The following is a 72,089-nucleotide window of genomic DNA, read 5'->3' as shown; positions in this document are numbered from 1 at the left end:
CAATTTTAATTGCTCCATCATTGGCAGACTTTAAGCTTCCAACATCCGAAGCTCTGAAGTTGCCTCTCTAAACTCTTGTAGCTCTCCTTCATCTTTCCTAAGGTCTCCCTATGTTACCTGAGGTCAATTTATGTTTTGACAAGTTATCTATGAAACACTTTGGGAATTTTGCTACATTAAATTTTTGCTACATTACATTGCAAATTGTTTGGAGCAGGGACTTCCTATTCTTTTTTAAAATAAATTTAGAGTACCCAATTATTTGTTTTCCAATTAAGGGGCAATTTAGTGCGGCCAATCCACCTAACCTGCACATCTTTGAGTTGTGGGGGTGAGAGCCATGCAGACACGGGGAGAATGTGCAAACTCCACATGGAGAGTGACCCGGGGCCGGGATTTGAACCCAGGTCCTCAGCGCCGTAGTCCCAGTGCTAATCACTGCGTCACGTGCCACCCTTGGGACCCCTATTCTTTATGGACCACTGCATTATTGTTCCAAACTTTAATCTTCATGAGCTGAGATGATGTCAGCTCACATTGATGGGTTGAAAGTTTCCGTCTGCTGATCGGTCCCAAGGTTTAGAGCAAAACTCTAGTTTCCACATTGTCAACCTACTCCCGAGAGTGGATTATAGTCACTCCCGGACTATAATTGAACATTAGAAATTTGGGTGTGTGCACACGGTGGTACAGTGGCTAGCTCTGCTGCCTCACTGCTCCAGGGACCCGGGTTCAAATCCGGCCTGAGGTGACTGTGTGGAATTTGCATGGGTTTCCTCCGGGTGCTCCGGTTTCCTCCCACTGTCCAAAAATGTACAGGTTAGGTGGTCTGGCCATGATAAATTTCCCCTTAGCATCCAAAAGGTTAGGTTGGGTTACAGGGATGGGGTGGAGGTGTGGGCTTAAGTAGGGTGCTCTTTCCAAGAGCCAGTGCAGACTAGATGGGTTGAATGGTCTCCTTCTGCACTGTAAATTCTTTGACCTGTGAACATGGATTAGAACAAATGAATAAACATTACGTTGACAGTCCCACTTCTATAAGGATGGCTGGTACAGGAATATCACTGGCCTAAAACATTATTGGTGGTACTGTGGTGGGAGCTGAGGTCTGTATCCAGGGGCTGTTCTATGAGACAGGTTAAAGAAAGAAGTAGTAAGAACCTGCATTTCTACAACACATTTCACAGCCTCACGATATCCTCAGGTGCTTTAGGATATTTCTTGACTGAAAGTGGTGAGAATCAGGAATGTCCCATCACAAGGAGCAGTTAAGGTGAAAAGCACAGTTGCATTTTTGGGAAACACGGTGGTACAGTGGTTAGCACTGCTGCCCCACAGCACCAGGGTCCCGTGGAGTTTGCATTTTCTCCCTGTGTCTGCCTGGGTTTCCTCCGGGTGCTCCAGTTTCTTCCCACAGTCCAAAGCTGTGCAGGTTGGGTGAATTGGCACAGGGTTACAGGGATAGGGCAGGGGTGTGGTCTTGGGTAGGATGGTCTTCTGGAGGGTCGGTGCAGATGTGATGGGCCGAATGGCCTCCTCCTGCACTGTAGAGATTGTATGGATTTAAAGGGAAGCTTGATAAACACATGCGGGAGAACGGAATGAAAGATTATGCAGATAGGGTTGGGATGAAGCAAGGAGAAATGAAGCTGATGGAGTGAAATGGCAACATGGACCAATTGGGCTGAATGGTCTTCTTTGCTGCAGAGAATATATAACAGTTGATGAAGCATCTTTGACACGTACACAGTTTGACGCAGAAGCACTACAGACCATTCACATATAACCAACTTCCACAAACAGCAAGCTGATGATGACCAGATACTCTTGGCATTGATTGAGCGATAATAATAAATCTGCGAAAACATTAAAGGCTACTGAATAATAATGATTTTATTATCTAATATTGGCTGGGACTCTTCCTTGAAATACTACTTGGGATCTTTTACATCTGCCTGAGAGGATTCAACATTTCATCTGAAAGTTGGCATCACCCAGCAGTGCAGAACCCAGAAAGCTTTATTCCGTATCTCTCCTGCCAGTGTTTGATGGGGACAGTGTAGAGGGAGCTTTACTCTGTATCTAACCCCGTGCTGTACCTGTCCTGGGGGTGTTTGATGGGGACAGTGTAGAGGGAGCTTTACTCTGTATCTAACCCCGTGCTGTACCTGTCCTGGGAGTGTTTGATGGGGACAGTGTAGAGGGAGCTTTACTCTGTATCTAACCCCGTGCTGTACCTGTCCTGGGAGTGTTTGATGGGGACAGTGTAGAGGGAGCTTTACTCTGTATCTAACCCCGTGCTGTATCTCTCCTGCCAGTGTTTGATGGGGACAGTGTAGAGGGAGCTTTACTCTGTCTCTAACCCCGTGCTGTACCTGTCCTGGGAGTGTTTGATGGGGACAATGTAGAGGGAGTTTTACTCTGTATCTAACCCCGTGCTGTACCTGTCCTGGGAGTGTTTGATGGGGACAGTGTAGAGGGAGCTTTACTCTGTTTCTAACCCTGTGCTGTACCTGCCCTGGGAGTGTTTGATGGGGACAGTGTAGAGGGAGCTTTACTCTGTATCTAACCCCGTGCTGTATCTCTCCTGCCAGTGTTTGATGGGGACAGTGTAGAGGGAGCTTTACTCTGTATCTAACCCCGTGCTGTACCTGCCCTGGGAGTGTTTGATGGGGACAGCGTAGAGGGAGCCTTACTCTGTATCTAACCCCGTGCTGTACCTGTCCTGGGAGTGTTTGATGGGGACAGTGTAGAGGGGGCTTTACTCTGTATCTAACCCCATGCTGTACCTGTCCTGGGAGAGTTTGATGGGGACAGTGTCGAGGGAGCTTTACTCTGTATCTAACCCCGTGCTGTACCTGTCCTGGGAGTGTTTGATGGGGACAGTGTAGAGGGAGCTTTACTCTGTGTCTAACCCCGTGCTGTACCTGCCCTGGGAGTGTTTGATGGGGACAGTGTAGAAGGAGCTTTACTCTGTATCTAACCCCGTGCTGTACCTGTCCTGGGAGTGTGTGATGGTGACAGTGTAGAGGGAGCTTTACTCTGTATCTAACCCCGTGCTGTATCTGTCCTGGGAGTGTTTGATGGCGACAGTGTAGAGGGAGCTTTACTCTGTATCTAACCCCGTGCTGTATCTGTCCAGGGAGTGTTTGATGGGGACAGCGTAGAGGGAGCTTTACTCTATCTAGCCCCGTGCTGTACTTGTCCTGGGAGTGTTTGATGGGGACAGTGTAGAGAGAGCTTTACTCTGTATCTAACCCCATGCTGTACCTGTCCTGGGAGTGTTTGGTGGGGACACTGTAGAGGGAGCTTTACTCTGTATCTAACCCCGTGCTGTACCTGTCCTGGGAGTGTTTGATGGCGACAGTGTAGAGGGAGCTTTACTCTGTATCTAACCCCGTGCTGTACCTGTCCTGGGAGTGTTTGATGGGGACAGTGTAGAGGGAGCGTTACTCTGTATCTAACCCTGTGCTGTACCTGTCCTGGGAGTGTTTGATGGGGACAGTGTAGAGGGAGCTTTACTCTGTATCTAACGCCATGCTGTACCTGTCCTGGGAGTGTTTGATGGGACAGTGTAGAGGGAGCTTTACTCTGTATCTAACCCCGTGCTGTACCTGTCCTGGGAGTGTTTGATGGGGACAGTGTAGAAGGAGCTTTACTCTGTATCTAACCCCGTGCTGTACCTGTCCTGGGAGTGTTTGATGGGGACAGTGCAGAGGGAGCTTTACCCTGTATCTAACCCCGTGCTTACCTTTCTTGGGATTATGTGGGTGGAATAGTACATAGATGGCATTATTCTGCTTCCATGTGCTTTATCTGGGAGAGCCTGATATAAACATTGGTTAAATGCTTCATTGTCCCAGGACTGAATGATGTCCCCATAATGATGTACGAAATACTAAATAATTATCTTTGCCGGCATGATAAAATGAAAATATGATCAAATGTACGGATCAGAGAAAATACTTGATCATTTGGTGTCTCTTCTATGATCTATAAATCTTTGACTGTGGGGTAGAGCTCCAGGGCCAATAAGTGACCCTAATACTTTGACCCAGTGACCTCAATTCACGTGAGTGTAGCCCTAAGTGCAAATGGTAAATGATCACAAACACGTCACAAATTCCTTTACTTCCGGGTATTTTCCCTGTGATCGCTGCCATGCACATCCCTTCAGTTTGATTGGAACTCTTTATAGCGTGAGTGATTATAAACAGAGTCTCCTGAAGATGAGACAGGTAGTCACATCGTGTCTTTGGCAGCCTTTTGAAAGAGCTATCCAATTAGCAATACTATCCCCTGCTGTTCTTCCACAATTTTTCAAATTTCCCCTTTTCTATTATTTATGTAATTACCCTTTGAAATTAATTATTACTCCCACTGCTCTTTCAGGCAGTATGTTCCAGATCACTGGACCACCCGGGTAAACATTAATCACTTGATCTGCCCTCTGGTTCTCTTGCCAATTACTGTAACTCTACGACCTTTGGTTATTGACCCTGTCACTCCTGGACTTAGTTTTCTCCTTGTTTACACTCTCGTCAAAGCCCTTCATAATTTTGAACATGTCTACCAAATCTCCTCCTAACCTTCTCTCAGCTTTTCACAGTAACTTCATTGAAGCCTACGCGTGACAATAAGCGATTTTCATTTTCCTCTAAATTGAACATTCCCAGCCTTATCCAGTCTCCCCACATAACTGAAGTCCAGTATCCCTGGTACCATTCTTATAAATTTCCTCTACCCTCTCCAATTGTTGTCTATCCTTCCCACCTATTCCAAAGGCACAAGAGTACAGCTCCATAAGAACTGTCTGGCTCTCCACCCAAGTGACCATCCATCATCAATTACAGTGCTGATGATGTGGAGATGGCGGCGTTGGACTGGGGTGAGCACAGTAAGAAGTCTTACAACGCCAAGTGAATGAGGAAGGAGCAGTGCTCCGAAAGCTCGTGTTTGAAACAAACCTGTTGGACTTTAACCTGGTGTTGTAAGACTTCTTACAATTACAGTGGGTCAGCTATTCGAGCACAGAGGCGTCATCTCTGTTATCACCCAACAAACCACCACACATTCTCTTCCGGCAGGATTGCCTAGAGAACACTTGAGGAGTGTGGGGAGGGACGGAGCGGGCAACTGGACCCTACCTGAAATTAAGACATGGGAAATAGAGACTTGCTTTTATGGAGAGTCTTTCAGAACATCCAGGACGTCCCAAAGCACTTTGCAGCCAATGAAGTACTTTGGAAGTGTAGTTGCTGTTATGGGAGACAAATTGTTCCTGTGTGGGTGATGCTATGTCCAAACTGTAACATAACAAAGGCACGAAAGCCATACATAAACTGAATGTAATTTCCTGTGGAGATAATGGGAGCTAATTATTATCTCAGCAGGAATCATATCCTGTAAGTTATGTCCCAGGTCGGTTTATGGATGTTTGCCTTCCAGTAATACACAGGAGACTGGGAGAGAAAACCAGCTACAAAACTGGTGCTGGGTGTGTCAGAGTGTGTGAAACAAGCAAGGAAAGACAACAACAGTTGCCCTTGCTCTGGCAAGTCAAATAAAAGTCTCTCTCTCTCTCTGATTGCTGAAAGCAGCTAAGTCAGCAAGGCCACAACTGGACAATTTCTCAGCTAACTTGCAGATCCCTGGAATCTCAAACCATCCATTCAGCTGCTGAAGCCCACGCTGCTGGAATCATGAATCTCGAATGGCTGTAACTCTTCACCATCTACTCCTCATGGACATGTCAGAGACTGGGTTGTATTATTCTTTGGGCCCACTTCTCATTTCTAATCAGTGTGAATGTATGTGTATGTGTTGTATTATTTTATTCGCGTTTAATAGCTAATGAACTCACTTTCTTTAACTCAAGACAGTCCAATTAAATTGGCTCCTTTTCGAACATAAATATATTGGAACTGGGGAAAGGAGTCCACGAGGGAAGGGATCCTTTTTGAAGTAACCTTGTTGTGAGCAACCGAGGGGGTTGAATGAAGAAAGGGAGCCAGTTCCTCATTTGGGGCACAACAATCTGGGGGTATCTTAGCCGCAATTTAACAAATTGGGGTTCATGCCCAGTTGGTTCCCACAGAGGGGACGGAGGGTAATAAATTTAGGGACCTTACCTGGGGGGCTGGTCATAACAATGTCTGCCAAAGAGCAGAAGGAAGATCAGTTTTAATATCTCATCCGGAAGACACCATATTCAACAGTGCCGCGCCCCTCAGTGGCGGCACTTGGGATGTCTATCTAGGTTTTATGGTCAGTCTCTCAAAAAGGTGACATAGTGGCAGAGTGGTTAGCACTAATGCCGCAGTGCCAGGGGCCTGGGTGCGATTCCGACCTTGGGTGATTGTCTGTGGGGAGTTTTTTTAAATATAAATTTAGATTACCCAATTATTTTTTCCAATTAAGGGGCAATTTAGCGTGGCCAATCCACCTACTCTGCACACTTTTGGGTTGTTGGGACAAAACCCACGCAGACACGGGGAGAGTGTGCTAACTCCACATGGACAGTGACCCAGAGCCGGGATCGAACCTGGGACCTCAGCGCCGTAAGGCAGCTGTGCTAACCACTGCGCCACCGTGCTGCCCGTCTGTGTGGAGTTGGCACATTCTCCCCGTGTCTGCGTGGGTTTTCTCCGGATGCTCCGTTTCCTCTCACAGGCGAAAGATATGCAGGTTGGGTGGATTGGCCATGATCAATGCACAGGGTTAAGGGGATAGGGCGGGGGAGTGGGACGAGGTAGGTTGCTCTTTCAGATGGTTGGCGCTGACTTGATGGGCAGAATGGCCTCGTTCTGCACTGTAGGGATTCTATGGCACTTGATTCCATAACCTTCCAACTCAAAGGTGAGAGTTCTACCTACTGAGACATGTTGGCATCTTCCAGCAACATAGAGGCCAACTAAAACACACCTTAGTTAACTTGACATTGTTGGGACCTGGGATCCTATTCTCTGTATATCTCAGTTACAAATTGTGTTTACAAAACCTAAAGGTTGAGGGAGCTTGTAGACAGAGCATTGAATCATTGTGTCAAATTCTTATTGAAGCTAGGTTTCCTGATGGTGAAATTAGGGGATTCTATAGGAACTAGATATTGTTGACTATGACATGTTATTTTGCCATGTCTTGATCACTGAAACCAGAGGAACATGTCCGGCACTTAAAGGCGAAAGGACTTATTTCAAAATGAATCTGCAGAAATAATATTTCAGAGAGCGAGTGGTCAATGTATGGAACAGATTCCCTCAGGAAATGGCAGAAACAGGGAATGCGCATTCATTCAACTTCAAATGAGGTAGATTTCTTTCTGAAGACAACTGTTTGGGGATACAATGCGTAGTAATTTGAGACATGACATGGCATGAGTCCTCAGAGGAGGCGGAGACCTGTGGTTCTCAAAAACCCACCACTGAGGGGCTTCCTCACTTATTTGAGTCTGTTGTGGGCTAATTGATTGAGATTGATCGCTATGATTAGCTAATAACTCCATATTGTTGTATTATGTGGCTACCAGGATGATAGAACTAAATGGACCCAATCTTCTTTCATTTCAAAGTTTCTATGTTTGCGTGACCATTTAAAGGATGTGAAACCCTCATGAGAAAATAGTACACTTGGCAAATTTCTGGTATCAGGAGCAGTAGTAGGCTATTGAACTCCTCAGATCTGTCCCGCCATTTAGTTAGAGGATGGCTATTTACTTACCATTACTCCCTATCTCTTGATACCCTACCCCACAAAAATATCTGCATAACGCTTGAATAGCGATCCAAAAAAAGGATTACCAAATACAAATTCATCAAGAACGTTAGTGCTCACATTCTCCCCGTGTCTGCGTGGGTCTCACCCCCACAACCCAAAGATGTGCAGGGTAGGTGGATTGGCCACGCTAAACTGCCCCTTAATTGGAAAAATAATAATTGGATACTCTAAAAATGAAAAAGAAGACAGTGAGCGCCCTTTTAGTGTAGGTTTGCCCAGCACAATGTTTTACTCTCCTTCCCTTTGAAAATGATAAAAAGGTATAATAGATAAGCTGGAAGTTATCAAGCAACTTAAACCAGGATATGAGTTGTGACTCGCGTACACAGGCGAGGACTTTACAAACGTTGCCCAAGAGATTCGAGAAAAGTGAAATTCACAACAGTACAATTGACACATCGGTCAAACTCTCAGAGAAGGTTGCTGATTCAGGATATCTTTCAGAAGCAATGGGTTCAATAGCTGTTAAGCTGTCAAATTTGCAGCAAGAATTAGGCCATTCCATCCGACAGATCTATGTCAGTTTTTATGCTCCCATAATTCTTCATTTAACCCCATCAATATATCCTTCTATTCTTTTTCCCTTTTGTGTTGATCTCGAATTCCCTTAAATGCACCTTAATCTTTATGTAATTTCCATATCCAATTTTAGCTTCGATTCAATTCTCCCTTGTCCCGTATTTATCCGTGGCATCTCATTTATGGTCAGTCTGTTCTTAATTTATAAATTAAATAAAATAATCTCTATTGTCACAAGTAGGCTTACATTAACACTGCAATGAAGTTACTGTGAAAAGCCCCTAGTCGCCACATTCCGGCACCTGTTCGGGTACACAGAGGGAGAATTCAGAATGTCCAATTCACCTAACAACACGTCTTTCGGGACTTGTGGGAGGATTCCGGAGCACCCGGAGGAAACCCGTGCAGACACGGGGAGAACGTGCAGACTCCACACAGACCCACGGGGAATCAAACCTGGAACCCTGGCGCTGTGAAGCAACAGTGCTAATCACTATGCTACCGTGCCTCCTACTTTTTAATGGAATTTACTTTTCATGAACTATGCATTAAATATATTTTTCTTAAATTTAAAGTGCCCAATTCTTTTTTTTTCCCCAATTGAGGGGCAATTTAGCATGGCCAATCCATCTAGCCTGCACATCTTTGGGTTGTGGGGGTGAGACCCACGCAAACACGGGGAGAATGTGCAAACTCCGCACGAACCCGGGGCCGGGATAGAACCCGGGTCCTCAGCGCCGTGAGACGTAATTCTTCTCCAGCTTACCTTTCTTAGTTATATCCTCATTCCCTATTGTTGTTTGTCTCTCCAAACTATTATTCTGGTCTTTGTACTATCGATATCTTGTCATCATTATCTTAAACCTTATTGCTCAGTAGTCATCACCACCTAGGTGTTTTTCAGCTCTTATCGCTCTTAACCGATATGAATCATGTCCCAATGTATGTTGCAATGGTGCTGCTTCCTCGTTAGACACTCGACATATTGGCTCAGGAATGGATCTTCCACATTCCATAACTCCTTTCCTTCTTTCACTCCGTCTTCCTGCCACTCACCTCATTATTATTCAGACAGTAAAATACTTCCTCCAAAATGTAGTTCACAATGACTAATAAGGCTTAATGAGAAATAACTTGCATTTATATAGCGCCTTTACCAACTTTAGGATATCCTAAAGCACTCTCTCTTACACACTCACTCACCTCTCTCTTACACACTCACACACCTCCCTCTTACACACTCACACACCTCTCTATTACACACTCCCTCACCACTCCCTTACACACTCACACACCTCTCACACACGCACACACCTCTCTCTTACACACTCACACACCTCTCTCTTACACACTAACACACCTCTGTCTTACACACTCCCACATCTCTTTCTTACACACACCTCTCTCTTACACACTCACATGCTTCTCTCTTACACACACCTCTCTCTTACACATTCACACATCTCTTTATACACACTCACACGCCTCTCTTACACACTCACGCACCTCTCTCTTACACACTCACATATCTCCCTTACTCACTCACCTCTCTCTTACACACTAACACATCTCTCTCTTACACACACCTCTCTCTTACACACTCAAACACCTCTCTCTTACACACTCACACATCTCCCTTACTCACCTCTCTCTTACACACTCACACACCTCTCTCTTACACACACACCTCTCTCTTACACACTCACTCAACTCACTCGCTTACACATTTACACGTCTCTCTCTTACACACTCATGCACCTCTCTCTTACACATTCACTCACATCTCCCTTACTCACTCACCTCTTTCTTACACACTAACACACCTCTATCTTACACACTCCCACACCTCTCTCTTACACACACCTCTCTCTTACACACTAACACACCTCTATCTTACACACTCCCACACCTCTCTCTTACACACACCTCTCTCTTACACACTAACACACCTCTCTCTTACACACACACACCTCTCTCTCTTACACACTCAAACACCTCTCTCTTACACACACACCTCTCTCTCTTACACACTCAAACACCTCTCTCTTACACACACACACCTTGCTCTTACACACTAACACACCTCTATCTTACACACACCCACACCTCTCTCTTACACACACCTCTCTCTTACACACTCACTCACCTCTCCCTTACACACACCTCTCTCTTACACACTAATGCATCTTACACACTTACATACCTCTCTCTTACACACTAACACACCTTGCACACTTACACACCTCTCTCTTACACATTCAAAGACCTCTCTCTTACACACACACCTCTCTTTTACACACTTACATGTCTCTCCCTTACACACACACCTCTCTTATACACACACACTTCTCTCTCTTACACACTTGCACATCTCTCTTACACACACATGCACATACCTCACTCTCTTACACACTCGCACATCGCTCTCTCACACACATCTCTCTCTTACACACACTCACTCACCTCGCTCTCTTCCACGCACTCACTCACCTCTCTCTTACACACACTCACTCACCTCTCTCTTACACGCACTCACTCACCTCTCTCTTACACACATTCACTCACCTCTCTCTTACACGCACTCACTCACCTCTCTCTCTTACACGCACTCACTCACCTCTCTCTTACACGCACTCACTCACCTCTCTCTCTTACACGCACTCACTCACCTCTCTCTCTTACACGCACTCACTCACCTCTCTCTCTCACACACACACACTCACCTCTCTCTCTTCCACACACACACTCACCTCTCTCTCACACACACACACTCACCTCTCTCTCTTCCACACACACTCACCTCTCTCTCACACACACACACTCACCTCTCTCTCTCTCACACACACACTCACCTCTCTCTCGTCCACACACACACTCACCTCTCTCTCTTCCACACACTCACTCACCTCTCTCTCTCACACACACACACTCACCTCTCTCTCTCACGCACACACACTCACCTCTCTCTCTTCCACACACACACTCACCTCTCTCTCGTACACACATGTCTCCCTCTTACACACACACACACATCTCCCTCTTACACACATGTCTCTCTCTTACACACTCACTCACCTCTCTCCCTTACACACTCACTCACCTCTCTCTCTTACACACTCACTCACCTTCCCCCACTCCCATTACCTTCCTTCTCTGAAGGAGGGTGAGACATTAAAAGCCAAGGCCCTGCCTGTCTACTCAGGTGGACAAAAAGATGCCTCAGCACTATTGGAGTAGAGCAGGTGAATGCCCCCAGTATCCAGAGCAACCTCCCTCTGCCAACATTAAAATAAAACAGGTTATTTGGTCATGTATTTCACTCCTGTTGTCGGGGAAATACTGTGTGCAAATTGGTGACTGCATTCCAGGGGTGACTTCATTTCATTGGCAGTGAAGTGATACTTTTGGATCACTTTCAACAATGAAAGGTGCTGTACCTGAATACAGTTTCTTTCTTTCACTGCTCGCCATCATGCCTAGGGTCGCACAGTGGTTAGCACTGTTGCCAAACAGCGCCAGAGTCCCGGGTTCGATTCCCGGCTTGGGTCACTGCCTGTGCGGAGTCTGCATGTTCTCCCCATGTCTGCGTGGGTTTCCTCCGGGTGCTCCGGTTTCCTCCCACAAGTCCTGAAAGACGTGCTTGTTAGATAATTGGGACATTCTGAATTCTCCCTCAGTGTATCCGAACAGGCACCGGAATGTGGCAACTGGGGGATTTTCACAGTAATGTCATTGCGGTGTTAATGTAAGCCTATTTGTGACAATAATAAAGATTATTATTATTATTCTCTCACGCGGTTCCACTAAAAGAACCCTGACTGAACAGGAAATTGCAGCTTGAAAGACAGATTTTTCACACTTATAAAAACTGCCAGTAACTTAAATTTTCCCAAACTTTCCGAAAAGTGTCTTTAGGGAGTGTGTAAACTTCACTCAAATACTTCAGTAATGAATATGTGCCAGATTTACATCTTTAAGCCCCTTCCCTCCAGACATTATTAGGAGGGGGGGGGGGGAGTGCTGGCTGGTGAGCTGTCCTCGGCTATGGTCAAAGGCTAACTGAGAAAAATGACATCTGCTTTTAAAGTGCCCTCCTCCTTCTTTGTAAAGCTCTGCTCTCAAAATCCAGGATAACATCTGTGACTAAGAGTCAACACGCACTTACTCACTCCCTTCCCAGTGTCAATCTTTCCACAGTTTATTCCTGTTCTCGGAATCTCCATTTCCAAATTTGTACAAAAGGGTAAACAAAGTGGTTGGCTAATGTTATAAACCCAGTGACTTCGGCGATTCCACAAACAATGGAAAACAGCTGAACAAAGGGACACAGAAACGGTAACATTGGGCTGGCTGCTGGATCACTCAGAACAGAGCTACGTGTCCGTCAGGCCAGGGAGTTTACTGAACCATGGTCAGTGCTGAGGTCAATAATCGCAGCCATGGCGGATCTAAAGCAGGCAGCACATCTCACACCTCGCACCTCAGGCACGTCAGGCAATCCAGCACTCCGACTCTGGGAGTGTCAGCCCAAGCTATGGCCCAATTAACCCGTTATTAGGCTTCTTCAATAACCCGGTGTCGGAAGGAACGCTCAATTCTACCCCACGGGTTGGTCCTGTCCAAAGCTGGAGGGTTACATGGATTATAGAACATAGAACAGTACAGCACAGAACAGGCCCTTCGGCCCTCGATGTTGTGCCGAGCTTTGTCCGAAACCAAGATCAAGCTATCCCGCTCCCTGTCATTCTGGTGTGCTCCATGTGCCTATCCAATAACCGCTTGAAAGTTCCTAAAGTGTCCGACTCCACTATCACAGCAGCCAGTCCATTCCACACCCTAACCACTCTCTGAGTAAAGAACCTACCTCGGACATCCCTCCTATATCTCCCACCCTGAACCCTATAGTTATGCCCCCTTGTAACAGCTACATCCACCCGAGGAAATAGTCTCTGAACGTCCACTCTATCTATTCCCCTCATCATCTTATAAACCTCTATTAAGTCGCCTCTCATCCTCCTCCGCTCCAAAGAGAAAAGCCCTAGCTCCCTCAACCTTTCCTCATAAGACCTATCCTGCAAACCAGGCAGCATCCTGGTAAATCTCCTTTGCACCCTTTCCAATGCTTCCACATCCTTCCTATAGTGAGGTGACCAGAACTACACACAATACTCCAAATGTGGTCTCACCAGGGTCCTGTACAGTTGCAGCATAACCCCACGGCTCTTAAACCCAAGCCCCCTGTTAATAAACGCTAACACACTATAGGCCTTCTTCACTGCTCTATCCACTTGAGTGACAACCTTCAGAGATCTGTGGACATGAACCCCAAGATCTCTCTGTTCCTCCACATTCCTCAGAACCCTGCCGTTGACCCTGTAATCCGCATTCAAATTTTTTCTAGCAAAATGAATCACCTTCATCTTCCATTTTTCGGCCCAGCTCTGCATCCTATCAATGTCTCTTTGCAGACTACAACAGCCCTCAACCTCATCCAGTACTCCACCAATCTTGGTGTCATCAGCAAATTTACTGACCACCCTTCAGCCCCTTCCTCCAAGTCATTGATAAAAATCACAAATAGCATAGGACCCAGCACTGATCCCTGTGGTACACCGCTGGTAACTGGTCTCCAGTCTGAACATTTTCCATCCACCACCACCCTCTGTCTTCTATCTGATAGCCAGTTACTTATCCAATTGGCCAAATTTCCCCCTATCCCACGCCTCCTTACTTTTTTCATAAGCCGACAATGGGGAACCTTATCAAACGCCTTACTAAAATACATGTATACGACATCAACTGCTCTACCTTCATCTACACACTTAGTTACCTCCTCAAAGAATTCAATCAAATTTGTGAGGCAAGACTTACCCTTCACGAATCCGTGTTGTCTATCCCGGATTAAGCTGCATCTTTCTAAATGGTCATAAATCCTATCCTTCAGGACCTCTTCCATTAACTTACTGACCACCGAAGTAAGACTATGTGGTGATACAACCACTGTATATATGTGTACTGCAGTAGGGGGATGTATGGCTGTACCTGTAATACAGGTTCCTCCGGTAAGCCCCTGCCGGCTAGCTCCGCCCACAGGGAGCTTGTGTATAAATATGCGCTAGCTTCACTAAGAGACTATTCTACAGCTGCTGCTGGAGGAATAGCATTTCACAGCAATAAAGCCTCTCTTGTTCTTCACTTGAGTCTTTGTGTACAATTGTTAGCACCACAATTTATTGCTGTGAGATTTTCCGTACACCATGGACATCAGGATCAAACCTGACCGCCTGCAGCTGGATCCGCAGTCGCCCCACGCCAAGAAACACTTCGTTCATTGGCTTGCAGTCTTCGAGGCCGACATCTCTTCAGCGGACCCTCCCCCGACGGAGGCTCAAAAACGACAGCTTCTTTACTCAAGACTCAGCTCCAGCGTCTTTCCGCTAATTCGAGATGCGCCTGACTACGCCCGGGCCATGGAACTGCTCAAGGAAAACTATGCACAGTCGACGAACACCCTGTTTGCGAGACATCTACTCTCTACTCGCGTCCAACAGCCGGGTGAGTCGATTGAGGACTTCTGGAGGGCCCTTATACCTCTAGTACGAGACTGGGACTGCCGGGCCCTCACAGCCACGGAACATTCAAACTTACTCATGCGGGATGCCATTGTTACGGGCATTGCATCGGACCCCATCCGGCAACGACTGCTGGAAGGGGCCGCCCTCGATCTCGCGGCTACAAAGACTCTGGCGCTATCAATAACGGCCGCCTCCCGTAATGCGCGATCCTACCCCACTAGCCACTCGGCCCACCCGTCCTACCCCTCATTCACCCCACAAACGGCCCCCAGGCCCACCCGTCCTACCCCTCATGGACCCCGCAACCGCCCCCCCCCAGCAGCCGCCCTCGCGCACTACGCCTGCGCTGCTCGCCGCACCGCGCACCCTGGGGGTCCCCAATGCTACTTCTGTGGTCAGCAGAAGCACCCCTGCCAGCGCTGCCCGGCCCGCACCGCAACCTGCAAAACTTGTGGCAAGAAAGGCCACTTTCCAGCGGTGTGTCAGTCCCGGATGGTTGCCGCTATCGCGCCCGCATTCCCCCCCCCCTCGCCTCAACCGATCGCACAATGGGCCCTGCCGTCCGCTGCCCCCGACCCCACGTGCGATCATCTCTCACCGCCCCCGCCATGTTCACACCATGGACGCCGCCATCTTCACCCTCCGCCTCCATGTGCGTTCCATGGGCATCGCCATCTTGTTCCGCCCCCACAACGTGCGCTCCATGGGGGCTGCCATTTTGTCCGCCGACATCCTCTTCCTCACAGGTACTCCAGACGCGGCCATTTTGTCCTCCCCTCGTGACGGGGCCACGGGACTCGGGTCGCTGCCGCTACTCGTTGGACTCATCAGACTCGGCTGCCAATCGCCCGCTACTCGCCTCCGTTACGCTCGACCAGTCCTGTCCTCGCAACCTGGCACCCTCTTCCACGACGGTGCTCGTCAACGGCCACGTGACCTCCTGCCTCATCGATTCCGGGAGCACCGAGAGCCTCATTCACCCGGACACGGTAAGGCGCTATTCCCTTGCGATCCATCCCGCCGACCGGCAGATCTCCCTTGCCTCCGGTTCCCACTCAATCCAGATCCGGGGCTCCTGCCTGGTTAAACTCACTGTACAGGGCGTGGAATTCGACCGTTTCCGCCTGTACATTCTCCCCAACCTCTGTGCGTCACTCTTACTAGGCCTGGATTTTCAATGCAACCTCCAGAGCCTCACCCTCAAATTCGGCGGACCCCTACCTCCCCTCACCGTTTGCGGCCTCGCGACCCTCAAGGTCGAGCCTCCCTCCCTCTTTGCCAATCTGACCGCAGATTGCAAGCCCGTCGCCACCAGGAGCAGACGGTACAGCGCCCAGGACAAGGCCTTCATCAGGTCCGAAGTCCAGCGGCTGCTTCGGGAGGGTATCATCGAGGCCAGCAACAGTCCCTGGAGAGCCCAGGTGGTAGTGATTAAAACTGGGGAGAAGCACAGGATGGTCGTGGACTACAGCCAGACCATCAACCAGTACACGCAGCTCGACGCGTACCCCCTCCCTCGCATATCTGGTATGGTCAATCAGATTGCATAGTACCGGGTCTTCTCTACAATTGACCTGAAATCCGCCTACCACCAGCTCCCCATCCGTAAATCGGACTGTCACTACACTGCCTTCGAGGCAGACGGTTGTCTGTACCAATTTCTTAGGTTTCCCTTCGGCGTCACAAATGGGGTCTCGGTATTTCAACGAGAAATGGACCGAATGGTTGACCGGTACGGACTGCAGGCCACTTTTCCGTACTTAGACAATGTCACCATCTGCGGCCATGACCAGCAGGACCATGACGCCAACCTTGCTAAATTCCTCCACACTGCATCCCTCCTTAACCTCACCTATAACAGGGAGAAGTGTGTGTTCCGCACAGGCCGTTTAGCCATCCTCGGCTACGTAGTCCAAAACGGACTACTGGGACCTGAACCCGACCGCATGCGCCCCCTCATGGAGCTCCCAATTCCCCACTGCCCCAATGTACTCAAACACTGTCTGGGGTTCTTTTCTTACTGCGCCCAGTGGGTCCCACAATACGCGGACAAGGCCCGCCCACTAATCCAGTCCACACATTTTCCCCTCACGGCCGAGGCACAACAGGCCTTTGCCCGCATTCGATCTGACATAGCCAGGGCGGGGATGCACGCAGTAGACGAGACTCTGCCTTTCCAAGTAGAGAGCGACGCCTCAGATGTCGCCCTTGCCGCCACACTGAATCAGGCAGGCAGACCCGTGGCATTCTTTTCACGCACCCTCCACGCCTCCGAAATTCGACACTCCTCTGTTGAAAAGGAGGCCCAGGCAATCGTTGAAGCGGTGCGGCACTGGAGGCATTACCTGGCCGACAGGAGATTCATTCTCCTCACTGACCAACGGTCGGTAGCCTTCATGTTCAACAACACACTGCGGGGCAAGATCAAAAATGACAAAATCTTGCGGTGGAGAATCGAGCTCTCCACCTATAACTACGAGATCCTGTATCGCCCCGGCAAGCTCAACGAGCCCCCAGACGCCCTCTCCCAAGGTACATGTGCCAGCGCACAAGTGAACCAGCTCCGCGCCTTGCATGAGAGCCTTTGCCATCCGGGGGTCACTCGTTTGTACCACCTAATCAAAGCCCGCAATCTGCCTACTCCGTCGATGAAGTACGGACAGTCACCAGAGACTGCCAGATCTGTGCGGAGTGCAAGCCGCACTTCTACCGGCCAGATCGCGCGTGCCTGGTAAAAGTGTCCCGCCCCTTTGAACGCCTCGGCGTGGATTTCAAAGGGCCCCTCCCCTCCACCGACCGCAACACCTACATCCTTAGTGTGGTCGATGAATTTTCTAGGTTCCCCTTCGCCATCCCATGCCCGGATATGACGTCTGCCACCATCATCAAGGCCCTGGATTTCATTTTCGCTCTGTTCGGTTTCCCCGATTACATCCACAGCGACAGGGGATCCTCATTCATGAGCGATGAGCTCCGTCAGTTCCTGCTCAGCAGGGGTATCGCCTCCAGCAGGACGACCAGCTACAACCCCCGGGGAAATGGGCAGGTAGAGAGGGAGAACGGGACGGTATGGAGGGCCGTCCAGCTGGCCCTACGTTTCCAGGAACCTCCCAGCCGCTCGCTGGCAGCAGATCCTCCCTGACGCGCTCCATTCCATTCGGTCACTACTGTGCACCGCAACTAACAGTACACCCCATGAACGTGTTTTTGCCTTCCCTAGGAAGTCTACATCCGAAATGTCATTCCCAACTTGGCTCACGACTCCGGGCCCAGTCCTTCTCCGTAGGCATGTCAGGCACCACAAGGCGGAACCCCTGGTGGACAAAGTACGCCATCTCCACGCCAATCCTCAGTATGCCTACGTGGAGTTCCCCGACAGCCGCCAGGACACAGTCTCGCTCAGGGACCTGGCTCCCTCAGGTGCCGATCCCACGGCCTCCCCCCCCCCCCCCCCCCCCCCCCCCCACCACCCTCCTTTTCCCCGGCGCCCCCCTATTCGTCCCCACCAGGTCCATCCCTCGTCCCCCTGCCCATACTGGAGGACACAGAAGATTCCGGCTCGCTCTCGGAGTCATCCCGCCACTGGCCAGCACCAACACCGCCAGCACCTGCACCGTTGTCGCCAACACCGCCTGTGCCGACGTCGCCACCACAGCTACGCCAATCACAGTGGAACATTCGACCGCCGATTCGGCTCAACCTGTGACCTGCTGACCGGATGGACTCTTGGTTTTCTGTTGTTTGGACCTTTTGTACCTAGATCACCTTTTGTATTATAGTTCCACGTCACCCCCGCCGGACTCATTTTTTACAGGTGATGAATGTGGTGATACAACCTCTGCATATATGTGTATTTGCAGTAGGGGGATGTATGGCCGTACCTGTAATACAGGTTTCTCTGGTAAGCCCCTACCGGCTAGCTCCGCCCACAGGGAGCAGTATAAACATGCGCTAGCTTCACTGAGATACTATTCTACAGCTGCTGCCGGAGGAATAGCATCTCACAGCAATAAAGCCTCTCTTGTACTTCACTCGAGTCTTTGTGTACAATTGTTAGTGCCACAGACTAACCGGCCTATAATTACCAGGGTCATTCCTATTCCTTTTCTTGAACAGAAGAACAACATTTGCCACTCTCCAGTCCTCTGGCACTATCCCCGTGGACAGTGAGGACCCAAAGATCAAAGCCAAAGGCTCGGCAACCTCATCCCTTGCCTCCTAAAGAATCCCTGGAGATATCCCATCTGGCCCACGGGACTTGTCAACCCTAAGGTTTTTCAAAATTGCTAATACATCCTTCCTCAGAACATCTACCTTCTCCAGCCTACCCGCCTGTATCACACTCTCATCCTCAAAAACATGGCCCCTCTCCTTGGTGAACACTGAAGAAAAGTATTCATTCAACGCCTCTCTTATTTCTTCTGACTCCATGCACAGTTCCCACTACTGTCCTTGACCGGCTCTAACCTCGCCCTGGTCATTCTTTTATTTCTCACATTAGAGTAAAAAGCCTTGGGATTTTCTTTGATCCGACCCGCCAAGGACTTCTCATGCCCCCTCTTAGCTCTCCTAAGCCCTTTTTTTTAGCTCATTCCTTGCTACCTTGTAACCCTCAAGCGACCCAACTGAACCTTGTTTTCTCATCCTTACATACGCTTCCTTTTTCCTCTTGACAAGACATTCAATCTCTTTTGTGCACCATGGTTCCCTCACACGGCCATTTCCTCCCTGCCTGACAGGGACATACCTATCAAGGACACGCAGTATTTATTCCTTGAACAAGTTCCACTTTTCATTTATGCCTTTCCCTGACAGTTTCTGTTCCTATCTTAATAATTCTTGCCTAATCGTATCATAATTACCCCTCCCCCAATTATAAACCTTGCCCTGCCGTATGGCCCTTTCCCTCTCCATTGCAATAGTGAAAGACACCGAATTGTGGTCACTATCTCCAAAGTGCTCTCCCACAAACAAATCTAACACTTGGCCCGGTTCATTACCCAGTACCAAATCCAATGTGGCCCCCCCTCTTGTCAGCCTATCCACATATTGTGTCAGGAAACCCTCCTGCACACACTGTACAAAAACTGCCCCATCCGAACTGTTCAACCTATAGATGTTCCAATCAATATTTGGAAAGTTAAAGTCACCCATGACAACTACCCTGAGACCTCCACACTTATCCATAATCTGTTTTGCAATTTCTTCCTCCACATCTCTATTACTATTTGGGGGCCTATAGAAAACTCCTAACAACGTGACCGCTCCTTTCCTATTTCTAACTTCGGCCCATATTACCTCAGTAGGCAGATCCCCTTTGAACTGCCTTTCTGCAGCCGTTAAACTATCCTTGATTAACAATGCAACTCCTCCACTTCTTTTACCACCTTCCCTACTGTTACTGAAACATCAATACCCCGGAACTTCCAACAACCATTCCTGTCCCTGTTCTAACCATGTCTCCGTAATGGCCACAACATCGTAGTCCCAAGTACCAATCCACGCTCCAAGTTCACCTGCCTTATTCCGGATGCTCCTTTCATTGAAGTAAACACACTTCAACCCACCTTTCTGTCTGCCGGTACACTCCTGCGACCTTGATACCCTCCTCAGTACCTCACTACTCTCAACGCTGGCTTCTGGACTGTAGCTCGTTTCCCCCTCCCTCCGAAAATCAGCAGCAAATTTCCCTCCCAGGATATTGGTGCCCCTCTGGTTCAGGTGCAAACCATCCTGTCTGTACAGGTCCCACCTTCCCTAGAATGTGCCCCAATTATCCACATAACTGAAACCCTCCCTCCAACACCATCCCTGTAATCAAGTGTTTATCTGCACTCTCTCCCTGTTCCTCACCTCCCTAGCACGTAGCACCGGCAACAAACCAGGGGCGAAATTCTCTGACCCCCAGCAGGGGCCGCCAAAAATCCCGCCCCCGCCGTGGCAGAGATTCTCCGCCACCCGGGAAGTGGCGGCGGCGGAATCTCGCCACTCCGATCGGAGAGGCCCCTGCGGTGATTCTCCGGCCCGGATGGGCCGAAGTCACGCCGCTGGGAGGCCTCTCCCGCCGCCGAGGTTTAAACCACCTCTGGAACGGCGGGATCAGCGGCGCGAGCGGGCCCCCAGGGTCCTGGGGGGGGGGGGCGGCGGGGGCGATCGAACCCCGGGGGGTGCCCCCACGGTGGCCTGGCCCGCGATCGGGGCCCCCCGCTCAGACTCCGGGCCAGTGCCCTGGGTGCACTATTTTCCTCCGCGGCCGCCACGGCCTTCGCCATGGCGGAAGCGGAAGAGAACCTCAAGTTCTGGCCGCTGACGTCACTGCCGGCGCATGCGCCGACCGGCGAAAGCCTTTCGGCCAGCCCCGCTGCCGGGGGCGCCGTTGTTTTGCGCCAGTCTTCTGGTGCAAACCGCTCCGGCGCAGGGCTGGCCCCCAAAGGTGGGGAGAATTCCCCACCTTTGGGGAGGCGCGACCCCTGAGTGGTTGGCGCCACTCTCCTATGCCGGGACCCTCCGTCACGCCGGGTAGGGGAGAATGCCGCCCCAGATATGACAACATGGTTTGTCCTGGCTCTCAGCTTCCACCCTAGCTCCCTAAATTCCTGTTTTAAATCCACGTCCCTTCTCTTACCTATGTCGTTGGTACCGATGTGTGCCACAACTTGTAACTGTTCCCCCTCCCCCTTAAGGATTCTGAAAACACAGTCCGCCACATCACGGACTCTGGCACCCAGCAGGCAACATACCATCCGTGAGTCTCTTTCGTTGCCACAGAACCGTCTATCTGTCCCTCTAACTATCGAGTCCCCAATAACTATTGCTCTCCTAGCTCTCCCTCCTTCCCCTCTGAGCCACAGGGACAGAATCAGTGGTGGAGATCCGTTCACCGTGGCTTACCCCTGGTAGGTCGTCCCCCTCAACAGTATCCAAAGCGGTATAATTGTTACTGAGGGGAACGACCACAGAGGATCCCTGCACTGACTGCTTCCTCCCAGCCCCTCTCACCGTCACCCATCTATCTTGATTCTTCGGAGTAACTACATCCCTGAAGCTTCTATCTATGACCACCTCTGCCTCCCGAATGATCCGAAGTTCATCCAGCTCCAGCTCCAGTTCCCTAATACAGTTTCTGAGGAGCTGGAGATGGGTGCACTTCCCACAGGTGAAATCAGCAGGGAAACTGACGGCGTCCCTCACCTCAAACATTCTGCAGGAGGAACATTGCACTGCCTTCCCTGCCATCCCCTCTAGATAAAACAAGAAAAAGAAAGAAAAAGCTTACCTGTTATTCACTCTACCTCTTAGGTTAGAGGAGGTGGAAGGGTGGGGGACACTACAAGTGTATTGTCTAGGGTTTAGGAACCGCCTAACTTAAATACAGGTAAAAATAAAACACTTAACCAGCAACCACTGCCCCCCACACGAGAACAGCAATCAGCTGTTATGGGCCTGCGGAAACAATTTAAATCTTTACTACTCACCCAGCAGTCACTCTGTCCTCACTCCGACCGGATTCAGCTGGAAACTCCCAACAGTAAGTTTTTAAAAAGAATTTACTCCCCTTCTCAGCAAGCACTCACTCAGCAACCACTGCGCCCCGCACAAGTTACTGAAAAGAGGTGTTTAGCGTAATATTAAAATGGTGCACGTGAAACTGGACCTGGGCCCTCAGGGGGCCATATTCGGGGTATCGGACCAGCCGGGGTTGGAAACGGGCGCGGAGGCAGATATCGTAGCCTTCACCTCGTTGATCGCCAGAAGGCGGATCCTGTTGGCATGGAGATCAACCTCTCCACCTTGTGCCCTGGCGTGATGGGGGGACCTGCTGGAATTTTTAACGCTTGAGAAGGTGAAACTTGAACTGAGGGGAAGGATGGAGGGGTTCTACAATTCATGGGCGTTATTCATTATGCACTTTCGAGAATTGGATCACATTGAACATTAGGGGGGTTGGGGGCTGGGGAGGTTGGGTAGGGGACTGTATGTGTTGATGGTGACTATGGGTGATCCCTGATTCCTTTTTGTCATTTGTCTATGTTAACATGCGGGCTAATGTCTGGGGGTTTGGTGGTGGGATGGAGTCATTGTTATTGATATGGGGATTGACGTTGCATTCGTTACTGATTATTGTTTATTGTTGGGCGTAAATTTGGGAGAAAATGAGGAAAGGAGGAGAATAAAAATATATATTTTTTACTGCACTCCACGGTTAAGATGCACAAGTCCCAAGGTGCTAGGTTTGATACTAATGTTCCTGCTCCTGACAACAACCTAATAGCCTCTGCTTAACATGTGTGAACAGCTCAAATCTAAGACAGGTTCAGTTGGATGTCCCCCTACTGTCCAAGAACCTGTCAGATTCACTGGCTCATCAAAGGGGCTACAGACTTTAAGCTTTCTGTTCCTGAATTCCTCCACATTGGATTGTTTACGTATGGAATAACGGATACCCGGGAGTGTTTTACAGGCTGGAGTCTAATTGAGGGGTTTGGGGGTGTTTATATATAGAACAACAAATAGAAGGTTGAGTTACAGACTGGAGTTTAATCAAGGGGTTGAGGTGGTTTATATATAGAATAACAACTAGATATCCAGGAATGAATTACAGACTAGAGTATAATTGAGGGGTTTAGATTATATAGAATAACAGACACCTGGAAGTGAGTTAAACAGAGACTGAAATCTAACTAAGGGGTTTGTGTGATAAACGACAATTAGCAGAGCCTAAATTGTTTTTCTGCCTTGGAATGCAATAGTTGGATTTCTGCCCTGAAATGGCTCCAACTCATTATGCTAACTAATTCCTTTTAGTTTCGTAGCATGTTTCCAAAGTCCAGAGTTTATAATTTAGAATTGTGTGTTGTTTAGTGGAGGGATTCAGCGTCAGTTTGGGGACAGTACAATCCAAGTCACTGACGTATGGTGACGTTTGCCGTTCGCCGATTGCAGCATCTTTCGGCGGAAAGGGCAGCCAATTACTGGGAAAAGAAAACAGGGTCAACAAAATTAACATGAGGTTGCATGCAAGCAGTGAGTAAAAGGCCACTTCCACAACTGGTAGGAGTTGGACTATAAACAGAGAACTTTGTCCTTTGAGCTTTGCAAGTCAACAGTCTCTGCCACCCTCACGTTTCACGTCATATCCACATATTTTATTAACATCAGCACTGAAGAATTTAGGAGCTTTTACTGGCTCAGCATTCTCATTGCACAAATCAACAGATGCACTCGATAAGGGATTAGTAGGGCTGGTAGAACATTGCCGGCTCAACGTTAAGCAACATAGTTGTACAATTACTTTATGGGACCTTCATGAGTGAAGCAACGCGAAGGCAGTACAAACTGGACAGAGACAGCGATGCTTATCAGCAATCGATACTTTGTCCCCCGGTGTTTATTCCTGCATATGGACAATGGGTAGCCCATTAATTCACAGCCAGTGCCGGACAGTTTCATCCTCAGAGGCGAGAAGGATTTGAGGAGGTTTGGGAGCGGGGGTTTTGAGAGGGAGAAACTTTCCATTGGCAGGATCCATTGAGTACTTTCGAAGTCCCTGCTGGAGGGAGGGGGGACAGAACACCCCCTCCTTAGAATAGTCACCTAGAATGTCAGGGAACTGATCCAGAGTCTTCACCCATCTAAAACACCTGAGGGCCAACATAGTCTTCCGTCACACCCGAGGGAAAAGGACCGACTGAGGGTAAGGAAGAGCTGGATAGGACAGATCTACCAAGTGTGCTTCGGTACGAGGGTGAGGGGGGGGTGGCCATACTGTTTAGCAAAGGGGCGACCTTCACAATGACAGACCGGGGGGGGGGGGGGGGGGTATGGTCCTGGAATGCGCCTGGTGATGTTCGGAAATCTAAATGCCCCTAACTGGGACAGCACGGACTCCATTAAGGAAACCATGGTGATCCCCGACCTAGAGTCCCACCAGCTCACCATGGGTGGAGACTTCACCTGTGTACAGGACCCAAGGACGGACAAGTCCAACCCCAAATCAGGGAAACAATCGGTGATGACGAAAGAACTGGTCCTTTATGGAGCAAGTGTGTGTGTGTGTGTGTGTATGGCGCCTGAATCTCAGAGTGGTGGGTCTGCCGGAGGGAGTGGAGGGCCCGTGGCCAACCGAGTATTTAGCAGAGAGGTTCTCTCAGTTGGTGGGGGAGGAGGAATTGTTTGCTCCTCCAAAATTGGACAAGGCTCACCGGGCAGTGCGGCAGAAGCCAAGGCCCCGGGTCACTGTCCGTGTGGAGTTTGCACATTCTCCCCGTGTCTGCGTGGGCCTCACCCCCACAACCCAAAGATGTGCAGGGAAGGTGGATTGGCCATGCTAAATTGCCCCTTAATTGGGGGAAAAAAAAGAATTGGACACTTCAATTTACGAAAAAGGAGCCATGAGGGAATGAGCCAGTGGATTGATATGGTAATGGAGGGAAAGAGGAGCATAGTCAATATGCCGGGATTTTGCCGAGGGAATAGTGGGGTGGTGTTGTTGGCCTTTTGTGGTTGTTTTTGGACTGGACCCGGGAGGGACACACACACACACACACACACACACACACCTTGATAACACTAAGGAGTAGGCTAGTGAACAGGTACGGAGTGGGGGGTGGGGCTGCCAGTTTGCTGAGTCAGTTTGGCAAGGCTCGATGAGTCTTTAATGTTTGTTTGGGAGGAGCGGGGGGGGGGGGGGGGGGGGGGGGGGTAGATGGGATGGAAGGCAGACTGTCAGCTTAGTGGGGGGGAGCTAACAGTGACCAGGGGATTTTCTTTGTTACACCTATTGGGTGGGGCAGTGCCCATCTTAGGTGGGCCTGGCTTAGGAACGGGTGATGAAGGTATGACCCATCACGGTGGCAATGGCTGACTCGAGGGTGAGGGGTGAGGGGGGGGGGGGGGGGGGGGGGGGGGGGGGGGAGAGGCCCCTGATAAGGCTAGTCACCTGGAACATGCGAGGGCTGGGGGGGGACCTGTAAAGAGGATGAGGGTTTTTTGCATTTAAAGCGTTTGTGAGGTTAGATGGAGACCCATTTACAGATACAGGACCAGATTCGGCTCCGGAAAGCCAGGTTTTTTCAGCCATAACCTGCTTTGGGTGGACCCGGTATTGTAGGTTGGTCAGGAGCGTATAGGGGGTGGCAATTAGACGCAGAGCAGCTATCAGACTAGAGATTTTGTGTAAGGGTTTTTAAAAAAATTTAGCGTACCCAATTAATTTTTTCCAATTAAGGGACAATTTAGCGTGGCCAATCCACCTACCCTGCACATCTTTGGGTTGTGGGGGCGAAACCCACGCAAACACGGGGAGAATGTGCAAACTCCACACGGACAGTGACCCAGAGCCGGGATCGAACCTGGGACCTCGGCACCGTGAGGCAGCAGGTCTAACCCACTGCGCCACCGTGGTGCCCTTTGTGTAAGGATTTTGAGGGCTGAACAGGAGTATGTAGAGCCTAACGATGGATGGTCTCCCCCTTGACTTTGTGGGAGGCACTAAAGGCGGTGATCAGAGGAGAGATGATCATAGCGTGTAAGGCACAGGTGGATGGGGGGACGATGAAAGAGAGACAGAAATTGGTGGATGTGATTCTGGGGGTGGATTGTAGATATGCGAGGGACCCGACCCCAGAACTCAGCAAAAAAACTGCAAATGCAGTTCGGCCTGCTGTCCAAGGACGGGCGGTGTGCCAACTGAGGCGGGGGTAATGGGCGGTGTACGAGTATGGGGAGAAGGCCAGTCATCTCTTGGCTCACCAAATAAGGTAGCAGGAGGCGGCCAAGTAGATTGTTGAGGCTAGGGATTCAGAGAATAGGCTGGTCTCTGCCTCGGAGAAGATGAATGGAGTGTTCAGGGCCTTTTACGAGAGGCCTTTACAAGGTCGGAGCCACTGGAGGATGGATGGGTGCTTGGCGGAGTTCTTGGGGGGTTTGGAGTTTCCCATGGTGGGCGAGGAATTGTGGGAGGATCTGGAGGCACCGCTGGGCCTGGAAGGGATTCAGATAGCGTTCACGCACATGCAGGAAGGGAAGGCACCGGGGCTGGATGGTATATCGGTGGAATTTTATAAGAAGTTTGCGGATCAGTTGGATCTTGGTCACTGGGCATGTTTAGGGGCACTTTGGGATGGAGCTCCCTTCCGGAGATTCTGAGTCAGGCATCCATGTCCCTGCTCCTGAAAAAGGAGAAGGACCCCACAGAATGTGGGTACTATCGCCCGATCTCACTGCTAAATGTAGTTGCCAAGTTATTGGCCAAGGTTTTCACATTAAGGCTGGAGTCTTGCCTTCTGGAGGTAGTGGGGGAAGACCAGACGGGGTTTGTGAAGGAAGGGAAACTGTTGTCCAATGTGAGGCAGTTGTTGGATGTGGTGCTTATCCCGGTGGTAGGGCCAGAATTAGAGATAATTGTGTCATTGGACGTGTAGAAGGCGTTCGACCAGGTTGTGTGGGGTATTGGAGAGGTTTGGGATAGGTCCTGGGTTTCTGTTGTGGGTATGGCTCTTGTAGTCGGCCCCGCTTTCTAGTGTTTGTACGACCACCATGAGCTCGAGTCTTTCCGCTTAGATCGGTGGACGAGACTGGGGCGTTCAATGTCTCTATTGTCGTTTGTGCTGGCAATTGAACTGTTACCCATTGCTTTGAGGACCTTGAATGTGTGGAATGGGGTTATGGGGGGGGGGGGGGGGGGGGCTTGCGGTGCAGCAAAGGGTTCAATTATATGCAGATGTACATGAGGGAGCCAGGGTCATCTATGAGGAATATTCTGGGTATTTTGCACAGCTTCGGGCCTTCTCAGGTTACAGGTTGAACATAGGGAAGAGCGAATATTTTGTAGTTGATGCTTCGGGAGAGGGGCCAGATTGGGGGTTTGCCGTTTCCGTTAACGGGACTAGTTTTTGATACTTTGGGGTCCAGGCGACTAGCGATTGGGCAAGGCTCCGGAGGTTGAACTGTACGAGCTTAGTTGCAGAGATGGGATACTCTCCCAATATCTTTGGCAGGCCGGGTTCAATCAATTAAGATCAACAACCTGCCAAGATTTTTGTTTTTATTTCAGCGTCTCCCAGTATTCCCGCCGAAGTCTTTATTCCGAAGGGTCGAGCGTCTTATTTCCGCCTTTATCTGGGAGGGTAAATAGGGGGAGCCCTCAAAGCTGGTTCCCATTTGTGGCAACCACCTGTTTGAGCCAGCATGGCTGGATGCCACGTTTGAAACATGGAGGGAGAAAGGGCTGGAGAGAGTGGGTGATTTATTCGTGGAAGGGCGGTTTGCCAGCCTGGAGGAATTGAAGATGAAATTTGGTATATCAGGCTCGGATGTGTCAGGTACCTCCAGGTACGGAGCTTTGTTAAGAGGATATTCTCGGATTTTCCCGATGGTGTCGCCATAATTCTTGTTGGAGCGGATTCTCTCCTGTTTGGAGTGGGAAGAGGGCAGCATGTATGAACGGATTGTAGGGGAAGTGTTGAGTTCGGTGGAAGGGTCAGGGCTAAATGGGTGGAGGAATTGGGGCAAATACAGGAGGAGGAAGTATGGAGTGAGACATCATTGTGTGCAAGTCTGAGCCTGATTACAGCTCAAGGTAACGTTTCGAGCTCACCTCACTAAGGCTTGGATTAGTCTTTTTTTTGAGGGGGTGGAGAATAGGTGAGAGTGTTATTCGAGAGGGCCCGACATGTTCTGGTCCTGTTCCAAGCTGGTGGAGTTTCGATGGTCATTTCTTATCAGCATGTCGGCTGGAGCCCTGTCCTTCGGTGGCTATGTTTGGAGTTTCTGATGTGCCGGAGGTGCAAACAGGTGTGGGGGCAGATGTCCTTGCCTTCGCCTCTGTGGTGAACATATTGTATTACCCATTCACCACTGTATTACACTGTATCACGCTGTTGCCCATGTGGGCTCCACCTATGGACCATTGTACGATATTACACAGAATGTATCATGTTGGTGCCCTTGTGGGCTCCGTCCCTGGCTCCGCCCCTTGAGGGGAGGTATAAAGAGCAGCTGCCCCGTAGGCGGCTCTCACGAGCAGAGCAGTCGCAGGCAGGCACTGTTCTAGTCGATTAAAGCCACAGTTTACATCTACTCACGCGAATTGATGGTCACATCAACCTCGTTGGTGGTGCAGAGGCGGATCCTGCTGGGCTGGGGGCCAGCAACGTCTCCGAGTGCTTCAGCATGGTTAGAGAACTTGATGGAATTTTTGCATCTTGGGAATGTCAAATACACCATGAGGGGGTTGATTGAAGGTTTCTATTGGAGATGGCGGCCATTTATATTATGTTTCAGAGAATTGAGCACTGTTAGCTGTTAAGGGGGGGGGGGGGTGCGGATATGGTTTTTCTTTGCTTTACACGTGGGCTGTCCCAGCATTTATTGCCCACCCCTAATTGCCTTTGAGGGGGCAGTTAAGCATCAACCACATTGCTGTGGGTCTGGAGTTACATGTAGGCCAGGCCAGGTCGGTTTTCCTTCCCTAAAGCACAGTAGTTAACCAGATGGGTGCTTTTAACGACAATTGACAATTGTTTCATAGTCATCAATAGACTTTTAATTCCAGATTCTTATTGAATTCAAATTTCACCATCTGCAGTGGCGGGATTTGAACCTGGGTCCCCGGAGCATTACTCAGGGTCTCTGTTTACTAGTCCAGTGAAAATACCACTATGCCATCACCTCCCCTGTGGGGGGTGGGGGGTGGGGGGGGGGGGGTCTTGTTCATTCGGTTGAAGGGTTGTTTTGGGGGTTCTGGTTAAGGGTTACAGTTTGTATTTTTTGTAATTTGGCATAACATGTTAAAACTTGTTGTACGTTCCTTACAACTAAATCCCTCATCCCTGGAACTAGGTTGGTGAATCTCCTTTGCACCCTCTCAAAGACTCTCATATCCTTCCCAAAGTGCGGTGACCAGAACTGGATGGAATACTGCAGTTGTGACCTAATCACCTTTATAAAGGTTCAGCACAACTTCCTTGCTTCTCTTCAATGCCTCTATTTATGAAGTCCATGACCTAAAATATTTTGTTAACCACTCTCTCAATATGTTCTGCCACCGTCAAAGATCGAGGCACATGAACCCCCTGGTACCTCTGTTCTTGCAAATTCTTCAGATCTGTGCCTGTATCTGTGTCTATATTTCCTCTCCTTCCCTCTGCCAAAATGCATCACTTTCCGCTTCTCTGTATCAAATTCAATCTGCCACTTTTCTGCCCACTTTGTTAGTCCCAATACAATCATTTTGCATCAATTTCACTGTCTGCCACACATCCAAGTTTGATACAATCAATAAAGTTTGAAATTTGAGGTTTTTGAGTAGTGGAAAGATTTGGAAAATATTATTCCAAAATACCCTGATCCTCCTGAGCATTGTTAAATTCATCACACACCACATCTCAAATTAATCTTTTTCAATTCAATTTATGGATTGTGGGCATCGCTGGTTCGGCCAGCATTTATTGTCCATCCCTAGCTGCCCTTCAGAAGGTGGTGGTGAGCTGCCTTCTTGAACCGCTGCAGTCCCTCAGGTGTAGGTACACCCACTGTGCTGTTAGGGAGGGAATTCCAGGATTTTGACCTTGCGACAATGAAGGAACGGCCGATATATTTCCAAGTCAGGATGGGGAGTGATTTGGAGGGGAACCTCCAGGTGGTGGGATTCCCAGGTATCTGCTGCATTTGTCTTCTTCGATGGTAGTGGTCGTGGGTACAGTGTACTGAGGTACAGTGAAAAGTAGTGTTCTGTGTACAGTAGACAGATCATTCAGTACATGAAAAGAAAATACATAGGGCAAACATAAAATACACAATGTAGATACATAGACACAGGCATCGGGTGAAGCATACAGGAGTGTAGTACTACTCAGTGGAGAAGATGTGTGAAGAGATCAGATCATTCCATAAGAGGGTTGTTAGGAGTCTGATAATTGCGGGAAAGAAGCCTTTTTTGAATCTGTTAGTGCCTGTTTTCACACTTTTGTATCTCCTACCCGATGGAAGAAATTGCAAGAGTAAGTAAGCCGGGTGGGAGGGGCCTTTGATTATGCTGCCTGCTTTCCCAAGGCAGCGGGAAGCGTAGACAGAGTCAATGGATGGGAGGCGGGTTCACGTGATGGCCTGGGCTGTGTTCACGACTCTCAGTAGTTTCTTCCGGTATTGGGCCGTGCAGTTGCCGTACCAGGTTGTGATGCAGTCAGATAGGACGCTTAACTATGGTGCATCTGTAAAAAGTGGTCAGAGTCAATGTGGATATGCCGAATTTCCGTAGTTTCTTGAGAAAGAGTGCAGCATGGTGGCCTAGTGGTTAGCACAACCGCCTCACGGCGCCGAGGTCCCAGGTTCGATCCCGGCTCTGGGTCACTGTCTGTGTGGAGTTTGCACATTCTCCCCATGTCTGCGTAGGTTTCGCCCCCACAATCCAAAAATGTGCAGAGTAGGTGGATTGGCCACACTAAATTGCCCCTTAATTGGAAAAAATAATTGGGTAATCTAAATTTATAAAAAAAAATTTAAAAAAAGTTTCTTGAGAAAGTATAAGTGCGGTTGCGCTTTCTGGATCGTAGTATCGACGTGGGTGGACCAGGATAGATTATTGGTGAGGTGCACAGCAAGGAATCTGAAGCTGTCAACCATCTCCACTTTCATTATTCATTTTATTATTATTCATTTTATTATTCATTTTGTCCAATTTTACTATTCATTTAGACCAAAGGTAAAATTAGTTAATTTCACTTTAAATTATGTATACAAGTTAGAGCTGTGAGTAAACCCCAGCTAAACAGTTCAATAACTTTGCCTTATCAATCAAACTAATCAATGAGAAATGAACAGAAGAAGCTGCCAGTTCCTTGGATTGTGCCCCGCACAAAGATGGACGCCTCCTCCGGCTGGCAGTTTTAAAAGCAAACCTTCGGTTGCGCCCTTCATCTTTTGGCTGGTAAGCTCTACAGAGGGTGGGGGGTAACTTCAGTGAACGCAATTTCCTGGCCGTTTCCACAGGTAATTATTATTCTAAAAATGAATAAATGAATTAATAAGGACTCCCTGCCCCTCACAAAGATGGCGACCTGCGGTATCCAAGGCGGTCGCCAAGGGTAACGGAGGCAGTGGGTGGGGTGTGAGCCAATGAGGGCGGGCGTTGTTGGGGGGTGCTGTCCCTGTCAGGAGGACATGTCTGACTCAGGCAGGGCCTTGGAGCTGAATATTCATCAATGTAAACCTGGCTGGCTCCCTGTTGCATGATCCACAGGCTGCTGAGCACTGAGGAGGTGAGTGGGCACCTTTTAACAAAAACTTAAAAGGCACAATTCGTCCATTATCAGGGTAAGGATTTCCTTTTTTTTGTTTTTTGTGAATTCTCAGCTGGGAGCTTCAGCATTTGTCTACCTGTCCAATATCTCTTATCTCAGAATGGATTAATTTATTTATTTTGTGCCTGCATTTTTCTTTTCTGCAGAGAAGGCTGGGTTCTCGCAGTTGTGATGGGTGCTGGTCTGGGGGTCGCCCATGCTTGATGCGTAAGACTAATGAATGTTTGTTGGATATTTGGCTATGTGGGCCATCACAGTTAAGGCTGTGATCATGTTCCTGTCTGTGCGCGAGCGCATTTGTGCACTCAAGTATTCCCCGCTGTTGCCAGACTCCGAAATGACCCTCTTATGGATTGAACTGATCTCTTCACACATCTTCTCTACTGAGTAGTACTACACTCCATATGCTTCACCCGATGCCTGTGTCTATGTATTTACCTTGTGTATTTATCGTATGTCCTATTTTTTTTAATGTATGGAACGATCTGCCTGGAATGTACGCAGAACAATACTTTTCACTGTACCTCGGTACACGTGACAATAAACAAATCCAATCTAGCAGAGCCAACAATCAGGTGTGGAATCTCTTGGCTGACTTCAGCACCCCTCCGACCCGTTCTAGCCTAGCGGTGCTGTGGTCAATTCCCTTTCTCCCAGATTATTAACTCAGCATAGATCAGGAATGGAGAGGTTACACACTGAAGTTCCAGCCAGTGCTCAGTGGGTGGTGCACTTGCCTCCATGACGCACGGTAGCATTGTGAATAGCACAATTGCTTCACAGCTCCAGGGTCCCAGGTTCCATTCCGGCTTGGGTCACTGTCTGTGCGGAGTCTGCACATCCTCCCCGTGTGTGCGTGGGTTTACTCCGGGTGCTCCGGTTTCCTCCACAGTCCAAAGATGTGCAGGTTAGGTGGATTGGCCATGATAAATTGCCCTTAGTGTCCAAAATTGCCCTTAGTGTTGGGTTGGGTTATGGGGATAGGGTGGAGGTGTTGACCTTGGGTAGGGTGCTCTTTCCAGGAGCCGGTGCAGACTCGATGGGCCGAATGGCCTCCTTCTGCACTGTAAATTCTGTGACACAAGGTTGTCACTCCGGAGACTTGAGTGCATAACCTAGGATCACAGGATGTTCTGTGCTGGCCGAGGTCATGTCTTTCAGGTCCGACATTGAAGCCGAGACCCAACCTGAAGTCGGTGAAAAAGATCCCATGCCACTATTTTGAAGAAGAAAAAGAGGGCGTTCTCCCTGATATCATAGTTAATATTTAACCCTCGACCATAGAACATAGAGAACATAGAACAGTACAGCACAGAACAGGGCCTTCGGCCCTCAATGTTGTGCCGAGCAATGATCACCCTACTCAAACCCACGTATCCACCGTATACCCTATACCTGTAACCCAACAACCCCCCCTTAACCTTACTTTTTACACTACGGGCAATTTAGCATGGCCAATCCACCTAACCCGCACATCTTTGGACTGTGGGAGGAAACCGGAGCACCCGGAGGAAACCCACGCACACACGGGGAGGACGTGCAGACTCCGCACAGATAGTGACCCAGCCGGGAATCGAACCTGGGACCCTGGAGCTGTGAAGCATTTATGCTAACCACCATGCTACCGTGCTGCCCATAACCCAAAACAGACTGTCTAGGCATTATCACATTGTTGTTTGTGAGGATTTGCTGTGTACAAATTAGCTCCACATTTCCTACAACAGTGATTACATTTCTAAAAAAAACTACCTTTATTAGTTGTGAAACATTTGGTTATCCGAAGATAATGAAAGGTGCTATAGCAATGCAAGTTATTTATCTAGCTGCTGTGTGGAGTTTATCTGTTGTGTTTAGTGACGTGAATGATTATTTTTACCTACTCCTTATTTTTACCTACTCCTGTGTATTTGGCTGTGCTTTTATGGGTCATCCACTATGTAATCCTAAAAAAAAACCTTGCTGTTAAAAAGAAAGAAGATTCAGCATCCACTGTGGGTGACTGATTGTCAGGTAGTGTGGTGGCATTGAGCTGACACTCTGGAACAGGCTGCAATCAGTAGAGTTCTCTCGTTCAGCTTGGGCACCACGCTTGGCCTGGGAGCTGTCTTTATTCTGGGGCAATAAAAGCGCAGATCTGAACATACTAAAAATGATGGACAGGTGGAGACCCTCTGGTCCATTCGGTCTCCTCACATATTGATGGTATCTTGTGTATTACAACGTGTATGCTCTCAAACCAAATGCACATACAAACCAAATCTATGGGCTCTCCTGGGGAAAGTGCAAAACCAGGTGAAAACCTTTCCCCCACCTAAAAATAAAGACTTGCATGTATACAGTGCTTTTCACCACCCCTCACAGTACTTTATGATGTATAGTCACTGTTGTAATGTGGGATTGTGATTGAAACGAGTCCAAGTGATCGTTGGTGCTGAATTTCCTGCAGGTACCTTTTGATGTAATGATGTGAGCATCGCTGGCGAGGTCAACATTTATATCCCATCTCTAATTCCCTTTGAAAAGGTAGTGGTGAGCCGCCTTCTCAAATACAACTGAACAGCTTGCTTGGCCATTTCGGAGGGCAGTTAAGAGCCCAGCACATTGCCATGGCATATAACAACAACTTGTATTTATTTGTATAGCACTTGTAGATGAGTATTCCAAAACGCCACAGAGGCATTATAAAAGGCTAGTATGCAGGTACAGCAAGTATTAGGAAGGCTAATGGAATGTTATTTTTACTGTGAGGGGAATTAATTACAGAAGGAGCGACGTTAAGGCATTGGTGAGACCACATCTGCATTATTGTTTTGTACAGTATTGGTCTCCTTATTTAAGGAAGGATGTAAATGCGTTAGAAGCAGTTCAGAGAAGGTTTACTAGCCTAATACCTGGAATGGGCAGATTGCCTTCTGAGGAAAGGTTAAAGATGTTAGGTTTGTATCCGTTAGAGTTAGAAAAGTAAGAGGCGACTTGATCAAAACCTTTAAGATCCTGTGGGGTATGGACAGGATGGATGTGCAGAGGATGTTTCCTCTTGGCAGAGAATCTGGAGTGTCAAACATATTAATGGTAAAAGATTAGTGAAGGCTAGAGTGGAACCCGTAGGGCGAAGCAAGGTAAACCGCTCACTGAAGCGGAGGGTATGGCAGTGGTACTAAATGAGTACTTTTTTTCTGTCTTTATAAAATTAGAACATAAAACATAGATCATACAGTGCAGAAGGAGGCCATTTGGCCCATCGAGTCTGCACCAACCCACTTAAGCCCTCACTTCCACGCTGTCCCCCTAACCCAATAATCCCTCCTAACCTTTTTGGACGCTAAGGGCAATTTAGCATGGCCAGTCCACCTAACCTGCACGTTTTTGGACTGTGGGATGAAACCGGAGCACCCGGAGGAAACCCACGCAGACACGGGCAGAACGGGCAGACTCCTCAGACAATGACCCAGCAGGGAATTGAACCCGGATTCTGGCGCTGTGAAGCCACAGTGCTAACCACTGTGCTACCGTGCTGCCCTAGATGGTGACAATGATCCAATTGAAAATGTGGGTGTTGAGCAACTGAGCAGTACAGTGATAGATAAAGAAAAGGTGCTAAAAAGGCTGGTAGCACTCCAGGTAGAGAAGTCGCCAGGCCCAGACGGGATGCACCCTATTGCTGAGAGAGAGAGGTAAGGGAGCATATTGCGGAGCTGTTGACAAAAATTTTCCAGGCCTCTCTGAACACAGGATTAGTCCCGGGGGACTGGAGTATTGCAAATGTGATGCCGTTGTTTAAGAAAGGGGCAAAGAATAACCCAGGAAACTACAGACCTGTCAGCTTGACATTAATAGTGGTAAAACTGATGGAGGCCATAATACGGGATGAGATAAATATACACTTAGATAAAAATAAGTTAATACTAGACAGTCAACATGGCTTTGTCAAGGGCAGGTCATGTCTGACAAATTTAATTGCGTTCTTTGACAAGGTGATACAAGCAGAGAATGAGGAGGGTAGTGACGTGAATGTTGTATGGGCTTTCAGAAAGCATTTGATACAGTGCCACATGGCAGGTTGGCTAGTAAATTAAAAATGTTTGGGATTGATGGGTCCTTGGCAGCATTAATAGAAGTTGGCTAAGAGAAAAGAAACAGAGGGTAGGTATAGATGGGTATTTCTCAGACTGGAGACGAGTTGAAAGTGGTGTTCCCCAGGGCTCAGTGTTGGGATCCTTGCTTTTTCAGATTTACGTGAATGATTTAGAGATGGGGGTTGAGAGCAAAATCTCGAAATTGGCAGATGATACCAAGCTCGGGAGAATATTGAATTGTGAGTATGACGCTGAGCGACTTCAGAGGGACATTGATAGGTTGACCAAATAGGCAGACCCCTGGCAGATAAACTTCAATGCAGCGAAATGTGAGGTAGTGCATTTTGTGAAGCATGGGAGGACAATACAGGCTCAATGGTACAACTTTGAGGGGAGTACAGGAGCAGAGGGGCCTCAGGGTTCAAGTGCATAATTTTCTCAAGGTGGCCAGGCAAGTTTAAACAGTTGTTAAGAAGGCTTAGAGAATCCTTGGGTTTATAAATAGAGGCACAGAGTATAAAATCAAGGAAGTGATGCCACACCGTTACAAATCATTGGTCAGACCGCATTTGGAATATTGTGTTCTGTTCTGGGCACCTTATTTAAGGAAGGACGTTAAAGCCCTGGAGCGAGTGCAGAGGAGAATTACTGGAATGATGCCAGGAATGAGGAATTTTAGATACAAGGAAAGATTGGAGAAATTGGGCTTGTTCTCCTTGGAGCAGAGAAGAGGCGACGTTGACAGGGTAAAGAAGGATATTCTGTTTCCACTAATTGGTATGTTAGTCACTGGCGGTCACAATTTTAAGATGGTCAGCAAGAGAGCTAGAAGTACGATGAGGAGAAACTTATTTACTCAGAGAGTTGTTGGAATTTGGAATATGCTGCCTGGAAGAGTAGTGGAGGTGGATTCCATCAGGTGTTTTAAAAGAGAGCTGGATACCTATGTCCTATGTTTTTTCATGTATAGAACGATCCGTCTAGACCGTACACAGAACAATACTTTTCACTGTACCTCAGTACACATGACAATAAATCGAATCCAAATACATATTTGAAAGGAATTAATTTAGAGGGCTACAGAGGTAGGGCTATAGAATGGGACCAGCTGGGTAGTTCTTTTGGGAGCAGATGCGGATACGATGGGCCGAACGGCCTCCTTCTGTGCTGTAAATAACAAACAAATAACTGGGGGTCACTGTTCAAAAATAAGGGTCAGTCATTTAAGACTGAGAGAGGAGAGGAAATTGTTTCTCTGGCGGGGTCAGGAGTCTCTGAAATTCCCTTCCGTAAAAGGCAGTGGAAATAGTGACTTTGAATATTTTTAACATGATAGGTTCTTGATTTATAAGGACATGAAAGGTTTATGTTCATAAAACAAAATGTGACACTGAGCCACTTAAAGGGAGTTTAGGGCAAGTGACCGAAAGCTTGGCTCGAGAGAGAGAAATTTTAAGGCATGTCTTAACTTGTATGTTAAAATGAAAAAAGTCAGTTAGAGAGGCGGAGAGATTTAGGGAGGAAATTCCAACGGTGAGGGCCTTGACAACTGAAGGTATGAGCACCAATAGAGTGATTCAAATTGGGGATATTCAAGGGTGGAATTTAAGGAGCACCGATATCTCGGAAATAAATGGGTAACACGAGGTTTGGCCAGCAGATTTCCTTCCCTAAAGGACTGTAAGGAACCAGTGGGTTTTTACAACAATCTGGTAGTTTTTGTGGTCACCGTTACTGAGTTGAGCTTGTTATCCTGGAATTATAGATGATTCAGTTTCCCAGCCGCTGTGAGGGGATTGGTCTCTGGGTTATTAGTCTGGGTTTCTGGATTGCTAATTCAGTAACATTAACACTATGATACCATTCCTTTAAATACTCTGTCCCCCTTCTGGCCACTGAAAATGAAATGAAATGAAAATCGCTTATTGTCACAAGAAGGCTTCAAATAAAGTTACTGTGAAAAGCCCCTAGTCGCCACATTCCGGTGCCTGTTCGGGGAGGCTGGTACAGGAATTGAACCGTGCTGCTGGCCTGCCTTGGTCTGCTTTCAAAGCCAGCGATTTAGCCCAGTGTGCTAAACCAGCCCCAGCCTCTGGGTTCCATGCAGGATGTTTGAGTTGCCTATTCATTCAGTTTGTATCAAATGATGGGTGGCTGGTGCAAGCAGCTTCAGCAATAACGTTAAAAGGGATTTGTGTCAGTTATTGGAAAGGAAGGAATGGTCGGGCGATGATAGAAAGGACAGGAAAGTGGGATTCATTTCTTTCAAAGAATTGGGACAAGGCCCCCTTGTGTGCTGTACCATCTAAAAGGTAAAGAGGGGTTACATCGTCACCTTCCCTGAGCCAGGACCCATTTTCTGTAAACATTCATCCCTCCACAACCATCATGTTCTGTTATACCAGAATTAGGAGCAGGAAGAGGCCATTCAGCCCCTCGAGCCTGCTCCACCATTCAGTAAGATCATGACTGATCTGATTGTGGCCTCAACTCCACTTTCGTTCTTACCCCCACGATCCTACCCCCACGATCCTTTGACTCTCCTTGTTGGTCAAGAATTGATAAATTAGGGCAGCACGGTGGCGCAGTGGGTTAGCCCTGCTGCCTCACGGCGCCGAGGTCCCAGTTTCGATCCTGGCTCTGGGTCACTGTCCGTGTGGAGTTTGCACATTCTCCCCGTGCCTGCGTGGGTATCGCCCCCACAACCCAAAAAGATGTGCAGGCTAGGTGGATTGGCCACGCTAAACTGTCCCTTAATTGGAAAAATGAATTGGGTACTTCAAATTTGTAAAAAAAAGAATTGATAAATTTAGAGTACCCAATTATCTTTTTCCAATTACGGGACAATTTAGCGTGGCCAATCCACCGAACCTGCACATCTTTAAGTTGTGGGAGTTAAACCCACGCAGACACGGGGAGTTTGCACAAATTCCACACGGACAGTGACTCAGAGCCAGGATCAAACCCGGGTCCTCAGCGCCGTGAGGCAGCAGTGCTAACCACTGCACCACCGTGCTGCCCCTGGTCAATCTATCTATCTCGGTTTTTAAAATATTCAATGACCCTGTCTCCACGGCTCCCTGGGGAAGTGAGTTCCACAGACTCGTGACCACGTGAGAGAGAAAAAGTCTAATCTCTGCCTTAAATGGGACACCACCCCTTATTTCTAAGCTGTGAGCCCTAGCTCTAACCACCCTGTTTGAGCTGCTCGCAGAAAAATACTTTGCACTGTACTTCGGTACACGCGATAAAACACAAATCCAAATCCAAAAGGGAATCCTCTCGATATCCACTCTGTTAAGCTCCTTCAGGATCTGGTGTGTTTCAATAAGATCCCCTCTCAATCTTTTGGATATCGGCCCAACCTGTCCAACCTTTATTCACAAGATAACCCCCGCATTGTAGGAATCAGTTGAGTGATTTTTTTTCCCCTGAACTGATTCCCCGAACAGGCGCCGGAATGTGGCGACTAGGGGCTTTTCACAGTAACTTCATTGAAGCCTACTCGTGACAATAAGCGATTTTCATTTTTCATTTCATAATGCGATTATACCCACAGTGCAGTCCACATACAGGATCATAGAATTTCCAGTGCAGAAGGAGGGCATTCAGCCCATCGAGTCTGCACCGACCCTTGGAAAGAGCACCCTACCTAAGCTCACACCGCCATCCTATCCCCACAACCCAGTAACCCTACCTAATCTTAGGGCAGCACGGTGGCGCAGTGGGTTAGCACTGCAGTCTCACGGTGCCGAGGTCCCAGGTTCGACCCCAGCTCTGGGTCACTGTCCGTGTGGAGTTTGCACATTTTCCCCGTGTTTGAGTGGGTTTCGCCCCCACAACCCAAAGATGTGCTAGGTAGGTGGATTGAACATGCTAAATTGCCCCTTAATTGGAAACAATTAATTGGTTACTCGAAATTTTTTTTAAAAAGAAAAAAAAACCTACCTAATCTTTTGTTTGGGCATTAAGAGCGACTTATCATGGCCAATCCACCCAACGTGCCCATCTTGGAATGCGGGAGGAAACCGGAGCACCCGGAGGAAATCCACACAGACACGGGGAGAACGTGTAGACTCCACACAGACACTGACCCAAGTCGGGAATCGAATGTGGGACCCTGGAGCTGTGAAGCAACTGTGCTAACCACTAGGCTACCGTGCAGCAGCCCCCCCCCCCCCCCAAAACTGGGGCCCTGACCTCACCACCTTGAAAGACGATGGCGGCAGATACATGGGAACAGCACCACCTGCAATTTGCCTTTCCAAGTCACACACCATCCTGAGCTGAGACTATTATCAGGGCCCCTGCATTGCTGATACTGAATGTAAACACCAGCTGAGGAAGTCTCACTTGGAAAATCAAGATCCCCAACTGCGATATATCAGAGCTGCAACAAAAAGGGCTTGTAACTTATCACAGAACTGACTACAGAAAATGAGATTACATTCGGGCTGCTTTGTTTGATTTTACAGGACGGCCGATAACCTGCCTGTTTGGGTGTGTGGTTTAGCACTTTAGACTGTCCTGAGGATAAGCTGAAATACTCACTACATATACTTGTTTTCTTTCCAAGCTCCCTTGCTGAGCTTTGTAGATAATGGGGCTCCCTCAGGTGATTAACAGGTGGAACTGCAATATTTTAATTTATTTCATTTAATCCCATGCATCCAGTAATATCTAATAATGCTGACTGGCGAGAATCATGTAGCATGTCTTGATTCTTAAATTCAATTAATCTACATACTCGGCTGGGTCACTGTCTGTGTGGAGTCTGCACGTCCTCCCCGTGTGTGCGTGGGTTTCCTCCGGGTGCTCCGGTTTCCTCCCACAGTCCAAAGATGTGCGGGTTAGGTGGATTGGCCATGCTAAATTGCCCGTAGTGTAAGGTTAATGGGGGGATTGTTGGGTTACGGGTATACGGGTTACGTGGGTTTAAGTAGGGTGATCATTGCTCGGCACAACATCGAGGGCCGAAGGGCCTGTTCTGTGCTGTACTGTTCTATGTTCTATGTACACTATTGAAGGCCTGCAATTCTAGAATTGCTTTCCTAAACCTCTGCCTGTGCCTCGTGTGTGTGTGTGTGTGTGTCTCCCTTCCTTTGAATAGTTCCTTAACACACACCCCATGGTCAAGCATTCGAATCAACAGTACGTGCTTTTTTTTAATAAAATATTTTTTATTCTCCTTTTTCACATTTCTCCCAAATTTACACCCACCAACATCAAACAATAATCAGTAACAAATATGTCAACCCCCATAACAAGAACAACGATCCCATCCTCCCACCAAACCCCAAACATTAGCTCGCATGTTCACATAAACAAATGACAAAAAGGAATCAGGAATCACCCATAGTCCCCATTAACACTCACAGCCTCCCCCCCCCCCCCCCCCCCAAACAAATGTTCGATGTTATCCAGTTCTTGAAAGTGCATGATGAATAATGCCCATGAATTGTAGAACCCCTCCATCCTTCCCCTCAGTTCAAAGTTAACCTCAAGAGTCAAGAATTCCAGCAGGTCCCCCCGCCACGCCAGGGCACAGGGTGGAGAGGTTGCTCTCCATCCCATCAGGATGTGCCTTTGGGCGATCAATGAGGCGAAGGCTACAATATCTGCCTCTGCACTCGTTTCCAACCCTGGCTGGTCCGACACCCCGAATATGGCCACCTGGGGGCCCGGGTCCAGTTTCATGTGCACCACCTTAGAAATGACCCTAAAAACCTTCTACTCCTTCAAAGAATTGGCTCATCCTCGTGAGGTGTGCTCTGTATACCACCTTCAGCTGTATCAGCCCCAACCTCGCGCACGAGGTGGAGGCATTCACTCTCCGCTGCACCTCACACCAGGACCCCCCCTCCATATCCTCTCCCAACTCTTCCTCCCACTTTGCCTTGATCCCTTCCAGTGGTGCCTTATCCTTTTCCAACATAGCTCCGTACACCGCTGACACTACCCCCTTCTCCAGTCCCCCTGTTGTCAGCACCTTCTCCAGCAATATGGAGGCTGGCTCCACCGGGAAGCTCTGTATCTCCTTTCTGGCAAAATCTCGAACCTGAATGTATCTAAACATTTCTCCCTGCTCCAGCTCATACTTCGCTTCCAGTTCCTTCAATCCTGCAAACCGACCCCTAAGAAACAAATCTTTCCGTGTTTTAATCCCCTTCTCCTCCCATTTCTGAAAATTTCCATCCCACCTCCCTGGCTCAAATCTGTGGTTCCCCCGAATCGGCATTTCCCTTGACCCTGCCCCCAACCCGGTGTTGGCGAAACTGCCTCCAAATTCTCAATGAAGCTATTATTACCGGACTCCCTGAGTATTTCCCCGGGGTTATCGGGAGCGGCGCTGTTGCTAGTGCTTTCAGCCCCGACCCCCTGCATAAACTCTCCTCCATTCTGACCCACTGGGAATCAACCCCTCTGACCCAGCTCCGCACCTTCTCCACATTCGCCGCCCAGTAGTAGTACATCAGGTTCGGAAGACCCAAACCCCCTGCCTGCCTTCCCCTCTGTAGCAGCACCTTTCTAACCTTGGCCACCTTCCCTCCCCATTTGGCAGTACGTGCTTTTATGGCCCTGCGCTAAATGCTGGTGAATATTTTTGTTTTAGATCTATTTTTATTCAACAAATTGCAGGACAACATAACAGTGACACAGCTTGTGAGCACCCATGCAACGGATGTAGTGTGAACAATTTGTCTTTTTTTGTAGTGTGGACGCCCCCCCCCCCCTCCCCCCCCCCCCTGCAGCTGCTGGCCACAAATAGGTCTCTGAAGATGGCAGTGAACAGCTTCCACCTCGAGTGGAACCCTTCCTCCGACCCCCTGATGCCAAATTTACTGTTTGCTAGCCTCAGGCATTCTGCCAGTCTGAGGCCTTAGGCGATGCTGCCGACTGACTGATTGATTGGTTTATTGTCACATGTACCGAAGTACAGCGAAGAGTATTTTTCTGCGGCCGAGGGAACGTACACAGTACGTACATAGTAGACAAAAAGAATAATCGACAAAGTACATTGACAAATAGCACATTGACAATCGTGATTGGTTACAGTGCGGAACAAGGGCCAAACAAAGCAACTACATGAGCAAGAGCAGCATAGGGCATCGTGAATAGTGTTCTTACAGGGAACAGATCAGTCCGAGGGGGAGTCGTTGAGGAGTCTTGTAGCTGTGCGGAAGAAGCTGTTCCTATGTCTTCAGACTTTGGTATCTTCTGTCTGATGGAAGGGTCTAGAAGAAGGCAAAGCCTGGGTGAGAGGGATCTCTGATAATGCTGTCTGCCTTCCTGAGGCAACAGGAGGGGTAGACAGAATCAATGGGAGGGTGGCATGTTTGTGTGATGCGTTGGGCTGAGTTCGCCACACTCTGCAGTTTTTTGCGATTTTGGGCCGAGCAGTTGCCATACCAGGCTGTGATGCAGCCGGATAGGATGCTCTGTACAGCACATCTCTAGAAGTTTGTGAGAGTCAATGCAGACATGCCGAAGGTTGGGCTTTCTTGACTCCATGCGAGTAAGAGTCGTCGCCAGGCTATCAGGGAAGCGAAGGCTAGGGCATCGACCCCTCTCCCCTCGAGAGTTCTGGCTGTTCTGACACCCCAAAGACTGCCACTAATGGACATGGCTCCACCTTAACCCCCTCGACCTTGGACGAGCATGGTCCAGAATCTGATCAGTCTTGGGCAGGACCAGAAAATGTGGGAGTGGTGGCCGGACCCCCTCTGACATCGCTCACATCCGTCTTCCACTCCCGGGAACAACCTGCTCATGGATGTCCCAGTCAGCTGTGCCCTGGTCATGCATGTCCCAGTCAGCTGTGCCCTGGTCATGCGTGTCCTGGTCAGGTGTGCCCTGGTCATGCGTGTCCCAGTCAGCTGTGCCATGTGTGTCCCGGTCAGGTGTGCCCTATGCACCACCTTCAGTTGCATCAGGCTCAGCCTCGCGCATTAGGTGGTGGAGTTCACTCTGTGCAAGGATCTTGCTCCGGTGTCATCCTCCTAGCTCGAGGCCCTAGTTCTTCCTCCCACCTCTCTCTTGTTTCATCCAGTGGGTCCTTATCACCTCTAGCAGTGGTCTCTGTATATGCCCGTGCATTTTCCCTCCCCTAACTCATCCTGTGATATCAGTCTGTGTAGCAGGGTGTGCCTGGCTAACTGGGGGAACGGTGGGGCCTCCTTGCGGAGGAAGTCCTGTATTTGAATGTACCAGAGTTCGTTCCTTTTGGGAACTGGAGCTTCTCTGTTAGTTCCCCTGGGGTTGCCACTCTGCTGTCAACGTACAAGTTTCTGACCCTCAATACCCCATCCTCCCATCTCCAAGTTTTTTTTTAAAATAATTTTTATTGAACATTTTTTACAAAATATATAACAACAAACAGTAACAAGCAACTATAAAACAACATAATAATAAGCATAGCACCCCCAAGACCGTAACAACCCATATATCGAACCCACCCCCCAAACCCAGTAAACAACAAAAGAACTTAAAAATAAATTAAAACTAAATAAACATAGTCAACCCCCCCCCCCCCCCCCCCCCCTCCCCCCGGGTTGCTGCTGCTGCTGACCTAGTTCCCTATCGCTGAGCCAGAAAGTCGAGGAAAGGCTGCCACCGCCTAAAGAACCCTTGTACCGATCCTCTCAGGGCGAATTTGACCTTCTCCAGCTTAATAAAACCCGCCATGTCATTGATCCAGGTCTCCACGCTTGGGGGTCTCACATCCTTCCATTGTAGCAAGATCCTCCGCAGGGCTACTAGGGACGCAAAGGCCAAAACACCGGCCTCTCCCGCCTTCTGCACTCCCGGCTCCACCGCAACCCCAAAAATCGCGAGTCCCCAGCCTGGCTTGACCCTGGATCCTACCACCCTCGACACCGTCTCGCCACCCCCTTCCAGAACTCCTCCAGTGCCGGGCATTCCCAGAACATATGGGCATGGTTCGCTGGACTCCCCGAACACCTGACACACCTGTCTTCGCCCCCAAAGAACCTACTCATCCTAGTCCCGGACATATGGGCCCGGTGCAGCACCTTGAATTGGATGAGGCTAAGCTACACACATGAGGAGGAAGAGTTAACCCTCTCCAGGGCATCCGCCCATGTCCCATCCTCGATCTGTTCCCCCAGTTCCCCCTCCCACTTAGCCTTTAGCTCCTCTACTGACGCCTCCTCCATCTCCTGCATTACCTTGTAGATATCAGATATCTTCCCATCCCCGACCCAGACCCTCGAAAGCACCCTGTCCCTCACCCCCCTCGCAGGAAGCAAAGGGAATCCCTCCACCTGCCGCCTAGCAAACGCCTTTACCTGCAGGTACCTGAACATGTTCCCCGAGGGGAGCTCAAATTTCTCCTCCAACTCTCCCAGGCTCGCAAACCTCCCATCAATGAACAGGTCCCTCAACTTTCTGATGCCCGCTCTGTGCCAACCCTGGAACCCCCCATCAATGTTCCCCGGGACGAACCGATGGTTCCCCCTTAGTGGGGCCTCCCTTGAGCCCCCCACTTCCCCCCTATGTCCCCTCCACTGCCCCCAGATCTTGAGGGTAGCCTCCACCACCGAACTCGTGGTATACCTCATAGCAGGGAGCGGCAAAGGCGCCGTTACCAGGGCCCCCAGGCTTGTGCCTCCACAGGACGCCATCTCCAACCTTTTCCATGCTGCCCCCTTCCCCTCCATCACCCACTTGCGCACCATCAACACATTGGCCACCCAATAATACCCCGAGAGATTGGGTAACGCCAGCTCCCCACCATCTCTGCCCCGCTCCAAGAAAACCCTCTTCACCCTCGGGGTCCCATGCACCCAAACAAAGCTCATGATGCTGCTGGTCACCCTTCTAAAAAGGCCCTAGGGATAAAGATGGGCAAACACTGAAAAAGGAACAAGAACCTCGGGAGCACCGTCATTTTGACGGACTGCACTCTACCCGCCAGCGATAGTGGCACCATGTCCCACCTTTTAAATTCCTCCTCCATCTGCTCCACAAGCCTGGTAAAATTAAGCTTGTGGAGAGTCCCCCAACTCCTGGCCACCTGCACCCCCAGGTACCTAAAACTCTTCACTGCCCTCTTAAACGGGAGCCGACCAATTCCCTCCTCCTGATCACCCGGGTGCACGACAAATACCACACTCTTGCCCAGATTCAGCTTATAGCCCGAAAAGCCCCCAAACTCAGCCAACAGCTCCATCACCCCCTGCATTCCCCCCTCTGGGTCCGCCACATACAGCAGCAGGTCGTCCGCATACAGCGATACCCGATGTTCCTCCCCACCCCGCACCAGACCCCTCCACCCCCCCAACTCCCTCAACGCCATAGCCAGAGGTTCAATTGCCAGTGCAAAAAGCAAAGGGGACAGGTGGCACCCCTGCCTGGTCCCACGGTAGAGCCTGAAGTACTCTTACCTGCTTCCATTAGAACTACACTCGCCATCGGGGCCTCATAAAGCAACCTCACCCATTTGATGAACCCCTCCCCAAATCCAAACCGCTCCAGCATTTCCCACAGGTACCCCCAATCAACTCTATCAAAGGCCTTCTCTGCATCTAGCGCCACCACTATCTCCGCCTCCCCCTCAACCGCCGGCATCGTAATAACATTTAACAACCTCCGCACATTCGTGTTAAGCTGTCTTCCCTTGACAAATCCTGTCTGATCCTCGTGTATCACCCCTGGCACACAGTCCTCTATCCTGGTGGCCAGGATCATCGTCAGCAACTTAGCATCCACATTTAGGAGCGAGATTGGCCTGTATGATCCGCACTGCAGGGGGCCCTTATCCCTCTTCAGGATCAAAGAAATCAGCGCCCATGACATTGTCGGGGGAAAAGCCCCCCCCCCCCCCCCCCCCCCCCCCCTCCCATGCCTCATTGAAGGCTCGCACCAACAGGGGGCCCACCAGGTCCCCATACTTTTTATAAAATTCCACCGGGAACCCATCCGGCCCCGGCGCCTTCCCTGACTGCATTTGACCAATCCCCCTGACTAGCTCCTCCAACTCAATCGGCGCCCCCAGACCCTCCACCAGCTACTCCTGCACCTTTGGGAAACATAGCCTGCTCATAATGCTCTCCATTTCGCCCTCCTCCTCCACCGGTGGCTCCGACCGGTACAGTTCCTTGTAAAAATCCCTAAAGACCCCGTTCACCTCTGCCCCCTTCCGCACCACATTCCCACCCTTATCCATCACTCCACCAATTTCCCTAGCCGCATCCCGCCTGTGGAGCTGATGCGCCAGCATCCTGCTCGCCTTCTCCCCAAACTCCTAAACCGCGCCTTGCGCCTTCCTCCACTGTGTCTCCGCCTTTCTGGTGGTCAGCAAGTCGAACTTGGCCTGCAAGCTACGCCGTTTCCCCCAACAATCCCTCCTCCGGGGCTTCCGCGTACCTCCTATCCACATGCAGGAGCTCCCCCACCAGTCTCTCCCTCTCCCTTCTCTCCCTCCTTTCCCTATGGGCCCGGATGGAAATCAGCTCCCCCCGGATCACTGCCTTCAGAGCCTCCCAAACCATCCCCACCCGGACCTCCCCCGTATTGTTGGCCTCAAGATACCCCTCAATACTTCCCTGGACCCTCCTACACACCTCATCAGCCAGCAACCCCACGACCAGACGACACAGCGGGCACTGGTCCCGCACCTCCCCCATCTCCAGATCGACCCAGTGCGGAGCATGGTCTGAAATTGCTATGGCCGAATACTCGGCATCCTCCACCCTCGGGATCAATCCCCTGCTCAGGACGAAAAAATCTATTCGGCAGTAGACCCTATGTACGTGGGAGAAAAAGGAATACTCCCGTGCCCTCGGCCTCCCGAACCTCCAGGGATCCACCCCTCCCATCTGGTCCATAAACCCCCTCAGCGCCTTGGCTGCCGCCGGCCTCCTACCCGTCCTATATCTGGACCGGTCTAGTGGGGGATCCGGCACCGTGTTAAAGTCTCCCCCCCCATGATCAGGCCCCCTGCCTCCAGGTCCGGAATGCGGCCCAACATACGCCTCATATAGTCATATAGAATTTACAGTGCAGAAGGAGGCCATTCGGCCCATCGAGTCTGCACCGGCTCTTGGAAAGAGTACCCCACCCCCTACCCAAGGTCAACACCTCCACCCTATCCCCATAACTCAGTAACCCCACCCAACACTATGGGAAATTTTGGACACAGGGCAATTTAGCATGGCCAATCCACCTAACTCGCACATCTTTAGACTGTGGGAGGAAACCGGAGCACCCGGAGGAAACCCACGCACACACTGGGAGGATGTGCAGACTCCGCACAGACAGTGACCCAAGCCGGAATTGAACCTGGGACCCTGGAGCTGTGAAGCGATTGTGCTATCCACAATGCTACCGTGCTGCCCGTAAAGCCAGCGTCATCCCAATTCGGGGCATACACGTTTACCAGCACCACGTTCTCTCCCTGCAGCCTACCCTTCACCATAACAAACCTGCCCTCCTTGTCGGCCACCACCTCAGACGCCTCGAACGCCACCCTCTTCCCCACCAGAATTGCCACCCCCCCGGTTCTTCACATCCAATCCTGAGTGGAAAACCTGCCCCACCCACCCCTTCCTCAGACGAACCTGGTCCGCCACCTTCAAGTGGGTCTCCTGGAGCATAGCCACGTCCGCCTTCAGCCCCTTCAAATGAGAAAATACCCTAGCCCGCTTAACCGGCCCATTCAGCCCCCTCACGTTCCAGGTGATCAGCCGGATCAGAGGGCACCCCGCCCCCCCCCCCCTCCCCCGCCGACTAGCCATAGCTCATCGACTGCTCGCCCCTGGCCAGCACACCCCACCCGACCCGTTCCCCATGACGATAGCACCTCTCCCCTACCCCTCCGGCCCACACCAGCTCCTTCCTGGCCAGTCCAGCAGCAACCCGGTATCCCCCCCCCCCCCCCCCCCCCCAACCAGGCTAGGACCCCTCCCCATCTCCAAGTTCTATACATGCCATCCATTCTGTCTGGGATAAATCTGTGGTTTTTGAAGATAGGAGCTGAGACAGACGTGTGTTTTAGCATAAAATGGTGCCTCAGCTGGAGGCTTTGTGTGGCCATCACCAGGCTTATTTGGCCACGGGGAATGGGAGTGGGGCGGTGACCAGTGTCCGCAGGTCTCTTCCATTTGCACCCATTCCGCCCCCGCCTCCCCCAGCTAACCCCGCACCCTTTCCACATTTGCTGCCCAGTGGTAGAACAGGAGGTTCGGCAGTGACTGGATACACCATCGCTTTTGGGACTTTGTTTCCATTTAGTTTATTTAGTTGAATCGTGCCCTGTGAGTTGAGTGTGGAACTTTAACCCAGTTACTCACAGAAATGAATTTTTGTTTATTAGATTGGAGCATGACGCTGATCAAAGGAACCTTCACCTACTCGAGCGGTGAGGAGTATCACGGGGAGTGGAAAGAAGGTAAGTCAGCACTGCCTGTTATTGCACAGCCAGCAAGATGTGACTGAGGCTATTTATCCTTCCTCCCTGGATAACTTCCTGGTGTCTTAACTGGGTCCCTGGGATTTTTTTTAATTAATAAATTTAGAGTACCCAATTCATTTTTTCCAATTAAGGGCCAATTTAGCGTGGCCAATCCACCTACACTGCGCATCTTTGAGTTGTGGGGGCGAAACCCACGCAAACACGGGGAGAATGAGAATGTGCAAACTCCACACGGACAGCGACCCAGAGCCAGGATCGAACCTGGGACCTTGGCGCCGTGAGGCTGCAGTGCTAACCCACTGCGCCACTGTGCTGTCCATCCCTGTTATGTTGGCACACATTGCTACAACACCTTTTTAATCCAGTTAATGACCTGAGATACTTCATGGGGGATGGAGTGAATGGCAGGGGCCAGAGTCAAATGGCCCAAGGTGATGTGTTGGCAGAATGGCCTAGAGGCAATTTCAGTCAGGCCAGAGGTGGCCATTTAGAAGATGCTGAATTGCATTTATATAGTGTCTATGCAAAGACCCTGGAGACTGAGTAGTCGAGTAAATGCTAGTTGATTCACGGTCAAAAGAAATAGCTGCTATGGCGGCATAAACACACAGTATAAATTCCACACAGTGGGCAGCACGATAGCACATGTGGCTAGCACTGTGGCTTCACAGTGCCAGGGTCCCAGGTTCGATTCCCCGCTGGGATACTGTCTGTGCAGAGTCTGCACGTTCTCCCTGTGTCTGCGTGGGTTTCCTCCGGGTGCTCCGGTTTCCTCCCACAGTCCAAAGATCTGCAAGGTTAGGTGGATTGGCCATGATAAATTGCCCTTTGTGTCCAAAAAGTTTAGGAGAGGTTAGTGAGTTATGGGGATAGGATGGAAGTGAGGGTTTAAGTGGGTAGGTGCAGACTCGATGGGCCGAATGGCCACCTTCTGCATTGTATGTTCTATCTATCTATGTATAAGTCCCAGTCGGGACTACCAGGATGCCAGTCCCTGTTTGGGCCGGCTTTTATACAGGTTAATTATGCGCGCCAGCTGGGAATCTTGTATTCCACAAGTCCTACGACTTGTGGTTGCGCTTCTGCCAGTGGTGCGTCTGGGTCGAGTGGGATGTAACGATTCGTCGATCGTCTTTTCGGCGACGAATGCCAGAGGGACACTGCTGGGGGTTCGGCTCTGGTCACGGTGTGTCAGTGAGTGCGGATGCTTCAGTGTCCATATCCGAGGCCGAGTCATTGTTATCTTGACAGTCATTTCAGCAGCACGCTCACTCGTTTCCTGCTGCCTGTGTGTCTCCTCTTCACGAATGACGGACAAAGTTGTGGCAGCACAGAACTTCATGGATACTCTTCCAGTCACAGCTGCGCAGATCCGAACGTGGTCCCGGAGGGATCCCACGCTGATTAAACTTCACCATGTCAATCTACCCGGTAGCACAATCGGTTGCACCCCTTGACTATGCAATGGTATCAGAGGTGGTCGAGGCACCAATGTACCTCCCGTGGTTTCCTCCGAGGCAGGCCGTCTGCCATTAAGGTGGTCCACATATTTCCGCATGGTCTTCTCTCGGGTTCTGATCTTGTACGATCGGAGCCCTATTTTCTCCAACACGTCCCCAGGAGTCCAATGAGCGGCGTCACCGAAATTCCAGACATCTACGTTGTCCCCCAGTTCAAAACTTCTCCCAGACATCTGGTGGTCATGATATTTCTTCTGACTCTCCTGTTCTGACTCCACCTTTCTGCCAAGACTTGGAAACAGCAGGCTCAGGCAGGTTTAGAGGCACCAGCCCATTAATAACTCACTCCAGCAGGAGGGAGATTCTGGTGCTCCTGACATGCTGGGCATCGTTGTACCACTGTCTGTCATCATTGATCCCTGGCCACCAGACATAGCTCCTCGCCATCATCTTCTGGCTGTCCACTATGCAGGTCCTGCAGGATCGACTCTTGACCCGGCCACTGGACGAACACAAGAGCTCCCCATAGGAGGATACCATCCTCTACACGAAGCTCCTGCTGCCTCATGATGGAGGGAAGGAAGGCTGCCGGGGGTTTCCCTGTACTCCACCGGGTAGATTGACATGGTGAAGTTTCGTGGGATCCCTCTGGGACCACATTCGGATCTGCGCAGCTGTGACTGGAAGGGTATCCATGAAGTTCTGTGCTGCCACAGCTTTGTCCGTCATTCGTGAAGAGGAGACACGCAGGCAGCAGGAAACGAGTGAGCGTGCTGCTGAAATGTATACTCCTAGGCTAATAATAACAAGGCCGTGTGTTGGATTCGGGCTGAGGGTATGAGTCCTCCTTGTCCTCCTTTGTCCTCCTTGGAAAAACCCCAGCAGAGGTTCATGGTCCGTGATGTTAAAAAAAGTGGCGCCCGTAGACATATTGGTGAAATCTTTTCACTGCATATATCATGGCTTGGCCTTCTTACTCTATCTGGGTGTAGCGACGCTCTGCATCTACACGAGTCCGGAAGCATACGCTATAGGATGTTGTCGCACCAATGCCGTATGAGGAGGCATTGCATGTGAGGACAAGCAGCCATGAAGGATCGGAATGGGTCAACAACTGGGAAGATAACAGCTGTTTCCTCTTCTGGGAAAATTATTCCTGTTTCCGAGCTCCCCAAGCCCGCCATTGATTCTTCTTGAATAATGTGCGAAGAGGAGCTAACAGGGCAGCAAAATTCAGGATAAATTTCCCATAATAGTTCACAAACCCCCAAAATGACGTCAATTAGGTCATGTTTTCTGGTGTTGGAGCCCCCTTTATGGCCTGGACCTTTTCCTCCACTGGGTGTAAACCATCCTTGTCCACACAGTAACGCAGGTACGTTTGACTGAAAGACACATTGCCTCTCTCAGACAGATGCCCGCTTGGGAGAATTGCGTGAGGGCCTCTTCTGGATTGCCAAAGTGCTCCTTCTCGGTGGACTGCACACACGGCATGGGATATCTGTCCAGGCAGGAGACCCTGTTCAAGGACATTTTATAATCGTTGCAGAGATGAACTGACCTATCCGGCTTTAACTCTGGGACCATGGTGCGACCATTCTGCAAATCAAACTGGGTTTATGATGCCCAAGCTCTCCAGGCGCCGTAACTCCGTTTCCACCTTGGTGTGCAAGGTATAGGAGATCGGTTGTGCTCTGGCAGGCCTCCAGGTCAATGTAGATTCAGGACTTGGCCGCCTTTATTTCAGCCAGGCCCTCCTGGAATACCTCCGGGTATTTCCTGAGGACCTCGTACAGGCTGCCGGTGCCCATCTGAAAAATCTGCTCCATTCCAAACACCGTGTTCATAGCCAATCAGAGCTCAACAGATTGGGTCCCAGCCCCGTACCACTATTAACCTCAATCTGACTGTGCTGCCCGTGGGTCACCGGGGTCACGGTGGTTCCTATAATTGGGTTCCCCAGTTTATGTGGCCAATTTGGCCTTCGTATCTCACGAGCTGAATGCCCATGTGGAAGCCGGTGGAAGGTCTGCTGACTGATGATCGAGACGGCAGCCCCCGTGTCTATCTCCATTACGAGAGGCCCATTTTATTGCAGTTTGATCTGAATTGGTGCCACTTTATGGGCCGTGATGCAATTCAGCTGCATCCAATCATCCTCCTCAGGGTGGACCATGTGCAACACCCTGGCTCGAGGCGACCTTATCGTCTGCCCAGGGCGGCATATTGTTTGCCGATTCTGGCGGCCTTGGTTGCCATTGGCTATGTCGCTGGCACTCCCTGTCTTTCTCTGAGGAGGTGTCACAAAGGTTATTACAGTCTGCCAGGACTTCACAAAGCGCTCAACAGCTAATTAAGTGCTTTTCACAAGTGTAATTGTAACAGTTAACACCATGTTGGAACAGTTAATTTGCATGTAGTAAGGTCACATGTACAGCAAGGAGCTAAATGACTGAATAACCTGTTTCAGTGATGTTGCCTTGAGGGATAAATATTGGTCAGAACTCCGGGGAGAATTTCCCTGCTCTTTGAAATGGGTCCTGAGAGGGCAGATGGAGCATCAGTTTAACATCGCGTGTGAAAGTACAAAGCTCTTTCAGTACTGCATTGCAATGTTACCTTAGACTTGTGCTCAAATGTCGAGAGTAGCTTTCTGACTCCGAGGTGAGGGTTCTACCCATTCAACCACAACTGACATTTAGGAAGCAATAGACTAGGATTGTGACCCAGTTGTGTAATCTGCAATCAATGATGAAATCACCCGTCAGCTTGAACTGTGAAACCGGCCTGAGTGGTGCTGTTGTAATCGTCACCCACTCTTACCAAAGTTACATATGGAGAAAGAGTTTTGATAATGGCTGGATAAAGGACTCTTTTGCTGAGTCAGTGGAGGGAGCAATCCACGATGGGGAATTTCAGTATAACTACAACCACTTGCATTTATATAGTACCTTTTAATGTAATAAATGTCCCAAGGTGCTTCATAGCATCATAGAATTTACAGTGCAGAAGGAGGCCATTTGGCCCATCGAGTCTGCACCAGCTCTTGGAAAGAGCACCCTACCCAAGCCCACACCTCCACCCTATCCCAGTAACCCCACCCAACACTAAGGGCAATTTTGGACACTAAGGTCAATTTATCACTGCCAATCCACCTAACCTGTACGTCTTTGGACTGTGGGAGGAAACCGGAGCACCCGGAGGAAACCCACGCAGACACGGGGAGAACGTGCAGACTCCGCACAGACAGTGACCCGAGCCGGGAATCAAACCTGTTCCTGTGAAGCCACAGTGCTATCCACTTGTGCTGCCTCTCATTCTCCCCGTGTCTGCGTGGGTCTCACCACCACGACCTAGAGATGTGCAGGGTAGGTAGATTGGCCACGCTAAATTGCCCCTTAATTGGAAAAATAAATTATTAAACAAAATTTGACACCCATATTTGAATTGGTGCAGAAGAGGCCCTTTGGCCCATCGAGTCTACACCGACGCATGAAAAACACCTGACCTGTCTACCTAATCCCATTCGCCAACACCTGACCTGTCTACCTAATCCCATTCGCCAACACCTGACCTGTCTACCTAATCCCATTCGCCAGCACTTGGCCAATAGCCTTGAAGTCATAGAATCATAGAAAGGTTAATGCACAGAAGGAGGCCATTCAGCCCATTGTGTCCATGCCAGCCTGAGGACACCCAGATGCCCTTTCTAATCCCACCTTCCTAACCCTGTAGTTTAGGTGCAGATCCAGACACTTTTTAAAAAGAGTTTAGGGTCTCTGCCTCCACCACTAAATCGGGCAGCGAATTCCAGACTCCCACTAACCTCTCTGCGTAAAAAGGTTTTCTCAGGACCCCTCGACACCTTCTGCCTCATATCGTGAACCCATTTCCCTGATTCTAGAATTCTCCACCAAGGGAAACAATTTTATCTCTTCCCCTCATAATTTTGAACACCTCAATTAAGTCACCCTTCAGCCTTCTTTGTTCGATGGAAAATAACCCCAACCTATCCAGTCTCTCCTGGTAGCCACACTTTTCCAGCCTTGGCAACATTCTTGTGAACCTCCTCTGCACTCTCTCCAGAGCAATAACGTCCTTCCTGTAATGTGGCGACCAGAACTGCACCCAGTACTCCAGTTGTGGCCTCACAGTGTTTTATACAATTCCAACATTATATTCTTACTTTTATATTCTACACCTCTGCCAATGAAGGAGAGCATTCCATATGCTTTCTTCACAACCTTGTCTACTTGAACTGCTGCCTTTAGGGACCTGTGCACTTGTACACTAAGATCTCTCACTTCATCTACCCCTCCTGGTATATTCCCATTTATTGTGTACTCCCTACAACTGTTTCACCTTCCTAAATGCATGACCTCACCCTTCTCGGTGTTAAATTCCATCTGCCACTTTCTCATCTATCATTCTGGACATTATAGCTATCCTTACACTGTCCACCTCTCAGCCAATCTTTGTGTTGTCTGCTTGAATGTTATGACTTGCCAAGTGCCCATCCAGGTACTTTTTAAAGGATGTGAGGCAACCCGCTTCTACCACCCTCCCAGGCAGTGCATTCCCCCATCAACACCCTCTGGGTAAAAAAAGGTTTCCCTCAAATCCTCATCACCTTCAACATGTGTCCCCTCATAACTGACCAACTAAGGAGAACAGCTGCTCCCTATCTACCCTATCCATGCCCCTCAGCATGGTAGCTCAGTAGTTAGAACTGATGCCTCACAGCGCCAGGGACCTGGGTTCGATTCCCGGCTTGGGTCACTGTCTGTGCGGAGTCTGTACGTTCTCCCCGTGTCTGCGTGGGTTTCCTCCGGGTGCTCCGGTTTCCTCCCACAAGTCCCGAAAGACATGCTGTTCGGTGAATTGGACATTCTGAACTCTTCCTTTGTGTACCTGAACAGGTGCCGGAGTGTGGCGACTAGGGGCTTTTCACTTCATTGCAGTAACTTCATTGCAGTGGTAATGTAAATCTGCTTGTGACAATAAAGATTATTATTAAAAAATTATTATTCTAATCTTGTACACCTCGATCAGGTCGCCCCCCTCAGTTTTCTCTGCTCCAGCGAAACCAACCCAAGCCGATTGTTATAACCCCAATGGAGATCCCGGGATCAGGACTATAAGATTTCCCGTGACCTCCATTTGGGTTATAACGTTGCTCTGGACTTTGGGGGGCGGGCGGGGAAGGGAAGGAGTGTCATACCCCAATCCAACCTCTCCATAACTTAAATGTTCCATTCCAGGCAACATCCTGGTGAATCCCCTCTGCACCCCCTCCAGTGCAATCACATCCTTCCGATAATGTGGTGACCAGTATTGCCACAGTACTCCAGCTGTGGCCTCACCAAAGTTCTATACAACTCCAACGTGACCTCCCTGCTTTTGTAATCGATGCCTCGATTGATAAAGGCGAGCGTCCCATCTGCCTTTTACACAACCCTATTAACCTGCCCTTCTGACTTCGGAGATCTGTGGACTAACACAACACGTTCCTTTGGAACTTCCCAGTATTAGGCCATTTATTGAATACTTTCTTGTCAAATTACCCCTTCCAAAGTGTATCACCTCACACTTTTCAGGTTAAATTTCAGCTGCCGCTTATCCGCCCATTTGACCATCCCGTCTATTTGACCATCTTCCTGTAACCCAAGACACTCAACCTCACTGATAACCGCCCTGCCAATCTTTGTGTCATCCACAAACTTACTGATCCTACTCCCCACATAGTCAACTATGTTGTTTATATAAATGACAAACATTAGGGGAGCCAGCACAGATCCCTGTGGTATGCCACTGGACACTGGCTTCCAGTCACTAAGATGTGGAGATGCCAGCATTGGACTGGAGTGAGCACAGTAAGAAGTCATACAACACCAGGTTAAAGTCCAACGCTAGCGTTTGAAACAAACCTGTTGGACTTTAACCTGGTGTTGTAAGACTTCTTACAGTCACTAAAGCAGCCGTCTGTCATCACCCTCTGTCTCCTCCGGCTAAGCCAATCCACCTTAACAAGTTCCCCTTTATCCCATGTGCGTTTGCCTTCTTTATAAGTCTCCGATGTGGGACCTTGTCAAAGGCTTTGTTGAAATCCACATAAACTACGTCAACTGCACTGCCCTCATCGACACACCTGGTCACATCCTCAAACAATTCAATCAAATTTGTTAGGCATGACCTCCTTTTGACAAAGCCATGCTGACCATCCCTGATCAAACCTTGCCTCTCCAAGTAGCGATAGATTCTCTCCTTCAGCATTTTCTCCAATAGTTTCCCTACCACTGACGCGAGTCTGGTCTGTAGTTCCCTACAGCTTGGTCAAAGAGAGAGATTTTAAGGAGGGTGGTAATTGAGAAGAGAGGTTTGAGGAAATTCCAGAGCTGTGGGCCTTGGCAACTGAAGACGTGGCTGGCAATGGTGGAGCGATGAAAACTAGGGTTGTGCAAGAGCCAGAATTAGAGGAGAGCAGAGATTTTGGAGGGTTGTTGGGCCAGAGTGGGTTATGGAGATGGGGGTGAAGCCAAGGAGAGATTTCAACATGAGGATAGCATAGGCATGTTTAATCAGGAGCCACTGCAAGCCAATGATCGTAGGGGTGATGGATGGATGGGCCTTCGCTTTGTTTTTAAATTTAGCATACCCAATTATTTTTTCAATTAAAGGGCAATTTAGTGTGGCCAATCCACCTACCTCGCACATCATTTTGGGTTGTGGGAGTGAGACCCACGCAGACACGGGGAGAATGTGCAAACTCCACACTGACAATGACCGGGGGCCGGGATCGAACCCGGGTCCTCGCTGCCAATGAGGCAGCCGTGCTAAGCACGGCACCACTGTGCAGCACGGATGGGACATACTTGACAAAGCACAATATTGACAAAGACTCACACAGACTCTAAATGTCAACTCCCTTCTCTCTCCACAGATGCTGTCAGACCTGCTGAGATTGTTCAGTATTTACTCCTTTTGTTTCAGATTCCAGCATCCGCAGTAATTTGCTTTTACATTGCAACATTGCAATATATTTGCTTAAACTCTCTTACTTTTGCCATCCTTTACAGTGATTGGGACCCGTATGATGGAACAGTGCCTCCAGCAGCTGGAGGGCACATGGAGGGACAAGGGACATGTTTCCGAGGACCTTGTGTTCAGGCTGTCACCATTGACGTTTTATGCGTACCATTCCCTCCCTGGCCCCAACTCCTCTCCTGGGGGCCCCATATCTGGGTACATGGGCAGCAACGCCACTCTCCAGTAGTTCAGCCAAGTGGGTCAGTGCAAAGCTGAATCGCAGATGTCAGGAAACCATCTGCACCAAAGTGTGGCTTCGCCGAGCACAAGGTCATTTCAGTATGATTAGCTGGACAGGAATCTTTTAGGCGGTAGAGGAAATGGGTTTGGAAGGTGCCTGACGAGGGAGGCTTGGTGACTTGCTGCAGTGCATCTTGTACATCGTACACACTCTGGCACTGTGTGCTGATTGCGGAGGGAGTGAATGTTTAAGGCAGTGGATGGAGTACCAACTAAGTGGACTGGCTTTTCTTGTTGGTGTCAAGCTTCTTGAATCCTGTTGCAACTGCACCCATCCAAACAAGTGGAGAGTATTCTTTCACACTCCTGTGAAAGGTGGGCAGAAAGACTTTTTGGGTGTTAGCAGGTGAACCACTTGCCACAGAATACTCAGCCTCTGCCGCTGAGGCCAATTTGTAGCACGACTCAAACGCTGCTCCATTTAAGGTCAGCACAAACCTAGGGATCAAAGCCGGTGAGTTCCAGATTTCCACATGGCCGTTTCCCCCGTGAGTTGCCAGACTAGTATTGACTGAACTGTATTGCTCTGCAACGCCATTCACGCTTGTGACCTTTTACCCTTCCTCTGCACCAGGTCGCCGGCATGGGATGGGGCAGCTGAGGTTTGCAGACGGCAGCAGCTACGGCGGCCAGTTTGAGAACGGCCTGTTCAGTGGCCGCGGGACGCTGGTCTTCTCTGATGGCTCGAGGTAAGCTGGAGTCCAGGCCGAAGGCTCGGAAATAGCCGCTCACTTCTCAAGCTGCCAGTAATTCTCAAACACAAGAATTAACTTTCATTTAATGGCCTCCTTCTGCACTGTAAATTCTATGGTCTATTTAGACACTGCCTTTCACAACCTCAGGACTGCCCAAAACACATTGCCAACGAGGGAGTATTTTTGGTGATAGTTGTTGTAATATACGGAAAGGTTGAAGCTAATTTGTACACAGCAAGATCCCACAAATTGCAAAGTGATAATGACCAAATGATCTATTTCTTAGTGATTGACCGAAGGATAAATGTTGGCCAGGACCCCATGGAGAACACCCTGGCAGCTCTTCAAAGATCCATGGGATCTCTTTTATGCCTATGAGAGAGCGGACAGTGCCGTGTCATCTGGTGGATGGATTAAAATCAATGCATATTTTTATAGTTAAAAGTGGCCCCTATAATCAGTGATTACTTGATCAGAAACTGTTGAGGGCCTGCCAATATGCATCCCTGTTATTTTCAAAGTGAATTCTCTCCTGTGCCTGTTTATCTATAACACAGTCTGTCTAACTCAGGGGTGGGCAAACTTTTCCGTGCAAGGGCCACATTCAAAAATTCACAATTCACAAAGGGCCGCATAGTATATTAAGTAAAATAATTACTTCACCCGGTTATGATTCTGGGCGCCTCATATAGAACATAGAACAGCACAGAACAGGCCCTTCGGCCCTCGACGTTGTGCCGAGCAATGATCACCCTACTCAAGTCAATGTATCCACCCTATACCAGTAAGTAACCCAACAGCCCGCCTCCATTAACCTTAAAAAAAATTTAAAAAAAAAAAAAAAAATTAAAAAAAAAAATTTTTTTTTTTTTTTTAATGACTTGGCGGGCCGCAGAAATACCTTTGGCGGGCCGCATGCGGCCCGCGGGCCGTAGTTTGCCCACCCCTGGTCTAACTGCTAAGATAACAGTTGTCGGTGCCTGCATTGTTGTTCCCCTTTTTGCCAGAGGGTGTCGCTGTAGCATATAGTCCGGCTTTGAACAGCATATACAGCCTTTCTGTTGGGCTTCTCCAAAGCACACACTTTTCACAGGCCTTACAGCCTTGTTTCAGACATGGACAAAAATAGCTGAGCACCAGAGTGACTGCTCTTGACATCAAGGCAGCATCTGATCGAGTGTGGCATCAAGGAGGCCTCGCAAAACTGGCATCAGTGAAAATCGGGGAACATTCTCTGCCGGTTGGAGTCGGACCTGGCACAAAGGAAAATGGTTGTTGGAGGTCAATCATCTCCGCTCCAGGACATCACAGTAGGAGTTCCTCAGGGTTGTGTACTTGTTCCAACCATCTTCAGCTGCTTCATCAATGACCTTCCATCATAAGGTCAGAAGTGGAGATGTTCGCTGATGACTGCACAATGTTCAGCATCATTCGCGACGACTCATATCGAACCATTCCATGTGCAAATGCGGCAAAACCTGGACAATATCCAGGCTTGGGCTGACAAGTGGCAAGTAACATTTGCACCACACAAGCTGCAGGCAATGACCATACCCAGTAAGATGGCCCCTTGACATTCAATGGCATTACATCGCTAAGTCCCCACTATCAACATCATGGGGGTTACCATTGACCAGAAACTGAACTGGACCCAGCCACATTAATACTGTGGCTACCAGAGTAAGTCAAAGGCTCGGAATCCTGTGGTAACTCATCTCCTGACTCCCTAAAGCCTGTCCGGCATCTTCAAGGCACAAGTCAGGAGTGTAACGCAACATTCTCTACTTGCCTGGATGAGTGCAGCTCCAACAACACTCAAGACCCTTGAGTCCAGGGTGGCGCAGTTGTTAGCACTGCGGCTCACTGCAGTGAGGACATTGGTGCGATCACGGCCCGGGGGGTCACTGTCCGTGTGGAGTTTGCACATTCTCCCTGTGTCGGCATGGGTTTCACCCCCACAACCCAAAGATGTGCAGGGTAGGTGGATTGGCCACGCTAAATTACTCCTGAATTGGGGGGAAAAAAAATTGGGTACTCTAAATTGTTTTTTAAAAACGCTTGACTCCATCCAGGACAAAGCAGCCTCGCTTGATTGCTGTCCCTTCACGAACATTCAATCGCTCCATTACCGATGCACTGTAGAAGCCGTGTGTGCCATCTACAAGATGCACTGCAGTAACTCACCAAGATTCCTTAGGCAGCACCTTCCAAACCCACGACCACTACCATCTAGAAGGACAAGAGCAGCCGATACCTGGGAACCCCACTATTTGGAGGTTCCCCGCCAAGTCACTCGCCACCCTGACTTGAAAATGCATCGCAGTTCCTTCACTGTCGCTGGGTCAAATCCTGGAACTCCCTCCCTAACAGCACAGTGGGTGTACCTACACCATATGGACTGCAGCTCACTACCTGGTCAAGGGTAACGAGGGAGGGGCAATAGATGCTGTCCCACCCAGCGACGCCCACATCCCGGAAATGAATAAATACATTTTTAAAACCTCTTATTTATATTCCTGCACCTTCATTCGAGGATTACCAGGGCCTCTCTGGTGTTTTTTTGCTCCAGGGATACTTGCAGTAATTTGTAGTGCCACTTTCTCCACATTGAGTGAGATCATGGGCGTGATTCAAAGGGCAAAAAACAAAGTCCCGTTTCGGGTGCGTGTAGCGAGGTGTTTCTCAACATCTGAAACAGCGAGAAAGATCCCACTATTCAACGTCACTTTGCTGAAGTTTTTTGGCCTTAGCAGGGCCCTGTCGAGGCGGCACATCTGTAATTTTGTGCACTGACTAGTTCAGCTCACCGGTTCACGAAGGTGTCTTGCCAATTGTGGCACTATTTTTAAAGGCAGCCCCTGGCCGGGATTCTCCGATCTCGCGGCCAAGTTCTGACACCGGCGTCAAAAGCGGCGCGAGCCACTCTGGCACCAACGGGCCTCCAGGCCCAGGTATTCACCCCTTCCTAGGGGGCTAGTATGGCGCCAGAGTGGTATCCGCTGCTCCGGCGCGGGTCCACGCATGTGCGCCACGGCCAGTACAGGTCCGCGCATGCGCGTGGGTTCTCGTCTCCACGCCAGCCCCCGGTCAATATGGCGGAGCCCTACAGGGGCCCAGCATGGAGGAACATCGCCCCCCCCCCCCCCCCAACGGAATTATCCCGCCCGCCGATCGATAGGCCCCGATCGCGGGCCAGGCCACCGTGGAGGGCCCCCGCAGCCAGATCTCCGAGGTCCTGCCGGGTGGGACCATACGTAACCCACGTCGGCGGGTATCCGGCCCATCGAGGCACGGAGAATCGCTGAGGGGCCACTTTCAATGCCCCCCAACCGGCGCGGCAGCGGTGAATTAGTGGCCTGGCAACGTTCTCGCACCCCCCCCGCTGATTCTCCAACCCGGCGCGGGATCAGAGAATCCCGGCCCCTATCCTTTGGTCCCATTCCCACCTCACTGACCCCATCGCGGCTTCCAGAACTCCCCACTTCACCCAATTTGCCTCTTGCGAGGTCCTCAAGCCACAACCACCCCACGTCTTATAGGCAACCTGGCACCCAGGCACCTTGGCAGTGCCAGCCTGGCATGCCAGGTGGCAGTGCCAGTGGGAGTGCCAGGGTGACCAGGTGCTGTCACCGCTGACCGGGATGCACGTTGTAGTTGTACCGGGCAGTGAATACTGAGGGATGTCAAGTGGAGATAGTCAAGATTGTGAAGGGACTTGGTGGAGTAGAGATGAGGAAGATGTTTCCACTTGTGGGAGTCCCAAAATAGGGTTCATAAATAACCACCTGCAACTGTACAGAACTTTTTTAATGTCATAAACCATTGGAAGAAATTATAAATATCATCGCAATAAATGCAGTTGGTGATTTGGGAGAAGCCTCTTTACCCGGAGAGTGGTGAGAACGTGGAACTCGCACCCACAGGGTAGCATAGATTCATTCAGGGGAATCCAGGTAAGTACATGAGTGAGAAAGGAACTTGTTATACTGACAGGGTGAGATGGCAGCTGGGAAGAAGTTCATATGGAGCATAAACACCAGCTTGCATCAATCAAGCTGAATGGCCCATTTCTTTTTTTAAATAAATTTGTAAAGTACCCAATTAATTTTTTCCAATTAAGGGGCAATTTAGCATGGTCAATCCGCCTTCCCTGCACATCTTGGGTTGTGGGGGTGAAACCCACGCAAACACGGGGACAATGTGCAAACTCCACACGGACAGTGACCCAGAGCCGGGATCGAACCCGAGACCTCGGCGCCGTGAGGCTGCAGGGCTAACCCACTGCGCCACCATGCTGCCCTGGAATGGCCCATTTCTGCCCCTGGTTGGTTGAACTATGGTGAACTAAAGCAAAGATAGCGGTTCGCGGGCAGCTTAAGAACGGACAGTGCCTCTTTGCATATTAAAACTCTGTTGTGGTTTCTGTCATCAGGTATGAGGGGGAGTTTGTACAGGGCAAGTTCCAAGGAGTTGGGGTCTTCACTCGATATGATGGGATGAAGTTTGAAGGAGAGTTCAAAAATGGACGTGTGGAAGGATATGGTAAGGAGTGATCGATCAACTCCATTAATCTCTTCGAGTAAGTTGAGAAAAGCTTTTGGTAAAAGGTAATCTAGCCAGGGCGAGCTCAATTCAACCCAATTCGGTCTAACTGGGGTTACAAACAGAAAATGCTGGAAGTACTCAGCAGGTCGGGTAGCATCTGTGAAGTGAGAGAGACAGAGTTAATGTTTCAGGTTGATGACCTTTCAGTTTTGATTTTAGATTTCCTGCATCTACAATAATTTGCTTTCGTGTTCAGTCTAACCAATCTTAAGAAAGGTCAATTCAGCCGAGTTCAGCACCTCAAACTAGTGTTTCTTAACCTGACACAGCCCGTCCTAGCTCAGCTCAGTCTAACCCAATCCAGTCCAGTTCAGGCAATTTCCGTCTGATGTTGGTTTTTCCGTGATCCGTTTCTGTCGGAGGCTGTGTTTCGCTGGCTGAGAATGAATGCAAAAAGAAATGCATAAGGCAATCCAGGGTAAGTTATGTCACGGCTCAAGTTATGATTTCCTCAGAAAATTCAATTTGGAGTATCCTTTCTTGTTGATCTCGCTCGTGAACACAGCAATGGTGGACTCCCCCTGCCTTTGGTGGGATGGCAGAGTGTCAAAATGGTGGTGGTAATGAAGTGAGAATCTGGTCACCTAAATGGGTGTTTATTTTTGGTAAGAAGATCATGGGCAGGATTCTCTGACCCTCCGCGGCAGAAACTGCCCGGCGAGGGGTGGAGAATAGCCGTTCACGCCGGAAATCCGGCACTTCCGCAATTCTCCCCGGACCCGCCAGTCTCCCGCGGTCGATGCGGCGCTGGTTGAGGGCTGGTGGGGGGCAGGGGCCACCGATCGGCAGGTCGTCACGATTTGGGAGGGACCTACCTTCCTCTGCGCGGGCTCGCTGTGTGGGTCCGCCATGTCGGCGGCGCCCGCTCCGAGGTGGGCCGCCGTGCCCATGCGCAGACCCGCTTGCGGCCGCCGTGCACGTGCGCAGCCACGCGGTCTGGCTAGCAGGGCCTCACCGGCAGCCAGAGCTGCGGGACGCATGCCGGGGCTCTGCTAGACCCCTTGAAAATGGAGAATCACCAAGGACCTTCGAGGAAAAAGTCCGGAGTGTTTCTCGCCCGTTTTCTGGCGGGCGTGGGGGACTTAGTCCCCAGAAGGGAGAATCCCGCCCAGTGAGTTTGAAATAGTGGGCGGCACAGTGGTTAGCACTGCCGCCTCACAGCACCAGCGACCCGGTTTCGATTCCAAACTTGGGTGACTGTCTGTGCGGTGTTTGCACGTTCTCCCTGTGTCTGCATGGGTTTCCTCCAGGTGCTCCGGTTTCCTCCCACAGTCCAAAGCTCTGTCAGTTAGGTGGGGTCACGGGGATAGGACGGAAGAGTGGGCCTCGGTGGGGTATTCTTTCACAGGACCGGTGCAGACTCGATGGGCCGAATAGCTGCCTCCTGCACTGTGGGGATTCTATGGATCTACCTGCGATTCAGTTTGGGTTGCCAACTATCCTCAGTGCGCAGCCAGTGATGAACTGCGGAGGGAATGTGCATTGGGATATCTATTTTCTGGAAACCCTGCAAGCCAGTGCCCAATTAGTCAGATGATCCTTGCTCAAGAAGCAGTGAAAGACTTGTTGTGTTCCTTGCAGAGTATCATAAGGAAATGTGACCTTTAAAATCAGCCAGGTGATTCAGGAAATAAGTTTAAGAAACTTCTTCAATGTGTGCATTTGTATCCCACATAACCCAGTAGGTGCTAGCTCAATTCATAATCTAAAGCTGAGATCAGTAGTTTTATTGGGTAGCCAAGGATATTTAAGGGACATGGATCCTAGTTGGATGGGGTAGCATACAGAACAATCATGATCTCATTGAATGGTGGACCAGGATTAAGTAGCTGAATGGCCTCTTCCTGTTCCTGGGTTGCTCAACTGCAGGGTTTTAACCACAGCTTAAACCGTGTGCCTGCATCTCTCGGCTGAAGTAACTTTGCCTGTCTTCCACTCAGGTCTGCTAATGTTCCCCGACGGCTCGTGTGGTCACCCGAGAAATGAGGGCATCTTCGAGAACAACAGGCTGTGTAAACGGGAGAAATGTCAAGCCGTGATCCAGAGAGCACAGGCGAGCGCGAAAAGCGCAAGGGGACTCCCCCTGTAACCATTCCTCTGCGTGTCAAGTCAATTTAACGGCTCATCCTATCCATGTGGGAGGACGCAGAGAGACAGTCTTTGCCTTCAGAGCTGTTTATTTCCAAACTGTGAATTCCAATTGTGGTCTCTCTTCCATTTCCTTCCCAGTCTGTCTAACAATATAGTGGGTAGCCCAGCACAGCTAGGCATGGAAGGCACGCAGGTTCCATTTGCTGGCTTCCCAACCTACAGCTGCAGTTCTTGAGAAGTTTGGGTGCCAATGGTAGGGGGACGACTTGGCTTCTAGCTGCCCTTCCGTACGGACTGCAAACAGTATTGTCTGCAGGACTTTGTGCGGGGAGTTGGGGTGTCAAAGAGGCAGAGGGTGAGGTTGTTGGATGGGGGGGGGGGGGGGGGGTTGACTTGGGGAGAATTTTCCCTTAAGATGTCCCTGAGTCCTGTAAATCTCTTTCTGGCTCACTAGCCTCTCACCTCGGTTGCAGCTTGGAGGGGCCGAATGCAGAGGCCTCTGTCAGCTCAGCTTGGTCAACTAATATAACTCTGCAGCGCAACACAATAGGCTCCTGACCGGCTCTATCCTCCCCCACCAAACAAAGGGCAAACCTGCAATTAATCATTGTTATTCTGCATCATTGGATTTGTTCAAAATTGTTATGTTTAAATAGCATAAATATGGCAAAACCGCTCAAGAGGGTGGCTGACGGCCGGCCAATTAGCAAAAATACCAGAAATGGGTAGAATTCATTTAGCGAATGATCTGGAATTCTCTGCACAGGGTGGAGGAAGCAGATTTAATATTAATTTTCAAAAGGGAATTATATATGTATCTGAAAAAGGAAAAGCATTTGCAGGGTTATGGGGAGTTGTGTAGGGTGGGTCTAATTGGATGGCTCTTTCCGAGAGACCGCGCAGGCTCAAGTGGCCGAATAGCCGCTTCCCATGCTGCTCGAGTGACTGATTAGGTCATGATTGCCTGGTGGGGACTGTCGTTCAGATACACCAACCCTGTCCCATCTTCCCAATACAACATCAGTGTCCTCGTATAAAAACAAATTATTGTGGGTGCCGAAAATCTGAATTAAGAGGGAATTCTGGACAGACTCAGCAGGGCTGGCAGCATCTGTGGAGAGAGTAACGGAGTTAACGTTTCGAGTACGTATGACCCTCCTGCAGAGCCGGAGGAAGAGTCAGCTGGATTTGAAACATTACCTCTGTGTTTCTCTCTCTCCACAGATGCTGTCTGACCTGCTGAGATTTTCCAGCACTTTCTGTTTGCATTGCGGTGTCCCCGGGTGGGATTTTCTCTCCTCCCCCATGGCGTGGTTTGCAGAGGTAGCCCGCCTGCCATTCGCCGGGTTTCCCATTGTTCACACCCTCCGCCGCAGGAAATCCGTGGCTGTGAATAGCCAGAAAATCCCTCCCCTTGTGTTTCCTCTTTCTGGGCTGTGCAGCTCTGCACCAGTAAGGGACAAAGTTTAAATCTTTTCCCATCATTGGACATGTTTGAAGTTGGTGGCACCTGCAGCCCTTTAGTGTTCTGATCCTGGATTTATCCAGCAGGCAGCATTAAGTACAGGCCTTCCCAAATCTCCGGTCCCACAAATATCTAATGGGGAAGAAATGTCCAACGGAGACCCCAAGCTTGGTGGGAAGCACGGGCCACGAGTCAGGGTGTCAGACCCCATATCCTGGCCTTGATAACTCTTCCTACCAATCTTATCCAGTTTCCCCACCCCCTACATTTGTAAACACATTCTGCTTGGCTCTGGGGAGGCAGTGGTATTGTGGCTGGACTAGTACTCCAAAGACCCAGGGTAATGCTCTGGGACTGGAACCCTACCATGGCAGATGGTGAAATTTACATTTGATACAAATCTGGAATGAAAGTCTAATGACTACCATGAAAGGATTGCCATTTAAAAACCCATGTGGTTCACTAATGCCCTTTCGGGAAGGAAATCTGGTGGCCCTACCTGGTCTGGCCTACACGTGACTCCAGACCCAGAATAATATGATTGACTCTTACCCAGCCAGCAACCCATCCGTCCCATGAACAAATTTTAAACAAAGCCTGCCCGCTAAACCTGTTCATGTCCCCAAACCTGTGCCCTGTTATCCTATTGCCACGGCATTTCTAGTGTTGTAGAGGTATCTTGTACCCCTCAGTAAGGCCTCCTCGAGAACTGTCAGTTCAGTGACCACACTGTTGTGCATGATGCAGTGCCTTTATTACCCCATGGTTTGCTGTTGCCATTAACCACACACAACGCAAGAACAAACATAACGTGAGGGCAAACACAACATCGAGGACAGCCAATCTTCTCCCTGTTCCATTCTCTGCCCCACTCTGAAACCTCGAGTGAGATGAAACTTTCCATGCGACATGACCGCTTCCCCTCCCACCCCCAACCATTTCAGCCTCGCTCTGCACACCCCCTTCCCGCAGCGGAACTCACCCCCTGCGTTTCCCTTTTTAAAAATGTTACACCTCAGTCCGATCATTGCTCTGTCTCCTGACTGTCTCCTGCGTCACCCCTAGTTATTTATTAATCAAGTGCCGGAATAATTACTTGAGAACCAAACGTCAATTTGACATAATTTGCTGGTGCTAAGAAACCGCTCTTTGCTAGTTTTAGCCTCGCTGGGATCCCGCGATATCTCAAGTGTTCACTTTGTCGCCAAGTTTGAGCGATGTCTTGAAGCAGCCAGTTTACTGACCGGACCATGTTGTATTTCCATTGGAACGTAGGGACAGAAGGAGGCCATTTAGTCCTTGCAGCCTGCCCACCATTCAACAAGATAATGACTGACCTGTGATTGAACCCCATGGGCGAGATTCTCCGTACTCCCGACGGTGCGGAGAATAGCGTGGCTCGTAAAATTTTACGGCCACGCTGTTCCGACGCCCTCCCGCTATTCTCCTCCCCCACCCCCCCCCCTCCCCCCACGCCCGACTCCCGATACGAATCGCTGCCGCCGTTTTTTTACGGCCGGCAGCGATTCTCAGCTGATGGATGGGCCGAGTTCCCAGCCCTTTACGGCTGTTTTTACGAACGGCAAACACACCTGGTCTGGCCGTTCGTAAAAACGGCCGTAAACTGTCGATTTTTAAAACCATGACACCGATTGGCACGGCCGTACCACGGCCGTGCCAAGGGTGCCATGGGCCCGCGATCGGTGGGCACCGATCGTGGGCAGCGGGCCCGATGCCCGCGCACTCTTTGTCCTTCCGCCGCCCCGCAGTATCCATTCGCGGGGCGGCTGAGGGGCATCCTGGCCCGCGCATGCCCGGGTTTCGCGCAAATGCGCGATGACGTCATCCGCGCATGCGCGGGTTGGAGTCTTCCAATCCGCGCATGCGCGGCTGACGTCATATGACGCGTCAGCCGGCGCTAACTCTGGCAAGCGTGCTTAACGAAATTCGTTAAGCCCGCGATGTCGGAGTTTACGGCGTCGGCATGCTAGCCCCGACCGGGGACCAGAATCGGTTCCCGGTCGGGAAGGGGGGGGCTGGCGTCAAACCCGCCCGGATTTGACGCCAGCCTTACGATTTCTCCCCATATGGGAGAATCGCGCCCTATATACCTGCCTTTGGCCCATAATCACTCATTAACTTTGGTTAACGAATAATTTATTGATCTCAGATTTGAAATTAACACTTAATCCATTAGCTGCTATTTGCAGAAGAGTTCAGGTTGAAGCTTACAGTATTGACGAGGCAAAATTGCACTGGCTGTTCACCCCTGGACCATTCAGTGTTTCTAATGGTGCAAAAGGAACAAGGTGAAGTGGACGGAAAGCCTTCAGTATTCTTCGGTTCCGATGAAACCCCATGCTAACCCAACTTTCTCTTTCAGAGGTTGGCAGCTGTACATTTCCTGTGCTTTATTTAATTGTGTACATAGTGGTCATTTCTAACCTGCTTTATTACTGTTTTAAATTGCCTTAACTACCAGTAAGCCGTGACAGGATGTCGATTTGAACGGGGTCCCAATCTAGGGTGATGCAGGATTGGACTAGTAGAAACCGAATTTGCCTCCTACCTCGCTTACGATGGGGCGATCCGGTTAATGAGGAAATAATAACTGCTGTGTTATTTTGCTGGGTGGTGATGCGAGCGAGTGCAATGGAAGTGAGAAAGCCACCCTGCACCTTTATGATTGTAAAATGAACCAGGTTCTTCCCTTCCGTGCAGGCTGCTGTGAAATGTAAATTTAAGAGAACTGAAGTCTGCAAAGCAATTGTCTGCTGTTTAATTTGGAGTAGTGTTGTTCTGCTGCTGCTGCTGTGTTTTTGTGCCTTTTTTGCCGTACGATACAGGGAAACATAAAACTGGGAGTGCGCGTGTCCAAATTGGGGAGATTTCTCTCCCAAACAGACGTATCTTGGGACACTGTCTATGAATAATTCGAGACATGGCATGTGATGATTGTAGCTTTGCTAGGGGAGGGGCTGCTGGATGGTGGGAGGGGGGTGGGGAGGGTTACAGATTGTTCCCAAAGCATTCTGCTCCTGGGAGTTTTCCTCACTCAGTATCTGTCTGCTGTACCCTCACTGACCAGGATTGATTCCAACCATTAATCATCAACTTCTTTATTGTTGTATCATGCGTCTAACAGGATGGCAGATGGTGAACTGGATGGAATTTGGTTCTTTCTCATCCGCAAACTCCTGTGGACATGTGACATGTTTACCATTGCGATGGATAAATGGTCACCCGATAATCTCGTTCTTCAGGTCATGCACCAAAACTTACCGGCTTTGTGTCACCCGAACTCCTCCTGTCCTTTTGATGGTAACAATTGCTGCGCATGCCTTATTTCACCCTGTCGGTAGATCCCACGTTTTCTCTGTTCAGAGTTGTTCGGTGTTGCTGTTGGCCTTGTACCTATTTTGGCCTTGAGATGGTCTATAGCTATTTGTTGTTATCCAGTGCACATCCCTGCCCCCAATAGCCAGCCCTCTATTTAATTTCCCTTGGATTTTGCTAGGGTGATCTCCTTGTCCCCTCATTATATAGTTCGCATGAAGCAAAGAAACAGGAGTGACTTGTGACACAGCCCCCAGATTCAGCCCCTTGCCCTACCAGCTGATTTGGACATGCTCTATCTACTCCGTATTGTCCAAATCTTCATGTTCATCCAAACTATCTCAGGAGCAGGGGACTTGTCAGTGAGATCACTCATGTGCTGCTACCACAATTTGTAATGGATGGAGCATTTTCCTAATTTATTCATTTTCTTTTTGCTATGAAAGAAAAAAGGGCTGGTCTCTTTTAAGCTTTTCAAAAAAAAATAGTTGCAGTTCCGGTTTTAGCCCAGACGTCCTCGTCGAGCTCGAGATGGGCAGAAAGGCTCATTACCCATAATTGTCAAACATTCCAAATTAATTGCAATGTAGTCAAAGTCGAACATGGTGCTTTCTCATTACTTGACTTTACTTTCCTGCCTTCAGTATCCGTGAGGAGTTGGTGGATTTTCTTGCACATCTATAACTGATAGAAATGTATTAACTTCACATTCTTACATGTGTTGCCTTTTTTCTCCCCAAGTCTTATTTTTCAAGTGCAATTAAATATTTATTGTGATTACAAACTGGTTTGTTCAAATAATGCAATAAATGTGGTCTTTATTACTACTTATTCCGCCTGGATATTGTGTATTTCTTTCTCTTCGGCGGGCGAGCCTGGTGGGATGGCTCAGTTTAAGCAGCACCCTGGGCTCAGTTGTGGATTGAAACTCCACTGTGGGAGCACTGCGCTGTTTGAGGTGCCGTCCTTTGGAGTCCCTGTTGAGGCATTTATTGTGGGTCCCTGGGTAAATGGGTAAAGACACTATTGTAAGACTATTCCAGCTGAGAAACAGGATAGATCTGTTGGCTCCAGTGCTTTTTCACCTAGTCGAATCCCTCTTCTACTCACTTCCTATACACCACATATTCCTGTTTCCAGAAACCGTGTAATAATCCCTTTCAAAATAATTTGTATTCCACTTCAAGAAGTGGTTTGTGGCAGAAAATTTCACATTCTAAGCATCTGGAAAGCATTTTTTCCTCGTCTTCCTTCGTTCTTTTTACTTTTGACAATTCGTAATCACGAAGGGAGCCCGCCCATAAACTCCGGTTCAATGAAACGTATTGCCGGGTGCCAGTTAAGTAACAGTTCAACAAATTGACCAGCTATCTTGTATGGGGCTGGTTTAACACAGTGGGCTAAATAGCTGGCTTGTAAAGCACACCCAG

The 72,089-nt window shown here is 49.5% G+C and overlaps 1 protein-coding gene across 2 annotated transcripts; it reads left to right on the top strand.

The window, feature by feature from the left end:
- The first annotated feature begins 32,003 nt into the window (after window positions 1-32,003).
- On the top strand, window positions 32,004-66,219 carry morn4 (MORN repeat containing 4). 2 transcript variants are annotated; one of them, XM_038822099.1, is made up of 6 exons: window positions 32,013-32,183; window positions 32,317-32,377; window positions 49,583-49,657; window positions 59,042-59,156; window positions 63,595-63,704; window positions 65,708-66,219. In XM_038822099.1, the coding sequence occupies exons 2-6, from the start codon at window positions 32,374-32,376 to the stop codon at window positions 65,854-65,856; spliced, it is 453 nt and encodes a 150-aa protein (XP_038678027.1). In that variant the 5' UTR covers window positions 32,013-32,183; window positions 32,317-32,373; the 3' UTR covers window positions 65,857-66,219. The 2 variants fall into 2 exon arrangements, with proteins under 2 accessions (XP_038678028.1, XP_038678027.1); XM_038822100.1 differs by lacking the exon at window positions 32,317-32,377 and having other exon boundaries at window positions 32,004-32,128.
- Window positions 66,220-72,089: the final 5,870 nt, after the last annotated feature.

Source organism: Scyliorhinus canicula, chromosome 16 (assembly GCF_902713615.1).
Source record: "Scyliorhinus canicula chromosome 16, sScyCan1.1, whole genome shotgun sequence".
Taxonomy (NCBI): domain Eukaryota; kingdom Metazoa; phylum Chordata; class Chondrichthyes; order Carcharhiniformes; family Scyliorhinidae; genus Scyliorhinus; species Scyliorhinus canicula.
This window is presented reverse-complemented; position numbering and strand designations above follow the sequence as displayed.

Coding starts and splice junctions, on each gene's coding strand:
- morn4 (XM_038822099.1), top strand. Junction 49,658..59,041: donor TCACGGGGAGTGGAAAGAAG/GTAAGTCAGCAC, acceptor CCTCTGCACCAG/GTCGCCGGCATGGGATGGGG. Junction 59,157..63,594: donor GTCTTCTCTGATGGCTCGAG/GTAAGCTGGAGT, acceptor TTCTGTCATCAG/GTATGAGGGGGAGTTTGTAC.